At 37.8% G+C, this 72,089-nt stretch overlaps 1 protein-coding gene and 1 pseudogene across 7 annotated transcripts; one reads left to right on the plus strand and one right to left on the minus strand.

The window, feature by feature from the left end:
* Window positions 1-11,911: 11,911 nt before the first annotated feature.
* Window positions 11,912-40,752, minus strand: CD55 (CD55 molecule (Cromer blood group)). 7 transcript variants are annotated; one of them, XM_068541523.1, is made up of 11 exons: window positions 40,432-40,752; window positions 39,415-39,597; window positions 37,811-38,002; window positions 37,320-37,419; window positions 35,277-35,362; window positions 31,293-31,481; window positions 26,754-27,590; window positions 23,064-23,084; window positions 18,176-18,248; window positions 16,040-16,145; window positions 14,582-15,159 (listed from the first exon to the last, which is right to left on the minus strand). In XM_068541523.1, exons 1-11 carry the CDS (start codon window positions 40,529-40,531, stop codon window positions 15,145-15,147), a joined length of 1,902 nt encoding a protein of 633 aa, XP_068397624.1. In that variant the 5' UTR covers window positions 40,532-40,752; the 3' UTR covers window positions 14,582-15,144. The 7 variants fall into 7 exon arrangements, 6 of the variants coding, with proteins under 6 accessions (XP_068397628.1, XP_068397624.1, XP_068397625.1 ...); XM_068541524.1 differs by lacking the exon at window positions 16,040-16,145; XR_011073654.1 differs by lacking the exon at window positions 18,176-18,248 and having other exon boundaries at window positions 15,074-15,159.
* On the plus strand, window positions 35,371-35,943 carry LOC137761736 (DNA-directed RNA polymerase II subunit RPB11-a pseudogene; annotated as a pseudogene).
* Window positions 40,753-72,089: the final 31,337 nt, after the last annotated feature.

The raw sequence follows: 72,089 nt of genomic DNA on the forward strand, positions 1-72,089 counted from the left end.
CATTTCTAATTCTATTGATTTGAGTCTTCTCCCTTTTTCTCTTGATGAGTCTGGCTAATGGTTTGTCAATTTTGTTTATCTTCTCGAAGAACCAGCTTTTAGTTTCATTGATTTTTGCTATTGTTTCCTTCATTTCTTTTTCATTTATTTCTGATCTGATCTTTATGATTTCTTACTTTCTGCTAGCTTTGGGGTTTTTTTGCTCTTCTTTCTCTAATTGCTTTAGGTGCAAGGTTAGGTTGTTTATTCGAGATGTTTCCTGTTTCTTGATGTAGGCTTGTATTGCTATAAACTTCCCTCTTAGAAATGCTTTTGCTGCATCCCATAGGTTTTGGGTCGTCGTGTCTCCATTGTCATTTGTTTCTAGGTTGTTTTGATTTCCCCTTTGATTTCTTCAGTGATCACTTCGTTATTAAGTAGTGTATTGTGTAGCCTCCATGTGTTTGTATTTTTTACAGATCTTTTCCTGTAATTGATATCTAGTCTCATAGCGTTGTGGTGGGAAAAGAAACTTGATACGATTTCAATTTTCTTAAATTTACCAAGGCTTGATTTGTGACCCAAGATATGATCTATCCTGGAGAATCTTCCATGAGCACTTGAGAAGAAAGTATATTCTGTTGTTTTTGGATGGAATGTCCTATAAATATCAATTAAGTCCATCTTGTTTAATGTATCATTTAAAGCTTGTGTTTCCTTATTTATTTTCATTTTGGATGATCTGTCCATTGGTGAAAGTGGGGTGTTAAAGTCCCCTACTATGATTGTGTTGCTGTCGATTTCTCCTTTTATGGCTGTTAGTATTTGCCTTATGTATTGAGGTGCTCCTATGTTGGGTGCATAAATATTTACAATTGTTATACCTCCCTGTTGGATCGATCCCTTGATCATTATATAGTGTCCTTCTTTGTCTCCTGTAATAGTCTTTATTTTAAAGTCTATTTTGTCTGATATGAGAATTGCTACTCCAGCTTTCTTTTGATTTCCATTTGCATGGAATATCTTTTTCCATCCCCTCACTTTCAGTCTGTATGTGTCTCTAGGTCTGAAGTGGGTCTCTTGTAGACAGCATATATACGGGTCTTGTTTTTGTATCCATTCAGCCAGTCTGTGTCTTTTGGTGGGAGCATTTAAGCCATTTACTTTTAAGGTAATTATTGATATTTATGTTCCTATTTCCATTTTCTTAAATGTTTTGGGTTTGTTATTGTAGGTGTTTTCCTTCTCTTGTGTTTCTTGCCTAGAGAAGTTCCTTTAGCATTTGTTGTAAAGCTGGTTTGGTGGTGCTGAACTCTCTCAGCTTTTGCTTGTCTGTAAAGGTTTTAACTTCTCCATCAAATCTGAATGAGATCCTTGCTGGGTAGAGTAACCTTGGTTGTCGGTTTTTCTCCTTCATGGCTTTAAGTATATCCTGCCACTCCCTTCTGGCTTGTAGAGTTTCTGCTGAAAGATCAGCTGTTAACCTTATGTGGATTCCCTTGTGTGTTATTTGTTGTTTTTCCCTTGCTGCTTTTAATATGTTTTCTTTATATTTAATTTTTGATAGTTTGATTAATATGTGTCTTGGCATTTTTCTCCTTGGATTTATCCTGTATGGGACTCTCTGTGCTTCCAGGACTTGATTAACTATTTCCTTTCCCATATTAGGGAAGGTTTCAACTATAATCTCTTCAAATATTTTCTCAGTCCCTTTCTTTTTCTCTTCTTCTTCTGGGACCCCTATAATTCGAATGTTGGTGCGTTTAATGTTGTCCCAGAGGTCTCTGAGACTGTCCTCAGTTCTTTTCATTCTTTTTTCTTTATTCTGCTCTGCAGTAGTTATTTCCACCATTCTGTCTTCCAGGTCACTTATCCGTTCTTCTGCCTCAGTTATTCTGCTATTGATCCCGTCTAGAGTATTTTTAATTCCATTTATTGTGTTTTTCATCGTTGCTTGGTTCCTTTTTAGTTCTTCTACGTCCTTGTTAAATGTTTCTTGCATTTTGTCTATTCTATTTCCAAGATTTTGGATCATCCTTACTATCATTATTCTGAATTCTTTTTCAGGTAGACTGCCTATTTCCTCTTCATTTGTTAGGTCTGGAGTGTTTTGACCCTGCTCCTTCACCTGCTGTGTGTTTTTTTGTCTTCTCATTTTGCTTATCTTACTGTGTTTGGGGTCTCCTTTTCACAGGCTGCAGGTTCGTAGCTCCCGTTGTTTTTGGTATCTGTCCCCAGTGGCTAAGGTTGGTTCAGTGGGTTGTGTAGCCTTCCTGGTGGAGGGGACTATTGCCTGTGTTCTGGTGGATGAGGTTGGATCTTGTCTTTCTGGTGGGCACGTCCATGTCTGGTGGTGTGTTTTGGGGTGTCTGTGGCCTTATTATGATTTTAGGCAGCCTCTCTGCTAATGGATGTGGCTGTGTTCCTGTCTTGCTAGTTGTTTGGCATAGGGTGTCCAGCACTGTAGCTTGCTGGTCGTTGAGTGAAGCTGGGTCTTGATGTTGAGATGGAGATATCTGAGAGATTTTCGCAGTTTGGTATTACGTGGAGCTGGGAGGTCTCTTGTGGACCAGTGTCCTGAAGTTGGCTCTCCCACCTCAGAGGCACAGCCCTGATGCCTGGCTGGAGCACCAAGAGCCTTTCATCCACACAGCTCAGAATATAAGGGAGAAAAAAATAGAAAGAAAGAAAGAGGATAAAATAAAATAAAGCTATTATAATAAAAAATAAGAAAAAAAATTATTAAGAGTAAATGTATTCAGAAAAAAATTTTTTTTAATTTTTAAAAATAGATTTATTAATTTTTATAGTAAAAAATAAGAAAAAAATTATTAAGAAAAAAATTTATTAAGAAAATTTTTTTTAATTTTTTAAAATAAAAAATATGAAAAAACTTATTAAAAATTTTTTTTAATTTCTAAAAATAGAAAATAAGGAAAAAATTATTAAGAAAACAAATATTAGGAAAAAAATTTTTTTAAGTAAAAAAAAAAAAAAACGGACGGACCTAACCCTAGGACTAATGGTGAAAGCAAAGCTATACACACAAAATCTCACCCAGAAGCATACACATATACACTCACAAAAAAAGGAAAAGGGGAAAAATTAATATATCCTGCTCCCAAAGTCCACCTCTTGAATTTGGGATGATTCGTTGTCTATTCAGGTATTCAACAGATGCAGGCACATCAAGTTGTTTGTGGAGTTTTAATCCGCTGCTTCTGAGGCTGCTGGGAGAGATTTTCCTTTCTCTTCTTTGTTCGTACAGCTCCCAGGGTTCAGCTTTGGATTTGGACCCGCCTCTGTATGTAGGTCACCTGAGGGCGTCCGTTCCCCGCCCAGACAGAACGGGGTTAAAGGAGCAGCTGCTTCGGGGGCTCTGGCTCACTCAGGCGGGGGGAGGGAGCGGTACAGAGGAGGCGGGGCGAGCCTGCTGCGGCAGAGGCCAGCCTGACGTTGCAGCAGCCTGAGGCGTGCCGTGCGTTCTCCCGGGGAAGTTGTTCCCGGATCACGGGAGGCTGGCAGTGGCGAGCTGCACCGGCTCCCGGGAGGGGCGGTGTGGAGAGTGACCTGTGCTCACACACAGGCTTCTTGGTGGTGGCAGCAGCAGCCTTAGTGTCTCCTGCCCGTCTCTGGGGTCCGTGCTGATAACAGCGGCTTGCGCCTGTCTCTGGGGTCCGCGCTGTTAGCCGCGGCTCGCACCTGCCTCTGGGGTCTGCGCTGATAGCCGCGGCTTGCTCCCGTCTCTGGAGTTTGTCTAGGCGGTGCTCTGAATCCCCTCTCCTTGCGCGCCGCGAAACAAAGAGGCAAGAAAAAGTCTCTTGCCTCTTCGGCGGCTGCAGACCTCCTCTCGGGCTCCCTCCCGGCTAGCCGCGGTGCGCCAACCCCTTCAGGCTGTGTTCACGCCGCCAGCCCCAGTCCTCTCCCTGCGATCCGACGGAAGCCCGAGCCTTGGCTCCCAGCCCCCGCCCGCCCCGGCGGGTGAGCAGACAAGCCTCTCAGGCTGGTGAGTGCTGCTCGGCGCCGAGCTTCTGTGCGGGAATCTCTCCATTTTTCCCTCTGTGCCCCTGTTGCTGTGGGATCCGCGCTGGTAGCCGCGGCTCGCGGCCGTCTCTGGAGCTCGTTTAGGCGGCGCTCTGAATCCCCTCTCCTTGCGCACCATGAAACAAAGAGGCAAGAAAAAGTCTCTTGCCTCTTTGGCAGCTGCAGACTTTTTCCCAGACTCCCTCCCGGCTAGCACCGAAGCCCAAGCCTCAGCTCCCAGCCCCCGCCCGCCCCAGCGGCTGAGCAGACAAGCCTCTCGGGCTGGTGAGTGCTACTCAGCACCGATCCTCCGTGTGGGAATCTCTCCGCTTTGCCCTCCGCACCCCTGTTGCTGCGCTCTCCTCCATGGCTCCGAAGCTTCCCCCCCTGCCACCCACAGTCTCCGCCCGCGAAGGGGCTTCCTAGTGCCTGGAAACCTTTCCTCCTTCACGGCTCCCTCCCACTGGTGCAGGTCCCGTCCCTATTCTTTTGTCTCTGTTATTTCTTTTTTCTTTTACCCTACCCAAGTATGTGGGGATTTTCTTGCCTTTTGGGAGGTCTGACGTCTTCTGCCAGCGTTCAGTGGGTGTTCTGTAGGAGCAGTTCCACGTGTAGATGTATTTCTACTGTATCTGTGGGAAGGAAGGTGATCTCTGCGTCTTATCTTCCGCCATCTTGCCCCTACCCTCGACTCTTTTATTCACAATACAGAATACTTGTAATCAATAAATTATCATGGCCACAGGAAATCAGGTTCTTGCCTACCAGGAAAAATCTAGAATTACAAGCAAATGTCACAATAGCCATATATTTCTTTCTATTTCTCCTTTGTGTTCCTTACATCATAAGTCCTTACCCTTGGAGTCTAGTTTTAAAGATTTTTATATATGTGAAAGTATTCATGAACTACACATATATTTTTCTTTGACTTATTATTTTAAATTTACATATATTGTATCATACTGACATATCCTTTTTTTAACCTTTCAGCATTTCATCTTTCATAGGTTTATGTGACAAAATTATATACTGTGCTTAGGAATTCTATTTTTCCATAATGGTGACCTAAGTCATTTGGACTAATCACCCTCTAAAAAGCAACCAAGATAACTGCTTTAAAAAAATTAAAAATTACCTTAAAAACCATGATGAGCCAACAAAATAGAGTGGAAATTACTAGAGAAAATTCTAGGAGAAAAACTGAACCCAGAAAAGACAGGGGAAATACCAGTAACAAAATTAAATTTGCCCTAGGGTAATTTACTGATACCAGGAAATTTATGTTTATCATTTTTAATTTCATGGAGTAAGAGGAACAGAAGTCAATGCCTAGGACCCATCCAAGGTGGAGAGTTTTTTCAGAGGTGGTCCCAGCATTGCAATGGACATGAAAAGTACTCTACCCTCAGGCTTCGAATGAACCAAAAGTAAAACTGCCTTTTCTGAACCCAACTCCAGAAGACTGGAGGGAAGGTTGCCATAGCATTGCATGAAGCAGAATAAATTAAAAAGGAATAGAAATATAAAAACTTAACCCCGAGAATTTGTGGCCACTGCCCAGTCATTGTGAGGATTCACAGCCCAAGTTCCCATGACCTGGGTGTGTCAGGAAACCCCATGCTCTAAACGTAATTTAACGATATTGCCAAATAAAATGGTAGATGAAAAACTAAATTATCCCTGGAGGGAAGTATCTCCACTCTTTGCTTTGGGGAATCCTAATAAGTAATTTTACAAAGAGGAATGAGCAGCAAAATCAAAGGCAACCAAGTACACAAGGAAATAAACCCTTCCGAATGAGAACCTGGAGAAACAAGTGAAAGAATGACGTGGTGGCTAGGAGGCAAAGAAACAACTTAGGCTTGAGAATTCTAGTAAATTACTTGGCTGTGGCAACTGTCCCATGGTGCACACTAGAAGCAAATAGATCAGAAGCCTACTGAGTTTTTGAGGGAATTATATAGTCAAATGAAGAACCTGGACTTGGAAAGCTTTCAACTGTTCAAACTTTGGGTGCCCCAAATTTCATGTGCAGTAAGTGAGCTATGAAAGCTGTACATCCCCCAAAGAAAACATAGCCCCTAACCTCCATTCATGGTCATTTTGGAGTGGCCATGGAAGAAAATGAACAAGGAAGAACCTCCCTGGGGCAGATCCACAATACTAGTGACAAATGGTGTTGGCTACAATGAGACCTAGAGCAATGTAGAAATCAGAACATACAGGATTCCTAAGCCCTTACTGATATTCCACAGGTAGATATCAGCAGAGTTGGGCCAGCAGAGTTGGAAGTGCCGTGAAAGATCATTTAACACAAGAAATCTCACTCCAGCACCACTTTACATATTTATAGATTGATCTAATGGACAGTATGGAACACCAGTGTGACAAAGGTTTCCATGATTCTTTTTGAAATATCTATTCTTAATCATCTCCACTTTGGGTGAACCAGGTTTCTTTGTGTCCATGCCATCAGACTCCTTTCAAAAAGCTAAAACCATCTGCTAGCCACTACCTTAATCCTTTCAGAGGTCTTAACAAAGTGTGACGACATCACCCTTGAGTTAGTCTTTGCCCAGTGACTATGTCTTAGATTGACTCTAAATCCAAGCTTTTCTTAATTTTAGCTTCTATTATTGTTATTTGGAGAGGAGAACTAGTTCCATTTTCCTACCCTGAAAGTTTTGGACATTCTGGGCTCTCTATATTCTTTTCCAGTTCTATGTGCACACTGGTCAGTTATATTCTGAGTTTATCCCTTGTCTCTTATCAAACGTAAAAATAGGAAGCATTTATACTATTAAAATTCTGCCGCGAAACCTCTTTGCTCAGGGCCACAATTTCAATGGGTATATATCTGCCTTCCAAAGTATCTCAGGCAAGAGTGATATCTAATGTTTCACCACTGCAGGGTTGCCATTTTTCCAGCCTCCTTTAATAGATACACATTTTAGGATTTTTCACTTCTAAGTATAAATTTCTTAGTCAATATTTGCTGTAATAATAACTGTAAAACCTTAGTGGCTTACAAAAGCAAATATTTTCCTCTCTCTTAGGTTTGGAAATCAGCAGGAGGTTGGAAGGGGTTTTGCTAGGATTAGCTTCAGGTCTGGCTCAGGTTTCTTTCCCATGCCTTCTCTCATGCAGACAACTGGTGCACACTCCTCTCACGGTTGCTTACAGGATCAGAAGAGGCCATGCCAAATCAAGTAAGACATTTAAAGCCTCTACTTCCATTATGTTTGATAACATTCCATTGGCTAAAGCAAGTCATATAGTCTATCTCAACATCAGTGGAGTGGGGAAGTTTATTATGCCTCTTATACTGAGAAGTCACCTAGCAAAAGGTGTCCAAGTAAAACCTGTGAAATGGAAGGGGTGAGAATTATAACATTAATACAATCTATAAGAGAATGAAACAAAAACAAATATCCACTTTTAAAAAATTGCTGCCTCTCTGGCAGCCTGTTCCCAGCATCCCTTCCTCTGAGATTGTTCCTAGCATCCTTTCTCTGATGGAAAGTTCCTAGCAACTCTCTGACGGATGTTCCCAACATCCTTTCCTCTGAAAGTGTTCCATGGCATCCCTTCCTCTGAGAGTATTCCCTAGCAAGACATGGCCAGCTCCATGAAGGAGCCATATTCTTCTAGTGCTTTCTTCTAAATAGCAATAAACTTTTCAGTTCAAGAGTCTTTTCCAGGCCAACCCAGTCTCTGGTATCTCCCAAACAATGACTCAGAAGACAGTAATGGCCAGGGTCTTCCTAGAGGGGTTGTAGCAGGGGGTCAAAAGATGCCCACAATCCAACGTGGCAAATGAGTCAAGTGAACAACAACAATGGTGGGACCAACTTGCCTTGGGACAGATAATACTCCATGCTACAGACAACTTTATGAGGTAGAAATTGTTGTGCCCATTGTACAGGTGAGAAAACTCAGGCATGGAATGTTTAAGTAACTTGACAAAGTACTAGAAGCAGTCTTCAAACATAGACTGCAGTTCTAGAAAGTGCTCAGATGAAAAAGCCAATCTCAAAAGGTTACATGCTGTGTGACTCCATTATATAACATTCTTGAAATGAGAAAGTTGTAGAATGGAAAGTAAATTAGTGGTTGTCATGGGTCAGGGATGAGGAGGCAGGGAGGGGTAGCAGGAGGGAGATGGGTGTGGTTGTAAAAGGACAACAGGAGGGATCATTGTAGTGATGAAACTTGTACTGTATCTAGATTGTGGTGTTAAAGATGTGAACCTACACATATGATAAAGTTGCACAGAACTAAATAAATATGCAAACAAATTAGTACAAGTAAAACTGAAGAATCTGAATAAGATGTATTAGATTGTATGTTAATATCTTGGTTGTGATATTGTACAATAGTTCTGCAATACGTGACCATTGGAGGAAAATGGGTAAAGGGAACAGGGGGTCTCTCTGTGTTATTTCTTCAAAAAACTTGTCAATCTACAATGATCTCAAAATAAAAACTTTAATTTAAAAAAATAGAGTAACATATCAAATTTAGTATTTATCTAGAAGGACATTGGATATGTTGTAATGTAGTATGCAGAATTTGTTGTTGTTTCAATTTATCTAACAACTTTTATAAATTGTATTTTAAGGTGTTATACATGCTGTGAACTTCAACTAAAAAGTAAAAAAATAGTAAAAGTAAATGCATTTTAACTTTCCATAAAAAGAGTGTTCAGAAATTTAGAGAGAGAAACTCCTTCTTGCTGTTAGATCAAGGGAGGTTATCTTTTTTAAAAAATTGCAAATCACAAGTGTAACATATGTTAAAAAATGTAATGTTATAGGAAACAGCCAATGGAAATCAACATTTAGACAGGAATTCGCTATGGGTGAAATTTTTTAAAATAAAGAACTATGATAAAAACACCAAAATAAGTATTTTGGGAAATTAATGAAGTATAAACATGCATTAATAACTAAACTAAAATAGGGCAGGTATGAAGCACAGACTGTTAGATATAAAACAACTAGAAAACTTGGAAATGGATAATGGAATCATTTCAAATTGCAATCTCAATTAATTGTATTACCTCTATGGTGGACACAGTTTAAGAGAGAATCAGTGGATTGGAAGACCATATTTCATAGCAAAGAAGAAACAGATTAATATAAAATAGTTAAGACTTGTGGAACATTGGATTAGCCACATTTCAGTGCAGAAAACAGAAATCCCTTTGTTTCTTTAAAAAAAAAAAAAAAGCTGGGAAGGCTAGAAGTCAGAGAACCATTTTTGGACTATTGACTTCAAAGCCACATCACTGAAGTCATGAGCTGGAGCTCAGGAAGCTGCTGCTATACCACTATCTTTCACAACAGAGTTTTATTCCCATGAAGTTTGTGACTAGATAAGGAAAGTGGAAAATGGCCACCACAAACATTTACCTCTGTCCGCTCTTAGCTTTCTAGAAGTAGAAGCAGCAGGAATTTGGCCTATGCCTTCATTCTGACCCCCAAATACTGCTTTTACATGGTAGATGTCATTTGCCTCCAGACTCCCAGCTTCAGTGGAAACTGAGAAATACAGTTCTTTGGTTTCTGACCTGTTTTTAAGAATAACACTTTGAAAGAGGGTTAAGAGAGGAAATGTATATTTCTAATATAGATTTAGGATCAGTTTCTTAAAATCCCTGCTGGAATTATAGATTGATGTGTGAAGAACTGACATCTTATAATTGTGTCTTCCAATTCATGAAAATGATATATCATTTGTTCAGACCTATAATTTCTCTCAGCAAAGTGTTATAGTGTTCTCTGTAGAGTTCTTTCATATGTTTTGTAAAATGTATTTCTAAATATTTCATGTTTGGGATGCTAATGGAAATGGATTATTTTTAAATTTTCTTTTTCTAATTGTTCATTACTTGTACATAAAATTATAATTGTTTGTATATTAACATTGTATCCTGTGACCTTACTAAATTCATTTATTAGTTCTAGTATTTTCTATGTAATCATATCATTTGCCAATAAAGACAACTTTACTTCTACCTTTCCAATTCATTGACTTTCATTTCTTTTCCTTGCCTTATGGCACTAGTTAAAACCTCCAGTAAAATATTGAATAGAAGTAGTAGCGCAGATATCCATTCTTTGTTCCTTTTCTTAGGTAGAAAGCATTGAGTCTTTCACTGTTTAGTACAATGAAAGTTGTCGGTTTGTTAAAGATGTCCTTAATTAGATTAAGAAATTTCCCTTTTCTTAGCTTGCTGAGAGATTTTATCATGAATTGGTGTTGCACTTTATCAAACTTCTTCTGCATCTATTGAAATGATCATATGGTTTTTTCTTTATTTTATTAATATGGTGAATTACACTGGTTGATTTTTGGATGTTAAATCAACCTTTTACTCCTGGGATAAACTCGATTTGATCATGATGCACCATATTCTTTTATATATTGTTGGGTTTGTTTTGCTAAAATTTTGTTAAGGATATTTGTGTCTATTTTCATGAGGGATATTGGTGCATAGTTCTTTTTTCTGATGTCTTTGGCCTTATAAAATGAGTTTGGGAGTATTCTCTCTCCCTCTATTTTCTGAAAGAGTTTGTGTAGGATTGGTATAATTTCTTCCTTAAATGTTAGAATTTACCAGTGAAGCCATCTGGGCATAAGATTTTCTTTTTGGAAAGATTTTAAATGAAAACTCAAGTTTCCTGAATTAATATAGGGCTATTCAAATTTTGTATTCTTATTGGGTCAGGCTTTATAATTTGTGTCTTTCAACTAATTTGTTCATTTCATCCATTTTTTTTTTGTTGAATTTATTGGTATAAAGTTGAATTTATTGGTATTATCTTATTTTTCTTTTAATGACCACGCTCTGTAGTGAGTGATGTATTCTATTACATTATGATACTGGTAATTTTTGTCTTCTGCTTTTACTCTTTATCAGCCAAAATGGAATTTTATCAGTTATATTGATTTTTTTTAAAGACCTAACTTTTGATTTCATTTTTTTCCTATTATTTTTCTGCTTTCTATCTCAAAGATTTTTGCACTTATCTTTATCATCTCCTTTTTTTTTTGGACTTGATTTTCGTGACCTTAACACTTTGGAAGTATACAGGCTAGCTATTTTGCAGAATGGCCCTCAAACTGTTTTTTCTGATGTTTTCTTATAACTTGATCTAGATTATATATTTTTAGCAGGAATACCACACCCAAATGATGCTGAGTTCTTCTCAAGGTGTTCTATCAGGATCAACTTCATGTTATTTGTCCCATTATTGGTAATGTTACTTTTGATCAGTTGACTAATGTAGTGTCAGTAAGATTTCTCTTTCAATCTAGGCATTTACCCACAACCACTGTACTGAAAGAATTTTGGACAAGGCCACCAATAGCCTCCATATTATAAACCTGAAAGTTGAATATTCGTCTTCATCTTTCTTTCTTGGGTTCCCTGACACATGTTCTCCTATTGACGACTCCCAAATATATCAAGCCTGGACACCTTCTCTGAGCTCCAGACTTGTATTTTTGACTATTTATACAACATGTCCACTTTGATGTCTGAAAGGTATCTCAAATTTACCATGTCTAAAAACAAAAAAACAAACTGATCTTTCTGTTACAAAGTCTTCCCCTGCTCTGTAAGTGGCAACCTCTTCCTTCTTGTTGCTCAGGCTAAAAATCTTGGTGTCATCCTTGACTCCTTTCTTTTTAACTGCACACCTAATGCTTTAGCAAATCCTGCTAAACTTAACTTCAAAATATGCAACTTCAAAAGATGCATTCCCATCACTCATTTCTGGGTCCTTACCTCCCCACCCCAGAAACCCTCAGGATGCTTGGCTTGGAGACTTTGAGATTGTGAGCAACATCTGTCTTCTTTGTTGTTTACAGGAATCTTCTCTCTTCCTGGTTCTGCTTCTACCTCCCTCTCCACAGCTTAGTCTATGATGAAAGCATAGGATTTCAGAGAAAAAACAAAAAACAAGGAAGAGAGCCGTCTTTAAACTTCTTTAAGTTTTCTGCTTCCATTTTGTCATGAGGTTCCCATGGCAAGGAAGACCAAAATTTGGCTAGCTGCTTGGAATTGGGAGAGGAAAAACTACAGGGAAAAAATTTTAACATTTTAGTAAATTAATTACCCTACCGGAGTAAAAGAACAATTACTCTTTTTAAAGAATGTATAGGAGACCTGAGATGCAAGTAGTGACAAGGGGAAGCCAGGAAAACACCACCACCACCTCTCAACACTGAGGCATCTGAAGCCTGAAAATGAACCAGCCACCACTGGAATGGGCTGCAAAGGAAGCATCAACTTTAGGGAAGAGGCTGCTTTTAATTTAGGCAAGGGGGTGGAGGGAATACTCAAGGTGGGTGGGTGGAAAATGAGGCATTTCCACTTTGGGCATTAACCAAAAAACAGTCTCAGGGTGTGATAAGACAAAAACTACTAATGTTTAAGTGTTCCAAGAAATTTGATAGTAATTGTGGGTTAACAATTATAAAATGCAAATTTCTGTGGTGAGCAAGTATAATTTCTTACAACAAATAATTATCAGTCTCTAGAGTAAAGGCAATACAATCTTGGCAATTAAAGTATAATATTTAGGGGACTTCCCTGGTGATCAAGACTCCACGCTCCCAGTTCAGGGGGCCTAGGTTCAATCCCTGGTCAGGGAACCAGATCCTGAATGCTGCAACTAAGATCCTGCATGCCGCAACTAAAAGATCCTGCATGCAGCAACTAAAGATCCCACGCAAGGCAATGAAGATTCCGCATGCTGCAACTAAGACCCAGAACAGCCAAATAAATAATTTTTTTTTTAAATAAAGTATAATATTATAGGAGAGCTTACCTTGGGAAAATATAGAACTATTCATAACAGGATACAAATAACAAGTCCTACAAGAAAATCCCACTACCCCTAACATACCTGTTCCTATTATTATTTTCTTCAAGGTAACTGGTTGTTAGATATTTTTTCAGCTTTTACCCTTATCTAAGTAATAAGATACAAAGGCTAACTCAATGTATTTTATTGTCAAAGTTCAATGCTTCCCAATATCTAAAATTCTTGCTACCATAAATTTTGACCATTGATTCCAACTTTTAATTTAATCACAGCAGAATAAACTATTTGGAATTTATAATTTTACTTTTACACTAAACACATGACATACCATAGTCCTCTCTCCAAGCCTTTCCTACTTTGAGCTTGCTGCACTATCTGCAGTCCCCAATCCTGCCATGTGAATCTCATCTACTTGTCCTTTGTCAATTTTCATCCTGTCCTGAATGGCTCTCAGCCCACCACTCAACCACTTAGCAAAGACAACTTAGGCACTCTGTATATTCTGTAAAAGTGTAACACTTACAACTCTACATTCTTTCTCTCAATAGGTGTTATCATTTTGGTCTTATAAGCAACGTGTGGGTAGATACTGTGTGGTAGTCATTTGGTAGCTTCAGCACCTAGCACTATAATCCGCACATAGTGGGCTCTCATGTATTTTTCTGAGTAACTGAATCAGTGTTATCCTTGCTACTACCCCAGGAAGCAGCAGATTGTCACAGAGTAAGCAGAGTAGGCCCTCCTAATTAACAAACGAATGAATTAATAGATGGATGTGCACCTATTTGCAGAACTCTTAAGGAAGTTAAAAGAATTTCCTAAAATTAGAAACTATTAGGAAATTACCATTAATCTTGTTAGTTGTGATGATAGTGGTTAGGTAGGAAAAAAAGTCTATTGTTAGAAATACATATTTAAGTATTTATAGTGAAATGCCATGATGCTAATGGAATTTATTTTAAAATACTTTAACAACAAAGTAGATGAAGCAATATGACAAAATAATTATTGTTAAATTTAGTTATGTATATATTCTAGTCTATTCCAACACAACATGTAATTGGCAAGATGACAAGAGCATATTAAGTATCTAGAAATTGATGTGATTGCCGTTTGGTAAGTCAATAACAAGTGATACATTAAAAGTAACTGAAAATGATTCACACTAGGATAACCAAAGGGCAGCGTTCTAAACTACTTATGAAAGGCAGGAAGGGACTCTCTTATTTATAAGTAAATTATTTACATTTAAGAAAATAAATGTCAAATACCACCTGAGACAAAAATGTGATCAATTATTTCTATTTAGGGAAAACAAATTTTTCTTTACGTATCTTCTTGAACTTTTTTGGTATACATGTAAAATCTAAATAAATATAAATTAAGTTTAATATTACAAAAGAATAAGATTTACAATTTGAATATGAACATCTCACTTCAGAAATATAGAATCTTTTCTTATATTAATATTATAATATATCTGGAGACCTTTAAAGACATTAAGTCAATAAAGACACCTTTCACCCTTTCACGGGGCTGTTTTTTTTTTTTTTTTAATTGTCTTAAGAACAAAATTATAGCTGATCTATCTGACAAATAAGGAGCTAATTCACTATCTGTGCTTGTATGACAAAGGAAGAATTATTCCTTCATTCTGTATTCCTCCTTTGTCACCAAATAACCCAAGAAACTCAACATTCTTGGGTGATCGGCATGCTTTTCCTTTAAAAAATTTTGCCAACTGATTCAGACTCATTTTAATGGAAAAAGAAAAGATGAAAATGCCTTTTTGTCAGGAAGGATTATTTTATAATGTTTCATCACTCTTGGGCAATTTTCCTTAGAAGAGAGTGGTTTATTTGTTTTCAATATCCAATTAATGTTTTTAATTTGTTGTGTCCTTTGTAAGTAAAAATAACATTACACATTTGGTGAAAAAAAATTCACTTTTTTCCTTTTCTTCTTGCTCACATTCTAAGTATCAACAAATCTCTCCACTTTCCCACACTTTTATGAAAGTAATCACTCTCAATCTTGTGAGTTCTTCTATTTTCAAGAGTCTTAGGAGTGCTGAGAACGTGATTCCAGGACAGATTCGTTTTTCCTTGCTTCGTGGACATTCTTATGCATCTTAAAGACAAGATAACACGCAAAACGAAGAACACTACCACATATACTGTGTCCACTCCACCAGAAAGTTCTACAAAACTAGAAATATTCTGTGTACTCATGTGCACTTTCTTCTCAACTCTTCTTTGGCTCAGTTAGCCAATGGTTACTAGCATCATAAGCAAAACTGTCAATGTCATACATATATGTCCTGAAAGTTAAAAAAAAGTTTAAATCAAAATAATTGTATTTACTGGTGATAAACATTAATTTTTTAGTTACTATGTGATAAACCATGAAAAAGAATTAGTTGGGTAATTTGGGGTGCAAAACAAATGCAAAATTAGTAAGTTATAGAGTATGGACAACCTTGGCCAGCACAGTATAGAGTTCGGTAGCTATAGCAATACCAACTAAAACATGACACTTAAGTTTTTAGTTTCTTGAGATTAAGTGGCCAAGCTGGATTCAACTAAGATACTTTCAGATTAAAAGTCAGTGAAAACTCCCTGGCATAGAAGAAAGTTTAATCAAAAGAAGACACCTAGAAGGTTTCACGGGTACATACATATTAAGTTAGTTTTGTGTGATAATTTTGCCTAACAACGTAAAACAGATAAGATCTGTAAACTTGACTTAGAAAAGACAGGTTAAAATAGATTTAATATTTCTTAAACACTGGAAACTTTAAAAGTCACCAAGCAAGACGGAGAAGCAAATACAATATGGGCCAATCATCTCATGATGCAAGTAGTCACAATGAAGGCATTCCTATTTGTAAGCCCTAATGTATCAACCTTTTGTTTTTTCCAGATATTTGTAGCATTGTGAGCATCCAATCATTTCAATAAACTGAGTACAAAGCACAGGATGAGATAATGAGTATACTGCTGAAGAGTGGAAGACTGAAGACATGTCATATTAATGAAAGATTCAATGTGTTAGTCACTCGTTCAACAAAGAAAAACAATTCTGACAATAACAAAGGTTTAAGCCTCTATTGTTCTTTAATAGTCACAGATAGATATCAAGCTAATTGTGTTAATGGACATTTTCCAAGATACAGAAATTGATTTTATTGAACCATATACCTGTTGTAAATTACTAGAAGGTCTTACTTCCGTAGCATCACCAGTCACAGTTAAATTATGAAACTTAACATTAAGTGCTTTGTTGTTCTCATGTGTGTAGTAAGAGCTGAATAGTAGAGAAGGAAAATACTGATTGAATTATAAAAGTTTAAGTTCACTCAAAAAGCAGTATCAGCATTTGCTTACAATCACATTCTTTTCATAAACTAAAATTTACCATATATATCCAACACTTCTAAAAGACGTAAATAAATCCTTTGATAGGCAAACACAAAGGATCACCAGGTGAAGGTACATTACACCTTCACATGCATTAACTTTTTCTCCTGTCTCATTAAGATCAAATTTTAATTAAATCAGTATGAAATTGAGAGAATAACCAGGAATGTATAAAGTTAGCTCTTACCCTCAACATCTTATACTTCCAAAATAAGGCAAGTGGAGTGTTTTTAAGTGCACATTAAAAAAGGCAAATTCTTTCTTAGAGGTTTGCATGAATTTCCTCTGATTCAGAAATAGATTAGGTTTACTGCAAAACCCCAATAAAATATAAAACAAATATTCCTTCCTTCTACATTTCAGCACTTTTCATTCTATTAAAAATATGATGGTCTATTATTTTACCAAAGTATCTAAAGAAACTAATGATAGCCAAGAGAGAGCCAAGAGGGAGCCAACTCATCACATTCCACCCCCCTCATCTACCAAGCCCCAGAGCAATGGTTTTAGAAGTAAATTAATAATGCTCCAATTCAAAAGGAGAGCTGGACCAAATGTAAGGAAGTAGAGAAGATTGGTGGTTTATTCTTTTTTCCAGAGTAGTTTTGCTGAGACTTCTGTACCAACCTAACTCACTTTATATGACTTAGAATTCTGTTCATTTATGCTGGGCTCTAAACCACATTCTTTAAAAGTTTCTGAAAAATCTGAAGAGAAAGTTATATTTTACTACATTTGCTCTTATAGCATCTAGAATATTTTATTGGCAGTAAACAAATATCTGTAAAAGCTATTAAAAAAAAAAAAAAAAACCCAGGACCTAATGGTCAAATATTTTTAGTAAAAGACTGAACCATTTAGTGATTTAAAGAACGTTTACATACTTTAGGTTATAATAGGCTTAAATAATATTGTTAATTTAAAGAGAAGGGAAAGAGCCATGGAGGGTAAATAGTAGATACCTCACATCAGCCAAAGAATTTAAATAGGCAATTTAGTGACAGCATTAAAATATAGTTGTTCTTAATTAAGTAATGAAAAAATAGGTATTAGGGCACTTCAGAAAGAATTCAAGTTTATATGAACTCCAGAATTAGTTTTCTGAGCAACAAAATCTACAAAACATAAGAGACTCAATTTAAATAATACTCTGTCTACAGGATACATCAGAGCCAACCATGACTTTATACTTAACACATGTAAATTCAATGCAGATCAGATGTTTCAAATACTGATTTTTTTTTTCTGTGTGTTGTTGTTTTATCACCTGAGTGCTTACCATGTGCCAAGTAAGGTTCTAACCTCTTTACAGATGGCAATTCATTTGATCCCATGAAATAGATACTACAATCCCATGAAGTAGGTACTATATTTCCCCCATTTTTACAAACGAGAAAATTGAGGCATAGAGAGGTTAAGCTGCTCACAGTCACATGGCATTTAAATAGTAGACCCGGAATTGGAATCAAGCAGTCAGGTTCCAGAGCCTGCCCTCTTAACCACTGGGCTGATTTTGGCTAGACTGGCATCTGTTAATAAATGCAATTTATTAATAGGCCTAGTCACAGGCAATTTAACAATATGTTAGAGTTTCTCTTTCTAAATTTTTTCACTTCTGTACAACACACAGGTACTCTCATAAATTGTACTGAGTAGAGAAAAAGGTGAGTTGATTAATAGATTGCAATGAGACTTTGGCTTTCAAATCAATGTCCTCATATATAATGAGAAATCTAAAAATTTTTTAAGACAAAAAGTCTGTTCATCCAGGATAGTAATCATAGACAAAAGGAATAAAGAGACAGCATATCAAAAAAATGCAATTAAGCTAAGAAAGTTATCTACTGGCATAGTGTCAAGTTTTACTGGAAAGAAGCTAAGAATAAATTTTTAAAAATCATCAGAATTTCTGCTCACCCTGATTTTCCACTGCCCCAGAAAATTTTGACTAGAATTATGGTACCAATTATTATAGTACCAGCAACACATCCTTGAGGGGGAAAAAATTTGATAAGACAGTTAATATAGAAACATGAACAATTATATATACAGTAGTTCACAGTGACAAACATATTGATTATGAGGCAAGTTAAAGAAAAAATAGGAGACATGAATTATATTTTGCTTGCTAGCTTATGTCACAAGTCTGACAGTAAAAACTGCATGTTATTTATCCTGTTTTCTTTCAAGGAAAGATGAAATATTTAGAATGAATTATCACAATGCTCAAATAAAATTTGACAGGTTTGAGAGAATTCTAAAGTGTTTCAATCCCACCATGCTTAATTTTAAATGATTTGATCATTGATTTAAATATGATGACTGTATTATATAATTTCAGCACTAGAAGGCATCTTGGAGTTCACGCTCATTTTGTAGATAATTAAATTGAGCCTCAGAAAGGTGAAGCGTCCATATGTGGTTAATGGGAAGGCCATTTACTTAGTTCATAAAGGTAACAGAGATGTAGGTATTTCTCCATCATAGGAAAGGTATCATCATCTGAGCACCGAGAGTAAAACATACTTTGCCTATCGAAATGCTTTTCAGTGTTTAGTCTGTTGCAGATAAAATTTCTTTTAGGAAAACTAATATTTACTTTCAAGATTAAATGCACTATTTTGAGTTGAGCAACAGAAAATAATTGGTTAAATAAGTTGAATAACAGCAAAAAACTTTTATACCTTGACTTTTACACATAAACATTCTTCTTAAAACCACCCATTGCCCTTTCCCCTCACCACCTTGGGTCTCCCTTTACCTCCCCACTCCACCCTCTAAATCCTTGAACTCTACTCTTTTGATCCGTACTACAAAGAAAATTATAGATGACACTTGAAAAGCAACTGAAGGTAATATGACTAACAAGTGTATCTGGTTCCAAATCAGCAAAATACTACAGATGTCGCACAACTGAATGGCCATGTCGATACATAATTTTAAAAACAGCTGTTTCCACCACAGGTTTTACACTATTTTACCCAATCAATTTCTTTATTTGATCCCTTAGCACCATAGCATTAGTTTGAAAAGACTGTACTCATAAAATAAATCACGGCTCCTCAAAAATTTGGGGTTTCTTTTCCTTTCACCACTTCCCATTAATCCTACCATTTTCAAATGATGCAGAAAAAACCCATTTTCAGTTTGAATGATAAATGAAAATAGAAAATTTTAAAGTGATCCAGAATGTCTGGATGACATAAGTTAGGAATATTCTTAGAACACTTATCAGTCCATATAAGTGATTCAGGAAGAAAGTGTGTGGAGGTTGATGTTTTAACAGAAAACCAGTGCAAACTACAGAAATTGAGAAATATAATTCTAAATAAATGATTCTGCAATAATTAATAATTAATGAGAGTATTATTTTGCAAATTAGAAACAAAGAAAACTTTAAAGTATAAAGGCAGTGACCTTAACATTCACCCAAAGGTGAATCAGTGTTAATTTAAGATTGGCACAACTTGAGCTACATGAAACTATAAAATATATATAAAATTATAAATGAAATTATGATTATGATTCCAATGTCTTTAATTATTCATTGAAGAGATCATAGGTAGGAAAATTACATAATTTTAGAAAATGCAAAAGGAGTGAAAGGAGTAGTTTAGTAATGTTCCCCATTATGTAGAATCATATTTACCTAGTACTTAAAACACTGCAAGGCAGTTTGTCACCTATTATCTCATTATCTCCCATAACTGGCATGGTACTTGTAAATAGTAAAGAGTGTTCAGTAAATATTTATTAAATTGCATTGCATGATATTCTTTTCGCAGATTAGAAAACTGAGACTGAAAATGAATAAGACAAACAGTTTATCACCAGAGAAAACTTATTTCTAACCTAACCCCTGGTTCACGGCATGATTTTAACTGTTCACAATATTCTCAATAAAAATACCTGAGATTACTCAAACAAAATTTGTATTAGATGGGTATTACATTAATATATAGAGTATCATTTCCATTCCCGAACAACCCAAGTCAGAACCTAACTACAAGATCTGGTATTATCAGATGAGGCTTGTCTCCTTTTCTGAAGAAATGTGGATTCATCCAGTCATTTCGAAAGGTCTCACTTATACATCTCATAAAGTGGAAATACAGTCTATATACTATGAAAAACTAAGAAAGCTATGAATAGGTTTTGTTCTTCCTTATAATCCTATTTAACATAAAAATATGTCAATAAGCATGTGATATTTAAAAGAAAGAGTATTTTAGATATTTCACTGAGCATTCTCTAATTTTTTCTTTAATATTCCTCCAATTGACCTATTATTTCTCACAAGGGATTTATGAATGTCACAGTATAGGATTTCAGCAATGGAGGGAAAAAAAGCAATACTTGTAAAGAATCAGGACTATCTTAATTGTCAAATTTGAGTTGTGCAGCTCTAGGAGAAGAATTTTTCTATCCTTTCAAGTACTTAGTGCTGAAGAAGCTAGTCATCTGCGTCTATTTAAGAGCCTAATAGCCGTGTGACCTTGAGCAAGTTAAGAATCTTGCAAAGCCACAGTTATCTCAGCTAAAAAGTGGGACATAGCTACATTATAGGATTGTTGTGAGAAGTAAATGAAATAATACATAGGCATATTTCAGTACAGTCCTTGTCACACACCAAACACACAAATATTGCTCTAATAAAGGACTGTTCTTATTCTTTGGTGTGGCCAGAGAGAATGATAAAATTATCAGAAATCCATCTTAGGAAAATAGTGATAAAATAAAAATGAATTCTTAGAGCTAGGATTTATTCAATTTTTAGCACTATGCTAGTAGTTTTCACACCCGTTATCTCATTAAGCTTCCAAGACTTTAAATAGGAATCATTATCACCATCTCATAAATGAGAAAATTGGGAGTCAGAGAGATTAAGTAAATCACTTGGGTTGAATTATTACTAAATGAAAAAAAAAATCCAAAAGAGGATTGAAACCAAGGTCTGACTGACTCCAAAGCACAAGTCTTTCTTTTATATGATATTGTTGACAAAAACAAAAACAAAAACCCCACAACTATATAGAGCATGTATTCTCAATGGGGTTGCTATCATCCCTAGAGGGGAAAAAAAAAATCTCACTTTTTTATGTATAAAGTACAGATGTGCATACAGTACATAAATAGATTTATATTACATCTGTAGTATTAATATTTCACAGGGATGATTAAGAAAAAATGCCTTAAAAGCTCCTTGAGGGGGAGAGGGTAATAATGAAAAAAATTTTTTTTTGAAAAACACTGATACAGAGCCAGCAGAGAATAGCTTTAAAAATCAAAATGCAAGCTTCACTGACATAGCAGATAAGAAAGTTCTGGGAAGAGCCGTCAGTCTCTACTTCTTAGCAGAATTAAATAGGAAAAATATTAAATACTTGCAAAGTTCTAATATCATTTGTATCATTCATGTGCACTGCAGTGCAATCAATAAAAGCAATTTCCTTGCAATAGAGTTTATCTTTAAAATGAGAAAAGTGACCTCATTCACAGAATACATTTAAGAAGTAAAAATATCAATAATTTTCAGGTTTATATTTTACAAGTATAGGATCCTAAAGAAAAATATTGTCATATATCTAAGAGCGAAGGAGTTCCTCTTTATTTTTGAGCACATGTTGGAATTAAACCTAACCCTAAGGGAAGGTTTCTGGGAAAACACACAGTATACACTTAAAGAATTTCAGAGAAAATAATAAGCACCTCAAACCTTCATTGAATGTCACTGAGCTTGTAAGAAAAAGCTCACCTATTAAATTTTTAAGCTCATCTATTAAAAATGTCATCAAATCATTAAATCATGAGATTTTCATTTAGAATACATTTATTGTTGTTTAAAATATAGAATGAACAAAGTGAATTCCAACTGTTGGAATCTTTCAAGATAAATCTTTTAGCTTAAAAGAGGTTCATTTAAAATATAAAAACTATAATAAATAACAATGAAAATAATAAAACAAGTACCTGCTTTCAGTTGTATAGTCCCTTGGCTAATTCATGCATGCATAAGATAGGAGACTTCAGCTTATTAACACATAGATCAAAAAATTCACTTTTTTATATTTTCCATTAGACATTACTTATCAATATATGCCTATTTATCTGTATTGCTTCTTAACAAACATTTCTTTTACCATCTTCTTTAGGAGTTTATTAATCTTCTTGTTAATGCATAACATCAAATAATTTATTTACGAACAAGAAAAGGACTAGACCAAGTGCTAGAAAACCAAGGACTAGACCAAATGCTGCAACACAGGTATGTTTTTGGCCTCATGCCTATAGCAACAGAATACTTTTTAAAGATAACTTTAAACCATTGACAGGGAAGGGAAAATAAAGAGGATATAACCAAAGGTAAGACCCTTTGTTTTACTTGGGATAAGACAGACATCTAGAAATGGTCAAGGAGTAGTTTATGATTAATTATAAAATACTTGAGGATAGAAACTGTATTGATAACTCTCTCCTCTTGTGGTTCTTTAGCCACTAGAATGAGATGTATTGAGACAACAGGCACGCAATAATACTTGATCAATTGGCCAAATGATTTGAAGTTGTCCTAAAATCCTTGGAACAAGAACATGGTGGGGAATACTTAGGAACATACCAAGTACCTGATGGTAGTACAAAACACATCGATAAAATGCATTTACCTGTTTTCTCTTTGGCACCCATAAACACTGTATTTTAATAGTATTCCTAAGACACTTAAAAGACAATATAATTTTCCAGGAACATAGATTACACGTCCGAAAGCGAGGACAAGTTCTGTTAACTGCCAGAGAGCCACACTTACCCGATGCAATGATGCTAGCAACTAAAGAAAAAAAAAGGGAAAGAATTACAAAAATAAAAATATTTTAAAGCATTGATTTGCTAGCAATTTAACAAATATATAAATTTATCAACAACTGTACTTGAAAGTTCAAAAGTAACTCAGATTTTCATAACTAAAAGAAATAATTTTAAATAAATTGATGAAAACAATTATACGTTATTAACTTAATCAAGTAACATATAAAGCAGTGCTATCTCTATTAAACAGAGTCAACACAATAAACATAAAATACGATAAAGAGTTATTGAATACTGAAACAAACACCATGTAAATTTGGTTGTATGACTTGATGGCAAGTCAAGGTTATTGTAAGGATTAATACTAACAAATGGAAGGTGCATGGTACATGACACTATGGAACACACTCAGTAAGTAGTAGCTACTATTATTTTTTCAATAAGAGCAAAAAAAGTAAATGATATTTAAAGGGTAAATTAATTGTATATGAGAGAAATTTGATCCCAAATATTTGTTTGCATTTTTATCATAATAATTGACTCAGGTTTAGGTTAAATTTGTTAAATTATCTTGTACTCTTGCAGAAAAAAATATTACAAAGTTAGCTCTATAACAAATTAATATAAAGTGAAACTTGTTTCTCTTTGCCTTGCCCTATTAAAAATTGGATGTATTCAACCTAAAACTTTTAGGCCCAGAGATGCCATAAAATTTTAAGAAGTCAGTAACCACATATGTGTTAAAATTAATGAACTGAATCTAAGTATATCAATATAAGCCACAAAAGCAACGTTGAGTGCAAGAAGTCAAGTTAAGTAATGAAATATATGACATACTGTTTAAATTATAAAAAATATACAAAACAATAATATGTACTACTTATGGTGATGTACATGTAGCATAAGAACAAAAACAGAGAGGAAACTTGCACAATGAGGTATTACCTCACACCAGTCAGAATGGCCATCATCAAAAAATCTACAAACGATAAATGCTGGAGAGGGTGTGGAGAAAAGGGAACCCTTCTACACTGTTGGTGGGAATGTAAATTGGTACAGCCACTCTGGAGAACAGTATGGAGGTTCCTTAAAAAACTAAAAACAGAGTTACCATATGATCCAGCAATCCTGGGTCTAGATCCAGAAAAGATGAAAACTCTAATTCGAAAAGATACATGCACCCCAATGTTCACTGCAGCACTATTTGCAGCCAAGACATGGAAGCAACCTAAAGGTCCATCAAAAGATGGATGGGGCTTCCCTGGTGGCGCAGTGGTTGGGAGTCTGCCTGCCAATGCAGGGGACACGGGTTCGGGCCCTGGTCCGGGAGGATCCCACGTGCCGCGGAGCAGCTAGGCCTGTGCGCCACAACTGCTGAGCCTGCACGTCTGGAGCCTGTGCTCCGCAACAAGAGAGGCCACGATAGTGAGAGGCCCGCGCACTGTGATGAGGAGTGGCCCCCGCTCGCTGCAGCTGGGGAAAGCCCGCGCACAGCAACGAAGACCCAACACAGCCAAAAATAAATAAAATAAATTTATATTAAAAAAAAAAAAAAAAAAAGATGGATGGATAAAGAAGATGTGGTACATATATATAATGGAATATTACCCAGCCATAAAAAAGAATGAAATAATGCCATTTGCAGCAATATGGATGGACCTAGAGATTGTCATACTGAGCGAAGTAAATCAGACAGAGAAAGAGAACTATCGCATGATATCACTTATATGTGGAATCTAAAAAAATGATACAAATGAACTTATTTACAAAACAGAAACAAACTCACAGACTTAGAACATAAAACTTATGGTTACCAAAGGGGAAAGGTTTGGGGGGAGGGATAAATTAGGAAGTTGAGATTAACATATACACACTACTATATATAAAATAGATAATCAACAAGGACCTACTGTATAGCACAGGGAACTCTACTCAGTACTCTATAATAACCTATATGGGAAAGGAATCTGAAAAAGAATAGATATATGTATGTATATAACTGAATCACTTTGCACCTGAAACTAACACAACACTGTAAATCAACTATACTCCAATATAAAATAAAAATTTAAAAAAAAAACAATAATATATACTACTTATGGTGACATACATGTAGCATAAGAATAAAAACACAGAGAGGAAGCTTGCAGTGATTGCCTTAGAGCAAGAGAAATGGGAGCAGGGAAATGTGCAAGGAAACTTTAACAGTAAGATCTGTAATGTTTAAGTTCCTAAAAATATTCAGGTAATGGCAAAATAGGCCTCAAGATAACGATTATTAAATGTATGAAATCATTATGAAAGTATGGTCATAATGTATAAAACACGATTCTAAAAAACACAACTATCTGATGCCACTGAAGAGTGATCAAAAGCAGGCAGGTTCTGTGACAAACCATAATGGAAAAGAATATGAAAAAGATATATATATGCATATATATATATATATATATATATATAACTGAGTCACTTTGCTGTACAGAAGAAATTAACACAACATTGTAAATCAACTATACTTCAATAAAAATTTTTTTAAGAAAGAAGGCAGGAATTGAAGTTCCCCTTTTAAAGAAGGGAACTCAATGGAGTGAGAGTTTGTGTATTTGTGGGTATTTGGCCTTTTACCTAAAGGAAAAAAGAAACATACAAAGGAAATTTCAACAATAATACCTGTAATGTTTTAAGTTCTTAAAGATTCTGGATAATAGCCAAATGAACTTGAGCACGGCAATTATGAAATCTGGACAAAATATTAAAAAAACAACAATAACAATGATTTGAAGGCATGGAAGAGCAAAGTAACTCAGACAGAAACTAATCAAAGCTGAAGAGCTCAGGCAGGGGGTAAGCTGCAGGGAGTGAGATTTGCATGGATGCAGCAGGGGGAAATCCCTAGGCCACTTGGTGCAGGGAGCAGAAAGCCACAGTCTCACTGGTTGGAGAAGTCAGAGAATAGAGTTCAGAATCGACAGGGCATCTGGAAAGTGAGGGGCTACCGATGCTCTATTTCTTGACATATGTGGTGGTTATACCAGTATTTGCTTTAGAAAAGTTATTAAGCCTTATATGTATATTTTACACAGACCAGGTGGTCTGAAACAGCATTAATTAGTAAGAGGGGTTTCATTCACTCAACAGGTTTTTCTGAAATCTACAGCATATTTTACTCTGCTTTCATGAAAACTGTCATTTAAAGAGTTAATATGAACTATTTCAAAGAACTCTTGTTTTTAATTACTTAGAAGACACTATTAAGGTGCTTTACCAAATTAGCAACTCTAGGGAATCTGGAGAGTTCCTTTAGCATGCTTGAGGGATGGGTCTCTGTCAATGAATCAGACCCAGAAATAAACCTTAAGGATTATACTATTTGGTTCTTTGAGGGGTCTTGAGGAATTCAGTGACTCCCTAAAGCTAACATAAAAAACAGAATTTCTTCACCGACCTTAATTTAGCATTGCTTTTATGGAGCCACAACATTTGTCTATATTACTGCAAAATGTTTCTTTCTTAAATGTGTGCCCTAGCACAATCCAAGTCTGCCTCTGAAGAAAGTCAGAACATCAGTATGAAGAAACTCTGCCTACAATAAACCAGAGACTATATAATCTTATAATCCCAATCAATTTGAAATTTCCACCATAGCACATAAAATCCATACTTGGAAACCTGAACAGAGTAGCCAACTGACCTGAAGGAGAGCTTCCTCCTCCTTTAGGTGGGCTTGTTGCATGAAAACGTGTTGTTGCCCTGGGAACAGCTGGACTCCTTGTTGCTGTAACATGAGCAGAGGTCAATCTTTGTGTTGCATGGAGACTCTTGGTCACTGGGGTATGTACAGCAGTGGACTTTTGTGTTGCTCTAAGATTCTGTGTAAGTGAAGATTTTGCCATGGTGAATCTTTGGGTTGTTGGTGTGGCCTGTGATGCAGAAGCATTTGCCATGATGGGATTCTGAGCTGCTGTAGAGACAGTGTTTGATATGGGGGAATTTGGGGCTGTTGTGGCTGAATCATTTGCTGTGGAAGGTTTCTGAGGAGCTGATGAGACTTCTGTAGCTGGAACATTTACAGTGGTGGGTTTCTGAGAAACTAGTGGGGACTTTGTAGCTGAAGAATTTATTTTGATGAGTTTCTGAGGAGTTGGTGGGGCTTCTGTAGCTGAAACTTTTACAGTGGTGGGTTTCTGAGAAACTAGTGGGGACTTCGTAGCTGAAGAATTTATTTTGATGAGTTTCTGAGGAGTTGGTGGGGCTTCTGTAGCTGAAACATTTACAGTGGTGGGTTTCTGAGAAACTATTGGGGACTTTGTAGCTGAAGAATTTATTTTGATGAGTTTCTGAGGAGTTGGTGGGGCTTCTGTAGCTGAAACATTTACAGTGGTGGGTTTCTGAGGAGTTGGTGGGGCTTCTGTACCTGAAACATTTACAGTGCTGGGTTTCTGAGGAGTTGGTGGGACCTTTGTAGCTGGAACATGTACTCTGGTGGGTTTCTGAACTGCTGGTGTGACTTTGTAAATTTGAAAAGTTTCTGTGGAGGAAAAATGTTATTTAAAAAATTAGCTAAATAATGCTGTCCAAGTTAAAATTTAGGAACCAATTGTTTGCTCTATGACTCTTCTCTTTCCCCACAAACAACTAAATATGATTTTTAGGAAACCAAGTATTCTCATGTATTTCCCAAAGAACTGAAATGCTATATTGTCTTTGCTTTGAAATAAATTATACCTTTAGGCAACTAAAGTGAATTTACACCCAAGTAGTGTTGAGGTTCTTAAAACTGTTTTCTATGTGAAAAAGGAAACCAAAGTCAGAGTTGGCAGTGATCTCATTCTGTGACACAACCCAAATAAAGATACTTTTTCTCATAAATTGTCTTCTTTCCCTCATGCCAAGACCAAAGAACGGCAGGATGCTACCTTGAACCAACAAAGATAATCACAACATAGTTACTTTTTCCAAAGCTTTCAGGACATGTTAGTGACCTTGGGAACTTGTTTTGTTTCACTTCTTTTTTAAAGCAATAAATTCAATTAGAAAAAAATAACGCCCTTTTTCTCCTCTTGTGTTGGTTACCAACTTTACATAGGTTAGTTTAGTTCCTCTTTGGATTTTAGGTGAGATAATAAATATCTGAAGTGAAAATTCTGTGAAGATCCTATTCTGAGAGTCACAAATCTAACATTAAAATTTTAGATCAGTGCCTGTTTGACTTTGGGTTGCTTATGCAATCTCCATCATAAGGCAGTAGTGAGCAGTGCCTAAGCCTGTTTGACCACATACTAGAGACTGTTGTCAACTTCTCTAAGCTTGTTTTCTCATTTGTAAAACGAGAATTGAAAACAATGTCTCTTAGTGCTTTTATCATTGCTTTAAGTTGCCAAAGTTTTGCTATGAGGTGCCTGGAAGTGGTTTTGGTTTTATTCTGCTTAGAGTCTTGAGAGCTTTTGGAATCTGTTGGTTGATGTATTTCATCAGTTTGGGAAAATTCTCAGTCATTATCTCAGAGTATTTCTTCTTTTTCCCTCCCTCTCTCTCTCTCTCCCCTCTTTTTTATCATATGTTAGAAGAGTTTAACATGTCTCAAATGTCTCTTAAATTTGATCTATATTTTACATTCATTTTTCTCTTTGTTCTCCAGTTTTAATTAACCTTTCTTTCAGTTCCCAATACTGTCTCCTGCTACATCCAAATCACTGTTAAACCTATCTATTGCGCTCTTAATTTTAGATATTATATTTTCCCATTGCAGAATGTCTATTTTACACTATTTTTATAGATTCCAATTCTCTGTTGAAGTTCTCTATTTATCTTTTCCATTAGCATCTTAAATATATTAATCACTTATTTTAAAGTCCTTGTCTGCTGACTCAATTATCCAGATCTTTTTTATTTGATTTTCATTTCTCCTAATTTGGTTATAATTTCTTGCTTCTTTCCATATCTAATAATTTTTTATTATATGCCATACAATTCAGATGATATGATCCACCAAAGGGAGGGTCTCCTTTTCTGATAGGCAGATTGGTTTGAAGTGATCACATCCTCAGCCTATGAGGGACTCAGCCTATGAGGGACTGATTCTGTAAGACTCAGTCTACTTCTGCTCTTGTCTCTGCTCCTTGGAAGTGGACCTTCTGGGTTTTTGATTTGACAGCCTGGTGGATCTTTGTTTCCTCAGCCCTGAGAGACTGCAGGAGAGCCAAGTCTGTCCTTCAGCAGTGCCCCAGTCCAGCAACGTAGGCTCCTTCCCCACACAGCTTCAAAATGAGCTTAAATGTCGTAAGGAGGACACTGGCTGTATGCTTGATACAAGCCTCTTCCTGTGATGGGTTTGTTGTCCAAATACCATAAGCTTGGGGTCTAGCTCCCCAGTCTCACCTGCACTCCCAGAAATCAGCAAATGGCTCTTGGGAAAAACTGGGTCAGCATTTGAGGACTTCCAATTTCCAGTGCATTATCCTAGCTCACCACAACTATTGAAAGCTTTGCTAGAGTCTCTCTTTCCTGGCAATGGTCTTTTATCTGGGTCAAGATGGATCCTCAGCCCAGATGGGCCTCAGAATGGTTTGCCTTCACTCCCTACCCCCAGGAATTTTAGTTCATTCAGCCCTAGTTGTTCCCCTGAGGGAACAACCTATGCCTTTAAAATATGATCTAAAAAAAAAAAATCTACCCAGGTTTTGTAGTTATTGTCATGGGAGCACTGGCCTGCCATGACTTCCTTGGGCATTACCATAGAGCTGTAAGCTCTAAATAACTGATGATTTAATAAAACAGGGGAAAGTAAACATGAAGTGGATCAAATGGCTAAATTTTAAAATATCAAAATTTACTCACAATTAAATGAATTCAATTAAATGAAATTTTCACCACTTATACTATCACATCTTCATATCATAATAACCATTTTCATTAATGGTGCAGAGAACAAGGATACAGTATTGGTGGGACAGTAAATTGGTACAGTTTCTTTGGAAACAATATTGTTAATGTTTCAAAAGTTTAGTTGCATATACCTTTGATATACAGTAATTACACTGCAAGGAATTTATTGTAAAAAATGTACTTGCACACATGTACAATGAACAGATATACAATAATATTTACTGTAGCACCTTTTGTAAAATAATTTTTTAAAAAACTAGAACAAAAACTAAATTCCCTTCAATAGGAGACTGGTTAAATAAATAATATATCCATACAATGAATATGATTTAAAAAAAGAAATATGTGTATGTATATTTATTTTCTAGAATAAAACACAAAAATTTGTAAACAGTGGCTACTTCTGAGAGTAGGACTGGAGGAGACTTTTACTTCTCATTTTATACAATCATCGACATTGTTTTAATATTACTTCACTATATTTATGTATACCATTTATATGAAAAAACTATTATTAACAAGCAATAGTATTTAAAAATTCATGCTAATAGAATTCAAGTATAATTATAAAAGTAGTATTTGCTTGAATTATATTGGCATTCAAATATGACACTGCTTAAATAAATGCCACCTCCTGGTCCTGTGCAATGTTATAACCCAGCTTCATTGATCTTCTAAATATCTCTTCAAAAATATACTTAAAAAGCAGTTCTAAAGATTCTGAGAGTACAGCCTAAGTATCAAAAAGCACTGAGGGAAGAAGAGGTCTAGAAAGATGAAGAAGAGAGCATTCTCAATAAGACAGAAATTCTGGAGGCAGAAAACAAATATAATATAATTCAATGAAGTCAACAGGTAGGCAAGAGTTTCTCTGCGTTGTCACACATATATAATCATTATCTAGATCCCTTAGTTCAATCTAAGATTCTCTCCCAATTAAATAAAATAAACCACTTTATACACTCTTTGTATAAACAAAGAGATATCTATATTAACTTACTGAAAGTAACATGGTAAGAAACAGCAAATTTAAGCTAATTCACTATAAACTTGAGACATATAATGTGTATGTGTGTGTGTGTGTATATACATATTCATAAAGGTCATGTGTATATTTATTTATTTATATGTTACCATATGTTCTCCACATCAGTGGTTCGTCCTTTTTGGAAGTCATAGACCCCTTGTAGAGTCTGATGAAAAACTGTATCCCCCAGAAGAATGCAAATACGCATACGTATAACATTTTACATTCATTTCTCAGGGAGTTCATAGATTCTCAGATGCCCATATATAGACCTAAGGGCAAGAATAAATCAGAAATATAACTCTGCAAACTGATTACCTTTGCATTCAGGTGGGGGGCCACTCCACTCTCCTTGGTCATCTTTTACAGTACAATAGATAGAGCTCTCTCCATGCAGGGTGAAGCCTTTCATACATTTATATGTTACAGAGTGTCTATATGCATAACTGTTTTGTTTCTCTTCAATCATTCCATGGTCAACTTCTGGTGGTTCTGGACATAAAATTTCTTTAAAAAAATCCCAACATATTTTAAATTAATTAAACTGGCAAAGTATTTTTATAAACAAGTAAGACTAAAATTTGTTAAAGATTTTATTTACAGAAAAAACTTATTCTTCTAAATTAAACATTTCATCTCAGAGGTGAGATGAAAGCAAGCCAGAGATTTCCATTTAGGGAGTAAATGGACTTGAGTTTAAACCTAAGATGTACCCTTCTTCTTAGAGCAGAGAAGAGGGCTCTGCTTTTCATTCCAAGGAGAAACGATGCCAAATGAAAGGAGTTGGGAATGTAAGTGGCAAGCTTGGGAAACAGGAATTTTGGATAGAGCAAAAGATTTTAAATGTCAGGATTAGACTTTGACTTTCAGGGTAAAATTTTTTAAGCATGTGTTAACTCTTGGCCTTTTATTTAAAGTAAATCTTACTAAGCAGCTGAATTTGTAAAACAAATACAAGCAGAGTATTGCTTGTTATATTATAAAAAGAAGCCTCTCCCTGGCAGTTACCCTGATAAAAAATTAAATGGTTCCACATTCTCTGGAGCCATGAAGTTGTTTTTCTTTCTCTCTTTTTTTTCCTAAGCAGGAAAGCAATGTGATCACATGTGAACATCAAATTATATTACACAAATACTCTTAAGTACCCAGAGAATACTAGCAATTTACGAATTACTTTTAGGCCATTGATCAAAGCAAGGAACAAGAACAAGTTAATCTGATTTACACTGGGCTGGGTGGGCGATGACAACACATATTACCATCAGTTCAGTTCCAACATTTTCTGAGCACCTAATACATACCCGGCATTGTTCTATAAATAGAAGTGCAAAACCGAATAAGATACAGTTCTTCTGTCTTAAAATACAGTGGAAAAAGACATTCAAAGAGATCATTTCAATACAAAATGGTGAGGATTATCACAAAAGCATGCACAGTGGTGTGGAAAGAGAGAAGAGGGACAGTTAACCAGCCTGGGGGGTCAGGGAAATCTTCTAAGAGAACTACAAGAATAGACCCTTAAGAAAAAAAAAAAAAAAACCTAAGCAAAAAAGGGGCTGAAGGACATTCCAGGCAGAGGCAGTGTCACAAGGAATGATGGGGGGCATGAAGAAGTCTGAGGTATCTGGACAGCTACAGAAGTTTGCAATGGATGAGGGCAAGACATAAGCATGGAGAAGCAGGTAGACCATGTCTAGCCTTGTACACTATATGAAGGAGTTTAGACTTTGTACACGATGAAGAGACACTAATAAGCTTTAAGAAGGAAAGAGACAAGTCACATTCGTGTTTTAGATGGATCACTGGGTAGAGTATAGATGAAACATTAATGGAGTGTAAGAATGGAGGCTGGAGGCCACTGCAATCAGTATCACTTTTGAACTTGAGCAAATGGGACTCCTGCCTTAGCTCCCACATCTTAAAAGGCCATGCTCTGGCCCTCCTCTGGCTGGGCCTCTCTCTACTAGATGGGGAATCTGCAGGCTGAGGGGGATATGTTCAATGAGAGCTCCTCCCCCACCCCATTCTAAATCATGCTCCAGGAACTGGCACCCAGAACTCCCTGTGCCAACACCCCTTTCAAGTCTTCTCCTGGTCCATATTCTTGAGGATGGTCTATACTGTGGATGTGTTCACCTTTAGGCCAAAGTTCAGTGGAGTGGGGATAAGGGTTACAGGGGACGTGACTTGGGTGTGTAGGCCGAGCTATCCATTTACACGCATCAGAGACCCCTCACAGTGCAAGAAGGGGGCGCTGACATGAGAAAGGCTGGGTCTTAGGCCAGCGACTTCCATTTATACCCTTGTCCTGGGCCCTGAAAATGTTAGGCGTGGCCCTTATTGCAATAGTCCAGATAATGGACTATAAACTATATTAAAAGTGTTATAGGTGGAAGATAAAACACAGGTTTGAGAAATAGATTAAGGAGTAAAGGAAAATGATTTAGTGATTAGAAGTGAGAAGATAAAGAGAGGGGCCCGGGACGACAGATATTATATAGCAGGGATTGATTCCAGGCTAGCATGTACTAGCAGTCTACTAAAATTATTTTTGAAAAAGAAAATACTGGCAGAGAGAGAGGAAAACAGATCTTTCTGATACTGAAGCTTTGTTCAGACGTGAACAACTATCACTCTTGATTGATGTATAACCAAGGATAATTTTTGAATATGTCCATTGTTCATTCATTCTTTATATCCACACCTCCATATCCACATCCACACATGGACATCAATGCTGTCTCATGTGTTCATAGAGGCCAGGGATGCATACTTGAGGTAAAACAGCTCATTGCTTAAGAATTTATACTTTCCACTTGATGTTTTTGGTATTGTCAAAACAGAAAAGTTATGTGGAAAATCAACCCTAGGAGAAGTAGGGCTTTAATAGGGATAATTGAAGACACTGGGGTTGCTGAGGAAAAAGGGCTCTTTCCTGCAGGGTTCAGATGTCAGTGGTTGCTGAGTTGCAGAGACAGATAAAAGAATCAAAGAGGAAAGTATGAACATCAGTATGTTCACCACAGAGTTGAAGATACCAGACAGAGAGTAGGACCCGGCCTAGCCGTGGGCAAGCACAAAAAGAAAGTGGGTTTGCAGTGCAAAAGCTCTTCTGTGCTGGAATACGTGCTTGGTGTCCACATTTCTGACACTCATGACAGCAATTGCTTGTAAAGATATTGGCCTCAACTGGGAGACCGCTTGTCCAGGCTTTGTGACAAGTTGTTGCCTGTGTTAGAAAAAGATACGGTCCAGCTCCTGCTTGCTTTCCATATTTGGTTCAGTATCATTTACAGCATCCCTTACTGGATGGTGGAAATAGGAAAGGTGATGGTGGGTAGTAATGATGGATATTTGAAAATAATAATGAGAAAAAGGGAGAAATAGTAGCTATAGGAGGGCAGGGCGCCAGATGGGTGTGGCTGGAGTAAACTCCTGGTTGGCAAGGCTTCATTTTATTTGTCTTCATATCAGTTGACTCCACACATTCCCTACCATAGAGTGTCAGTCAATAAATTCTTGATAAATTACACTGCATCTACTCTAGTTTCCTGCTCCTAATAACCCCCAAAACTTGCACTTAGCAATAACTTTAATGACAATGAGAGAAATAAAGCCTACTTTTTAGAATATTACATATATTTACTCCTCTCAATTTTCAGGTAGACACATGTCTCTAATGCACATACATTTAACTTGATATATCCATTTAGGAAATTATCTCTGTGTCCTATTCCCCCCTTGAGAAGATAAGATTTTCAAGTGCAGAAACCATACTTCTTCTTTATTATATAAGGTTATTTCTCTAATGATAAAATACCACTTTAAAACACTTCTACATAACTACCTCAGTTAATAATCCTAAAGGAACACATAGGTAACACTAGGTGTTAGAAGACTTATGGGTTTGAAATCAAGAGATCTGGGTTAAATGCCTTCTTTTGCCACTTATTTTGGCATACAGGATCAAGTCATACACACCCTCTGGTCAACAGTATTTTAATCCATAAAATTAAAAATTATGGGGGAAAAAAACCCATACTTATTTTACTTGACTGTTAGAAGGAATGGTAAGATGACCAAGCACAATATAAACCTTAGTTTGTTTTTAATCCTTTATCTGCACAGTTAATAAATTAAGAAGCATTACTAATAGAGATCTTTAAATTAGATAAAACACACACACATTGGAAGGTGAGGGCACTACAAATACATACTGTGGGTTATTCTTAAAGAGCAGAAAGCAATTTATTATTAATTATTCAGTCCCACACCTGAGTGCTTAGAATTTTTCAGTCTTACCTTGGCATTCTGGAAACGGATCACTCCACTCAACAGTACTTCCCGCAAGAGAACAGTAACTAGAAGTTGCACCAACTAATTTGTACCTAAAACAATGAGGGAAGAAAAAAAGTTAAGTTCCATTCACACATATTTGACTTCCCTTAAATTCTCCAGAATATCATCTTAAAATATTTATGACACCAGTAGATAGAGACAAAACAATAGTTGATAAAAGTCCATGTGGCAGTTTAAAGGAAAAGAAAAAATTATATCTAAAAGGGTGACGTTAAAGAATAAAAAAGGGCGGCTTTGGAGGCGGCTGCGACGCTAGGGTGAATGCCCCTCCCACTTTCGAGTCGTTCTTGCTCTTTGAGGGCAAAAAGAAGATCACCATTAACAAGGACACCAAGGTACCCAATGCCTGTTTGTTCACCGTCAACAAGGAAGACCACTCTAGGAAACATCATTAAATCGCAGCTGCTTATGGACCCACAGGTGCTGTTTGCTGGCTACAAAGCACACCCTTCCCCCCACCTTGGAACACAAGATCATCATCTGCATGCAGAGGGACTACAGCCCCCAGGAGGCCTTCGCCAATGCCATCACAGATCTCATTAGTGAGCTCTCCCTGCTGGAAGAGTGATTCCAGGTGGCCATCAAAGACAAGCAAGAAGGAATTGAGTAGTGGGCCGCACCTGGCCGTTTTCCAGGCACCAGGTGGACAAGAGAACTTCTTCCAGCTGTGGGCCTCCTTGTAGAAATTCCAGTGAGCCCCTCACCCCCGACACCGACGTGGCCTGTACATAGTTTTATCTTCCTAATAAAATGTGGCAGGAAAAGACCCAGCTGTGGGCTGAAGCAGAGGTGACTTCAAAGCAAATGGACCATCAGTTCAGTGGAGGTTGCGGACCTGTTCCAAAGCCACTCAGGGGCCTCATTTCAGGACTGGCCCAGAGACCCAGATTTCTGTCTGAGAAGGTGGCAGGAACAAACTCATTCTGGACAAAACCTGGGAACCTGGGGCTGCCAGGCAGCGTCTCAAGCAGAAGGAAACTGAAAACCCATGTGCTTCCAGGAGTCTCTACTCTAGAAGCCTCAGCTGCCGGGCCTGCCTCCCGGCAGCTCTCCCCAGGCTTCTCTTACATAGTAGAGTTTAATAAAAATATTCACCGACTAAAAAGAAAAAGAAGAATAAAAATGTATAAGGCAAAATATTTTTGATTTGGGTAGGGCACATGTTAGAAAATAGTAAAGTGTTTTAAAACATTTTTAAAAGATACAGATGCTTAAATATTTTATATTTCTGAGTTCTAAAAGATCACTACAGATGCCATAGAATAATAGAATGGGTTTAAAGGGTTCAAAGTACCCCCAGATTTAATATTAATGATACTAGTGATCCAAACATCTATGTTTAGTACAGGAGACAAGTGATACTGATAGTTTTATAAAGAACAGGGATACACATACAGAATAAAATATCATAATTCAATTTGCAGATATTAAATGAGAGAATGAGTATACAGGTTTTAGCAGCACCTGAGACATTGACAATACTCAATGAGTAAGTTCCTTTTCCCTGCATAGAGAACTTATAAAAGATCTTAGGTCAGAATGATATTTTCACACTAGGAATAATTGTTTTTAACCCATGATATTTTATAACAGATTGTTCGCATACAGAAAAAGCAAATGCAAATTCATTATTTAGGTAAAGATTGGTTTCATATTTAACACTGAAAGGATTTAATTTCTCCAAGGATCATCAACTTATCACAAGTTTTGTCCTATACAAATCACTCTTAAAATTTTATAATGAATCACATATGTACTGAAATCTAACCATTGAGAGAATTTGGTGGTATTATAAGAAATCTTCCTTTCTTGCCCCATTTTACTAAATTTAACTGTGATGAGTTCATGATAAAGGATCTTTGAACAGAGGGGTGGTTTTATTGCTACTAGCTTGTAAACACTGGCCACAAATCTAAAAGCTTCTATCTTAAATCCTAATTTGTTTTTCCATTTGTTAAATATACTGTTTCATATATCCAAACTTACCCTGTATTACATGAAAAATGGATGGACGATCCAAATAATAGGTCATGTGTTATATTGACATGACCATTTTTTATTTCTCTAGGGTTAGCACATGATTTTTCTAGAAGAGAATACAAATTGATTTTTTTAATTAAATTTTCAGACACATCTATGCAAATTCATCATCTGAACCATTGATATTACTTATCTTTAGACTATTTAAATCACACCTTCATTTTATCAGTTTCAAGAAAGCAACATATTTAGACTATACACTATTTCATTTTAGGTAACCTTAAACTAATTAAATGTGAAATCAGTGAGTAAAGTAATATTTGTAGCTCACAAGTATTTAGTTTCCCTAATTTAAAATAAAATGGTTCCAATGGTTCATTTAAGAATCATTCTAAATAATAACATGTACACATAGACTTCCACTATGAGTGAAGGAAGAAACACTATTTTCCCCAAACACCATATGATTAAGAATACTCTTTAAAAATTATACTCACTTTTACAAAATTCATCAGGTTTGGACCACGTAAAATTCTGAAGGCAAGTTAGTTTTCCTGAGAGAGAATGGTCCCTTATGTAGCCCAAACGGCAATCATATTCTACAGTGGAACCTTCTGGGAAATAATTCTGTTTGGTATAAGACTTTTTGAGAGATGCAAAAAGTAGCCTGCTTGGAACATCACAGCTACCTAAAATTATTAACAAAAGCAACAACAAAAAAATTAATATCACTTTATTTTATAACCTATGTTTAATTATCTGGTCCTATATCACTCCTTTTTCTATACTTCTTTGTACATATTTGGTATTTATATTAATGTCACTATGGCATTGACAGTGTATCAAGCATATTCACATATAAATTTTCATTTCCTAGTTACTAGAGGCCTGTGAAGTAGATTTGGTACATAGAAGTCACTATGCCCACAATTTAGAAAATATGACTCATTTAAGTTACCTGGCATAGTTCTGGAACTGACTCAATTAATGCCAGTTCCCTTACCCTGCCCCATGTAGCACAGGGGTAGATGAGAACTGGTATTTCCAGATCCCTGGGCTAGTGTCCTAGACAACGATAATAGTTAACAATAATAGCTAATATTTATTGAGTGCTTCTAAATGTTTTACACATATAAACTCATTTAATCCTCAGAACAACCTATGGGGACAAGGATCAGATGAGCCAATGGTGTACCTGAAAGTATTTACAAACTGTAAACATCCAGGCAAATGTGAATTTATAGTGGCATGGTATAGTGGAAGGGGCACTGGATTTATAGTCAAAAGACTCAAGTTTCCACCCTGCATAAGGGAGCTCCTGATCTCAAGGAAGTTGTTTAACTGGGGGCTGCTTTCTCAACTGTAAAATGTGGATAAGTCCCTAACTCACCTCAGGGAGTTGTCGGAAGGATTAGATGAAGTACTATATGCAGAAGAGTCATAAACTCTAAAACATGATACATGTGCAAAGACTTATGTACTTCAACCTCCTGCCTTGTATCATGGATAGATAAAAAGTTAAAGCTGATCTCACACCTGATTTCAAAAAATACTTGTGGCAGTTTCTATCTTTACTGTAGCTTCCATTGCTCCAAGTTGTTCAAAGGCAGGAATCAAGTCTTACCTTTATCTTTACTTGTATATGTCAAAGCTAATCTAGGGCTATGCCTATAATGATAGATTTTGAGATAAAAATTGAGAATTTAAAAAAATATCACTACAGAGTTGTATTGGGTAAGTCCTACTTTACAAAATGAAATTTAAGAAAACAGAGGATCTCTGTTATGTGTCTCAAGGTAATTGCCAAACGTAGTTATATATAATTTACTCCCTAAACAGTACCTATTGTTTATTTTTGCTATTAATCAGTTCAAGAGTTACAGTGTTAAGGGAAAAAAAAAAAAAAAAGTTAACGAAGGGCAGGACCTATTCCAGAAAGCAATGCCGTCAATTAGCTAGATTGTGAAGTGCCAACAGGTATAACCTGGCGATTAATAATGCTAGAAAACTATCAATTACCAGTCACTGCAAAGAGGGATAAAATTAAACTTAAGAAACATTCCATTCCCATAACTTTTCTAAAATGAAATGAAAAACTTACGATTACAAAATTCTGCAACCTCTGACCATTTATTATTCAGACAGACCACTGAGTCTGCCTTGCCAGGAACTTTTACAAAGCCTTCGTTGCATTTGTATGTTACTGTGCTTTGTTTGAGAAAACTTGTAAGAGCTCCCAAAGCTGGTTGGGCATTAGGTACATCTGGGGGAAGGCCGCAGTCACCTAGGGAGGAAAAAACAGAACTGAAGGAAATACCACTTTTCAATTCATTGCAGCATTCCTTTCCCAAGACGAATAAGGGAAGCAGCAATGGCTTTATATGCCCACATAACATTTCCATCCAATGCTCAGTTGACATACCGAGAACTTGCTAGGCTTCCTGTCTGTCAATTAATTCAAAACTAAAATAGTCGAAAATAAATTCCTGCCCTTAGTTATCTAATATATACATATATATATATATATATATACACACACACACACACACACACATATATATACATATATAAAATATATATAGTGTTTTAGACTTTCACATACATAATGTTGCTAGGCACACAATAAAGACAGACGCCCCCTTGGAACGTTACACCTGGAGGAGATGACGCGCAAACTTGTAGCGCCACGTCTGTACACGACTGGACCCTGTTGAGAGGTGAGAGTGGTCAACTATTTGGCCTTCCACCCTTAAGGAGATGCTGAGGATTCACTCTATTCGAGCCCTACCTTTCGGCTTCCGGGTGTTTGCTCCCTCTACCCTCCACGCCTCACTCCTAAAACCCTGCCAGCTGGGGTCCAGCACAGCAAGCTTCCTAACTGCCGGCTAGCAGCGGAGAGCTTCTTCCCGTCCCCAGGGATCGTGCCAGTAGGAGCGCTGATCCTTAAAGGTAGAGGATTACGGGAACAATTAGGGATACCGACACTCCTCAGCTACCCTGGTCCGCCGACTTTTCGGTTGTTGTAGAGACGGGCCCTGCCCCTCCCACACTGCCTAAAGGTTTAGCCTGAGGGGTGGGGTGGGGGGTCCCCGTGGGGGGGTCCCCGACCCCCACTCACCCGACGCAGCCGGAGGACGCAGGAGAAGCAGCAGCAGCGGCGGGGCCAGCCTGCCCAGTAGGCGCAGCACGGCGGGGGCGCTCCGCCGCGCGGGACTCATAGCGCGCGGGGACGGGGATCCGGCTTCGGGTTCTCCGCGGTCTCTGAGGTTAAGACCAAGCAGGCTCGAGCCAGGAGCTGGAAGTAGGAGCAGCGCCCGGTAGTTCTGCAATTCGAGTTAAATTAGCGCCTTGGGCGGGGCCAGGGCTCTGAATCTCCAAAAGAGGTGGGTGGAGAAGGGCTTTGCTCACACCAGGTGCTGGGCCGGGTAAGGGCGGGGGCTCCATCGTCACTGGCCTCAGGGGACCCAAGCAGAGGAAAGAGGGATCCTGGGCAAGGAGAGGAGCTCTCCGGCGCTGGACGCTGCGGGGGGGGGGGGGGGGGAGGGGCGGGGGGGCTGCAATGAGCCGCCAAGTGGAAATGTAAATATCTGCTTTCTTAAGTAAACAAAAAAATGGGGGGAACGGAAGAGAGAGCAGAATGGTTAAGTGGCGCAGGCTTTGCTCCCCGGCAATCTGAATTAGCTTAAGTGGAAATTAAGCGCACTTGAGTGCTGCAAAGCTGAGCTGTAGGTGCGGTGGAATTTGTTTGCTCCCGGAGCTGAGAAATAGGGCCCACCCAGGGAAGTGGTGTCTTCAACTAGGAGGTCTGTCAAATGCCAACAGGAGGATGGAAGAATAAACACCACAGTGTGCTGTCTCCTAGGAAACTCTGTAATACGAAAACAGCAAGTGGGAAACGACCCCAGAAAACAGGTCAAGAAACACAGCAGGGAGTGAGCATTGTTTTTACCATGTTTGCATGAGAATCGCTTTCGTCTCCAGGGTCCTTCTTATATACCAAGGACACCTCTTGAATTCTACTTAGGGACTATTGTAGTGTGACTGCAGATAGAAAGTCACCATCCTGTGGAGTATGCCTGTGTGTCGGGCCGGGAGAAAGATGACAAAACAAAAACCGAGCGCCATAAAGCTAAAAAGCTAAATGGTAGGATGGTGGATTTTAAGAGGAAGGTTTGTTAGAAGGCCTTAAGTATATGCCAGGGGTTTGCCAGGCTGGCCATACCTTAGAATCGCATGGGGTGTATGGGGGGGGGGGGCAGGGGAGGCGGTGTTTTTAAAATCCAGATGTCAAGCTAAACCTGACAAGTTAAATTAGAATCTCTGGAGATAGGACCGGGCATCAGGATTATTTAAAGCGCTCCAGGTAATTCTACTTTGCAGCCAGGTTGAGAACCACAGAGCTATATGGTGCTGGTCAGAGTGAAGATCCACCCAGCCCAGGACTGTCTCTGTCAAAAACACTAAAGGACATTGATGAGAAGGCCACTTACTCATCTTCAAGGAGAGTGACTCAAAGTACATGTTTCCCTTAAGTAATTTACCTGATCTGGTTAGCAGAGTCCTAGCCTAGGTTTCCTATGCCCTCAAACACTTTACCTAATTAAATGGAATCCCTAACTTGGAATTATGCCTTGGTCCACAGACCAGCTGTGGAATCCATGCCTCCTATCCTTTCCAAAATGCTTCCTGATCACTCGTTATTGGTTTGTATGAGCTTTATAAGGAGGAAAACAACAGTTTTGATGACAGCATTTTCTCTAACTCATGCTTACTGTACTGAACGGAATCTTGTGTCACCCAGTGCTGGAACCAGTCCTGTACGGATTCCAGGAAAGGAACTCCTATAGGCTTTCATGACCTATCAGTATTAAAACATTCTAGAGTTTAGAAGGGGGGTAGGGGAGGTGCTTTTAAAACCATCTAATATGATCTTCATATTTGATATTAAAACACCTTATTTTTACTCCCATATTTGAAATAAAAACACAAAGTATATCAGGGCCCAGCAGTGTTTTAGAAGTAATACCAGGTCTTCATTTATTCTTCCAAAGAGCCTCCCATGACCTTAACTACCACTCCCTTCTGCCACACCATCATAGGCAGGTAGTGTACATTCCTGCTTGAGCTCACAGAATTGGTGTGAAAGGCAAGGTGGCATCATAAAAAATAGTTGAAGGCCAAGTCCAGTTATGGAACTGTTAGAAGACTTCACTTTGAGGCCTAAGACTTAACTTAGAGCTCTCTAAGTTTTTATTAAGTGAATATAATAGCTTTTTATCCAAAGAAAACAATGAGGTCTGCAAATATTAAAAAAAAAAAAAAAATATGTCTCTCACCCAGCTTAGCCACACTAAATGCTCTAAGCATTTACCTTCCAAACTACTTAGTTGATAATACATTATTTAAAGGAACTTTTATGAGCAATAACTGGGTGGACTCTTTAGTAACACTTTTAGTAATACCACTCCCAGGAAATTTCAACATTTCCTCAGAATGTTGCAAAAAGAAAAAAAAAAGAAATCCAGTATCCATTTATTCAATTTAGAAAAAGGTTCTATGACAAAAATCTATACATGATTAAGAAAAATTAAATATACAAACATAATTTACTGAAGATTGTTTTGGCCTCAATTTGTTGTGTTCCAGTCACTTCATATACATTATATACAATTTTTCCAATACAACTTCATGAAGTGGAGATAACTGTCCACATTTTATAGATGAGGAAACAAGCTGTGTAAGTAAGCAATTTACCCACATCTGTGCAGCTACTAAGTGACCAGGCCAGAATCTAAATCCAGTTTGTCTGATTCCCAAAAGTACACTTACCTATCTTACCCTACCACACTACATTCTTTTTGTTGGAATCAGTCAGCAAAGGTTTCTTCTGTGTGGAGGACACTGAATTAGGCAATTTGGGGAGGTGATTTGAGACCCAGCTGCATTTGGTGTCAGCAGTGGTGCTGAGCCTTAATACTTGACCTACCAAAAACCAGCTATGTATTCTCAGGGACTCATGTACCCATTGATTAAGAAAGAGTTTGGGACTAAAATAGTCTCTATAGAGCTCTCCAATTCCAAAACAATGTTTATATAATTAAATTGAAAAACATTCAACAAAATAGAAAATAGATCTATGATTTTGGCAGAGGTTAGGAAACACGGCTCCCACCGCTGTCCCAGGAACCATCCAATGACTACATCAAAGGTTTTTAATAAATTGAGGGCCACTCAGAAGCACACTAAAAAAGGGCCAATACTTGTGTTCCAGAATCTGTAACCTAGGAGAGAGTTTTTACATGATAAATACTGTGAGCATGCCACAATCAATGTAGTATGGGGGTTCAGAAAAGAGAAAAAGGAACATGTCAATTGGGGTGGAGGAGGCTAACGGCCTAGTGATTCAGCTAAATATGACAAATGAATATCAATGCAATAGGGAAAATATGAGAAAAGATAAGAATGGTATGAGCAAAGGTTTGGGGTCAGGAAAAGCTCATTTGATTCCACGAATAGTAAGGAGTTTCCTTTAGGGAGAGCTTGGGGAACTGAATTGGACTAATGGAAAAAAAGGCTGAAAGATAGGCTGGCAACAGACTTGAGAGAGCCTTAAACAGAAGGCTTCCACATTTTATGCTATTCAGAAGCATTGGAGGCCAGTTGAAGATTTTAAGCAGGAAGTATGAGGTTAATTTGGCAGTTGTGTATAAGATGTTGCAGTGGGAATGACTGTGAGTAAAGACTCAATTTAGCTCACTATGCAATGGTCCAGTGACTTCATATTGGAGGACAGAAACATCTTTAATTTTAAAATAATAAATCTATATTAAGGAAACAATCTTGTTCCTCTGAAAAACCACTGACACAATTATTATAGCCATTTCAGTTTCTATGTTTGCTCCAACCAAATACATTTCAATGGAAGAACTCAGAATTTGGTGACTGATAAGAAACAAGGAAAAAAAGCGTTAAAGCCGGCTCAGTGGTTTGGTGTCTGTGAGACTAGAGGCCCTATTTGAAAGAATTATCTATTCCAAAGTCAAGAGGTAATTTAGGGAAGAAATAAAAATTTGGCTGAGCACTTGTTGAATACAAAATGCCTGGGCACGGTGTCCATTTGGAGATGTACAGCATGAGATGAAAATGTAGGAGAGATTAGGCTGGAGCGTGGATGAGACATGGCTTGAAGGCGAGGTAACCAAGGGAAGGAGTGTAAACAGAAACTCAAAGAGGCCAGAGGAGTGAGCCTTGCTACCTGCCCTCCCTGCCACCCCCCACATTAGAGTACAAGTAATAAAGGGGAAGGAGAGGATAGTGGAAAGAGAAGAGGAAAACGTAATTTCCCGAAAGCCTAGAGACACAAAACCATGAGCCAAATATTATCACCCTAGTTATAAGTGAGACAGTTGGTGTTTAGGGAAGTAACTAGCCTCAAATCACTTGGCTTATGAGGGGTGGAGCTGGGGCTTAGGATCTTAACTCTCTGTTACACTGCTCAGCATCACCTCCTCTGGGAAACCTCCCTGACCACGACGTCAGACCTAGTACCAAAGTACCCCAGTCTTTCAGTGTCTTTCAGTTCCTCAATTCTAGGAAATCGGTCTGTTTCATATTTGCATTCATAACTCAGCCTAGAATTATCCCCAAACAGTCTTAAGATGGCCAACACAAACAAAAACTTTTTATTGAGGTATTTTATCATGCAGCTGCAAACCAGAGCAGCTGTGCTGTGCAGAATAAGTAAAGTGTATTCTTAAAAAGTAAGTGAAAACAAATGAGCAGACTTCCATTTCTTATAAAGGGCATCAGTCTACTACATCAGATATAGCTTTCTTTTTTTCCACTGGGTACAGGTTTAGCAGTACCCAGTAAAAGTGGCCTAATACCGTGAGACATTTTCACCTGGCACAATGGCATCCTGCCCTGCCTCTGGCTTCCTTGTGTGTGAGGAAGGGCTCAGCAGCCAAATGGAAGTGTGATGCTTGACTCACATAAGCAAATGTTTCTTTGCCGAGCCCTAATTTTGTGAGACAGCATGAATTTTTGCCAAAGTGGAGGTGGTGGCAGGAGCCAGAAACTTGTGTGAGGTGTGTGTGTGTTTGAGTATATGTCTATGTGCATGTATTTATGTGTATTAATGTGTGTGTGGCTGTGCATCTGAGAGGATGTGGATGTGTGAGTATGTGTGGTATATGTACATCCATGTGTAGGTATGTAAGTATGTTCATGTGTGTGTGAGTATATGTGTATGTGTATTAGCGTGTGTGTATGAGTGTGTGACGGGAGACAACATAGCACAAAGACTGAGTGGGCAGGCTTGGAAGTCATACTGACTTAGTCTCAAATACTGACTCTATTGCTCCCTTACTTTCTGTGTGGGCTGGTATCCAACCGCTCTGTGACACAAATTGCTCATTTATAACTCAGGTGTGATAATGTTGCCTACCTCATAGGGTTTTTGTGATGGACAAATGAGATGATGTATGTAAAGCATTTGGTATATTGTTTGACCCACAATAAATACTCAATAAATATTGGCAACAATTGATGGCAATGACAGGCATGAATGAACACTTCATATACCAGGATGTGCCCACTTTTCATGTAATTTATAAAAAAGAGCATGTCATGACAGACAGTTTGAAAAATCTATAAAAGAAATATAAAGGAGATGCTAATAGTGTTGAGATCATTCAGTTATCCTCCTTATTCTTTTCCCACCCAGTAGAATTTCTTCTTTGGCAAAGATTAGGTCATTTACAAAGATCCAGATTTGTTTAAACATTGTCCTCCTTCCCTTCCTCCCCTGTAGTCCCATCTGTGTTTTGTTTGCCTTGATTTATGATCTTGCAAATTAAAAAGCAGAACTTCAATCTGAGCTCATTAGAATTGCATAAGGGTAAGAAGAGAAGAAAGAAATTTGTATTTAAGGATCACATAATGTGCTACTCTTAGTTTGAGGCTTAACCTCACTGCTTAACCATCACAGCAGTGCCATGAGTAAACTACTATTACGTCCATTTTCACATGATAAAACTGAGGCTCAGAGGAGAAAATGATCAGACCAAAGGATACAGACGGCAAAGCCAAGATTTGAATCCAGGTCTAAGTAGCTTTAAAATTATGCTACTTCCACTACACATTACTTTATATTTGTTGTATATAATTAAAGCTAACTGTTCCTTGATATTTCTCAGAAGTATTCATTAGTGGGTAAATATTTTCCTACCACTTCTCTTTTAGTTGTCAAATAAAACCCAATTACCTAAAGATGAGCATTTCCTTGGGATAAATTGCACTTTTTTGTATAAAGCCAAATAGTTTGCTATAAAGAAGGCAATTTACCTCAAACAAGCATTAACTGCAATCAGTCAATGCTCTTTCCTCAAGGTCTCCATCTATTACCACCTCCTCTAAGACTTCCATGGTATCCTTTCTTCCCCTCTCCTACACATTAATCCTTGTGGTTCAAAGCACTTGGCCTCTCCCTGCTGGTACTTTCTTAGTCCGTTCTGCCACATATGGGCTAATTGAGGGACAAGTCTAAACTGCAAGGAGATTTGAACTTACTGAGGGCAAGTATAAGATCTAATTTATCATTTTATCTTTTATTCCCTAGTGCAATTCCATGCACAGAATAGGCACTGAATAAATTGTAGTTAAGTTGTATTTACCGGTCTACCTTCTTTATGACCCTGGAATTTATTGACTTGTTTAATAAGTACTGCAGATATAGTAAGTAAGATGAGGACTGAAAACATTATTTCAACCTTTGGCCATTTCTCCCTCGTAATTCATAGTTTAGGTAAATCTTCCCTGACCTCTGTATCAGATTAGAACTTCACTAGGTAGAAAAGAGAGGAAAGAATTTTCCAGGATAAAAGAACTATAAAGAAGATTTTGAGTTTATTTGAGAACTATATGGAAGTGAGCTCAGTTTTATATCCAATCAATCACCTCTCTTTCTACTTCAAACCTGCTTCATTCAAAGAATGGTATCTTTATCCACCCAGGTTTAGGTGTCTCGCCATCTATTGCTTTCATCACTTGAAGATATTTTACAAAAAAAAAAAGGTATTGGAATGGCCAAAATAAGCACAGGGGGAAAAAAAGCTCAATATCATTATTCATCAAGGAAATGAAAAGCAAAAGCAAAAAAGCAATAAGCTACTACTAAACACCCATGAGAATGATTAAAGTTTAAAAAGACCTTTTATTGGTGAGGATAGAACACCTGGAATTCTCATACACTGTTAATGAGTATGTAAAATAGTGCAACCACTTTGGGAAACACTTTGGTCACTTCTTATAAAGTTAAACAGATACCTTATGACCCTGCAATTCCAATTCTAAGTATCGACCCAGGGAAAATAAAAACATGTCTACAAAAGACTTGCACATAAATGTTCTTAGCAGCTTTATTCTTAATTAGCCACAACTGGAAACAGTTCAAATGTCCATCAACAGTGGAATGGATAAACAAATTGTAGTGCCTGCATACATTGGTACTTCCATATTTACTCAATATTGAAAAGGAACAAATTAGTGATACAAACAACAACATGAATGAATCTCAAAAACATGGTGAGCCAAGAGAAGCTAGACACGTAAGAGTACATACTATATGATTCCATTTGTGCGAGGTTCTAGAACATACAAAATCAATTTACTGTGATAGAAATCAAATTGGTGGCTGTCTAGAGTGGGCACTGCAAAGGGGTAGGAGGACTGATTGTAAAAGGGCAACAGGGAACTTCTGAGGGCAACAAAAATGCTCTGTATGTCGATCAGGGTGGTGGTTATGCATGTTTGCATTTGTCAAAACTCATCAAACTGAATACTTTAAATGTTTCCATTTGGCTTATGTAAATTGCACCTCCATAAAGTTGATTAAGAACCATAAAATGAGATCAAAGTTTTCAGTTCTGGAGTTGGTGGGCTTTAGCAACAAAGGACCAAGTAAGTCATTATATCGAGGACAGCACAATCAAATGTACCTCTTCCCTTTTTGCCCCCTAATTTAGTAGATCAGTTTTAATTAAGTAGAGTTAACCTTGGTTGTGCAATAATCTTAGCCTATAATGAACAACAGTAGTGGCCTCTGCTGACTTCCAAAAAACTGAGTTATTATATATGAGAAAATTGACAACATGACAAAAAAATTTTAAGCATGTTGGATCAATCTTCTGATTTGGGTAGTATAATCCTGGTTGTTTACTATATTCTGAGAGGTCCAGGGTCAAATCAGAGGGCTCACCATTACCAGAACATCCGTGGGAACTTCCAGCGTGACTTACCATCAAAGGGAAACCAGGAAGATTCCATTAACTGTACAGTTTTGACCCCTGCTTGTTCTTACTGTTCCATCTGAGGAGCTGTGAGAACAAGCCACTAACTTGATTTCTCAGAGCTAGTGAGGAGAGTTTCTGGCTCTCCTCCAATGACCTCTCCCATGTAGTGAATCCCCACTAAACCCTGTGCCAGCATAATGTGGGGGACAGATGTGATGACAGCAACAATTCAGATGCTTGGAGGGTCTCGTTGCCTCTAGGGTGCTCTTCACTGATATCTCAGTTAGTCCTCCATCCACTCCTTGAGATAGGTGTTATGATCCTCCCCTAAGTGAGTTTCAAGGATTACCTAACTAGTCCAAAGTCATACATGTGGTAATGATCAGGGCGAAACTTGAACCCAAATCATCTGACTACAGATTTTTCACTTGGTCCATCACACCACTCACAGGTCACAATATACGTCCTGCAAAATGAAACGGCAGCTCCTGCAGGCACCACTCCAAGCACATGATTTTCACTCTAAGCGTCAGTGAGTACTAACTGGATCAGATATCTCTTTTCCATAATCTTTACTGTTTCCATGAATTCAGGATTTTTAAACAACAGTAGGATGAATTAGGAGAATAATTATACCCACACTTAAGAACGTACTATGTTCATTTTCCCAGTTAACTTAGTAAATACCTGTAAATGTAAATGCAATATAAAAACACATAAATATAGGCACAACTAGAGTGTGCTTCTGATGTTAATTATCAGACCATAGTTGTGCCTACTTGGATGTTTTCTATGAGCTATTTCCCATGTGTCATTATCAGTTGTCCTTCAGGGGCAGCAGTGTGGTTAAAACAAACGGTCATTTTGTTGTCTCACTAAGGTTTTGCAGTTTAACTCTTTCACCTCCACCTAAATAGAAGTTATGTTTAAACTGGCTGCTCATTTCATACTCTCTTGTTTCTCTTAAAGATCTTTATCTGGAAAACTAGCCTAAGGAAGTAATTCACAATTCAGAAAAAAAGACTTTAAGCAAAAAGATACTATACTTATATTAAAAAAAAATTTTTTTAAAGTACTTAAATATCCAATGATATTTGGTTATATACCTTTTGGTATGTATACCCACAATACTGAATGTTATGTAGTGATTCAGTTATATATACAAATAAATTTGTAACAGAATATGAAATGTTTTATTACAATGTTATTCAAGCAAGATAAAAATTATAAATTCTATACATATTATGATCATCAATCTGACTATGTATCAACATGAAAACAAAGTTATATATAAAAGAGATTGAAAAAAATAAACCAAAATGTCAGCTAAGGATATATCTGTGGGGTATGCTTACTGATTTTTTCTTCTTTCTATTTTAATTTATTTTCTCTATTGAGCATACATTACTATTAATTCTAGAAATCCTTACACTCATTTTAAAAGAAATCCTATCAACTGATTCAAGATCATAATCGCTCAGTATTTGATTGTTCTGGGTTGTAACTTGTTTGAATCTAGTGATCTGAACTTATTTACTTGAACTTCTTGCAATTTAATTCCATTAGAATCATATCAGTTCCATCCTTTCTAGTTTGAAAAAATTTCTCCTTGGTAGAGAAGACAAAATCCAACATTTTTTGGCAAGTCTTGATGGTTTTTCCCATCCAGAATCCAGCCCTTTCTCAGCACTCTCACTAACCCCAGTCTGATCTTGAAAACTCTCATCCAGCCTGTCACAATAAGCCCTTCCCTGTTCTTCCCACTTCCTCTTCTCCTATCCATTGGTTATGGGTACCATGTCCAGATTAAGCTCCCACCTGCTCAATGATGACTACCCATTTCTACAGGATCAAGTTCAGTTTTCTTAGCCTGCCGTCAAGGCCCTTTGTAATTTGACATTAGGTCCTTCCTGCCTTGTTCTCACTGGTCTCGTGTGTAGATGAACAAAACTTGCAATGCCCTGGTCAAATCACCTTCCTTGCTGACCTCTGGCATCCAGTTCCCACCTCCACATCCTGACTCACTCACAAGGAATGCCCTCCCTGCCCAGCTTGGTCCAAGTAAATTCTTCCTTGACCATTAGCCTGAAGGGTTCTCACTCTCCTCTGAATCTTACAGTAATACACTTATTTTCCCTAAAATATGCTTACATGCATTTGAGACATCTCTTCTAGCATTATGTCGAACTCTTTTAAATCTCATAAGGTCATTTAGTTCTGTTTGTTCTTCTCAACTAGGACATAAAGCAGTGTGACACAGTGGATAACAACATCAACTCTCAAGCCTTCTACTTGGGTTTGAATTTTGGCGCCATCTCTTACGAGCTCCATGACCCGGATAAGTTACTTCATTTTACTGGGCCTCAGTTTTCTCATCTATAAAGTGTAGATAATAATAGTATCTAACTCATAGAATTTAGTGAGTTAATTTAAAGTACTTGGAACAATGCTTGGTGTGCATTTTACACCAATTAAAAATTAGCTGTCATGGCTATTATTTTAGTGTGAGGATTATGTTTCATAGTTCTTTATATCTTCCACAACTCTTAGTAAAAAAATGTTTTACTAGAGAATGATGAGTAAAGATGTACATGTATTTGCTGATTATTCTGTTAATGAGACCACCTTTATATTACAAACTGGTAAATCTTAGGAATTTATTAATAATCTATGATGTATCAACACTATATTATGTGTTGTACACACATTATTTTACTAAATATTAACAATAAATCTTTTTTCCTACATGGCTTTATATGTGACTTTTAATATAAATTTTAGGCTATATGTGTGTGTATGTGCAATTTAAAAATCCAAACAGTACTTTTTAAGGGCATGAAGCAGTAGTTCCCTGACCCAGCATCCTCCTAAAAGGTAGCAATTTTCAGCATTTTTAACTATATCTTCAGGTATGTACCTCCATAACTCTATTCTTCATGTCTTACTATTTCTTTATCAATTTTAGACCTTATCTGTTGACTTCTTCTTATGGAAGATTAGAATTTAACTCTCTTACACCCCTACTCTCCCCACATACTTCCCGTCTCTCTCCCATGCTCTCAATATAGTTATATAACAATCCTTACTTAAAGTAATATTCAGTATTTATATATTAGTACTATAAATATTAACAGATTAGTATGTAGTGCATTAACTTTTCTTTTTGCATTAATTTTTAAAATATTTCTTTCCATTGATAATTGCCTCATTCTACTGTTTGCTCAGTTTTTCTATGTACCTCTCACTAACTACACAGAACTGTAAAACTCCCTAAAATATGGTCAGACATTAAATAAACTATGAGTTCCATTTTTTTCTTCCTCTTGGAGTACAAACTTTTGTAGTCTTTCATTATCTTATACCAATCTGTACCTCTGTCATCTTGGGACTTCCTTTTATCATGATTCTGAGAATTAACTTTGCCTTTTTTGTTATTATTGTTATTGGATTTCCTGCTTCCTGCACCTCTGTCTTCTTGTCTTGTGTTTCTCCTCATTTTGATAGCTTCCTGAAAGGGGGAGGGGGAGTATTGGAAGTAATTTTCTCTTTTTAAATTTTTTGAATATTTGAAAAATCTTGGTTTTACCCACAAACTTGACTGAAAGTTTGTCTAGGTTTTTAAAATCTAAGTTGAAATTTCTTTTCCTTAGAATTTTGAAGGTATTTCTTTATTGTCATCTATCTTCAGGATTACTAACTTCCAGAATTTAGATGTCATTCTGACTCCAAATTCTTTATGTTTGGCCCAGTTTTATTCTCTATAACGCTATACTTTCTTCTCTTTGAGCTTGGAACTCTGAAATTTTATCTCAATATGCCTTGTATTAGACTTTTTCATTCACTCTGCTGGACAAGTCAATTTAGAAATTCATATCCTCCAGTTTTGGGAAGTATTCTTATATTATTCTTTTGATAATTTTTTTCTGTATTCTCTTCCTTGAACTCCTATTAGTTAGACTATTAGTCCTAAGATTCCTATTAGTTCTCTAAACTTTGTGTCTTTTTTTTTCTATCTTTTATCTCTTTGTCCTTTTGTTATATTTCCTTAAAGATGTCCTCAATTTTATCATTTAGTCCTTCTATTGAACTTTTATTACTGCTATGATCTTTTCAGTTACCATTAGCTCTTACTTAGTCTCTGAATATTCTTTTGCTTTTACCAGCATCCTTTTCTCGTTTCATAGATATAATATCTTTTTTTATAGATAATGATATTAATTATGCAGGTTTTGTTTTGTTTTGGTGGTGGGTAACTCTTCCACTGCTTGCACTGTCTGCATGTGTCTTCTGAGTTGCTTTTTTTTTTTGTCTCTGTTTTTTTAGTTTTGGCCTCTGTTTCTCATGCTGGAGGCTTTTCTCAGCTCTCTTTTTTTTTTTTTAATTTTATAGCTACTTTATTTATTTATTTATTTTTGGCTGTGTTGGGTCTTCGGTTCGTGCGAGGGCCTTCTCTAGTTACGGCAAGTGGGGGCCACTCTTCATCGCGGTGCGGGGACCGCTCTTCATCGCGGTGTGCGGGCCTTTCACTATCGCGGCCCCTCCCGTTGCGGGGCACAGGCTCCAGATGCGCAGGCTCAGTAGTTGTGGCTCACGGGCCCAGCTGCTCCGTGGCATGTGGGATCTTCCCAGACCAGGGCTCGAACCCGCGTCCCCTGAATTAGCAGGCAGACTCTCAACCACTGCGCCACCAGGGAAGCCCCTCTCAGCTCTCTTATGATTCATAATTTTCCTTTAATATTGAAGAGTAAGGCTCCAAAAAGTTGGTACAGAATTCTCTGTGTGTGTATGGTCCAGGTTGGTTTCCTCGTTGGCTTGACTGTAGAGTTATTGAGAGTAGGAAGTAGCTCCATATATTATTGTCTGAAAATATTTTCTCTTAGGTCTATCTGTTTCTCTAGAAAGAAATCCTCCAAAGCCTTGCCTGGGATGGAACAGAGAGGTATAAGCCTGGCTACTAACATCCTGGGATCTTAATATTTGTCTTTCCTACCCCTCTTCTTTTGCTTTCTGTTATCTTAGAATCGAGAATTACTCTGCCTTGATTTTTCCACTTAATACCCCCTTCCTCCTGCCAAGGTAGTCACTTGGATGCTCTGGATATGAGAAGGATCCTTGGAGGTCTATATACTTCACGTATATTTTCAACCCATTCTCCTAATTTCAGTCCAAACCCTCATTCCCCCATCTTCAGAGGTTCTTGGTGCCTCCAGTTTCTCAGCTTTTGTGAGGTTCTTCAGCATAAACAGGCCAGCTTCTCCCTCTGCAGGCAGTTAGGTTTTAGCTTCCTACCCTCTGCTAAATTAGTTACCGTTCGGACACCCGTGTGCATCTCCTCACCCATTGTCATTCTCTTGTGTTTTTCTGCCTTAAAAAAAATTCCTTTCCTGAGCTTCCCTGGTGGCGCAGTGGTTAAGATTCCACCTGCCAATGCAGGGGACACGGGTTCCATCCCTGGTCTGGGAAGATCCCACATGCCGCGGAGCAACTAAGCCCGTGCGCCACAACTACTGAGCCTGGGCTCTAGAGCCCGTGAGCCACAATTACTGAGCCCGCGTGCTGCAACTACTGAAGCCCACGTGCCTAAAGCCCATGCTCCGCAGCAAGAGAAGCCACCACAATGAGAAGCCCACGCACTGCAACGAAGAGTAGCCCCTGCCCGCGGCAACTAGAGAAAGCCCGCGCGCAGCAATGAAGACCCGACCCAGCCAAAAATAAATCATTCATAAATAAATAAATTTATTTTTAAAAATTCCTTTCCTGTCACTTTAGTGGCATTTTGGGAAAGAGTAGTAATAAACATGAATATTCATTTTTCATCATTTTAAACCAGAAGTCATTGTGTGTATATATCTTTTTTTTTTTTACTGCTTAACTATTTCGTGTGATGCTATTATCACTTAAAGAACAGAAACATCTTTATCAGCCAATATTTATTTAGCATCTGGGTAGGAACTTTGAGAAAACTGGATATATCAATTAAAAATAGAGAAAAGAGGCAAGAGTTTAAAAATCTTCTTTGTTTTTAGGACAGAAACATCCAGCAAGTAAGGCAAACTGGATTAGTTGTTTCCTTTTAAATGGCTTAGAGAGTAGGCTCTTCTTATCCAAAATATTACCTCAAATGCAACAAAGTGTGTCAATACATGTCCTCCAAAGCCAATTAACTTGTGAATTATTAAAGAAAATCTTCAGGTTCTAGTCACGTTTCCTAATAAAATCATTTGACAAAGTGCTATTCACCATGGATAAAGTAATGGGGCATGTTGACCCAAGGAGAGCCTTCCTTCTCAAAGCAGCCAATACAGAAGGGCTGCCAAGGATCACAGGTGCTCAGTCTGCACACAGAGCACTAATGTTTTTACTTCTAACTGAAGTACTGTTTCAGAAATAAAGTTTTTATCATTTCAAATATGTGACAAGTCCAAGCTTCCAAGAGGAGGTCCCCAAACTTAGAATTTTTCTGTGATAATATCAACATGCATTTAAAAGACAAATCAGATTCTTGGAGAGATGTCAGTGGTTTTAATCTAGGGGCTGAAATTATGTGGCTATCTGTTCCTGGTGGACTAAGACCAAAATGTTAAAAAGAAATGTAAGTAGTTCTAGTGTGGATGATGCAATTTGAAATCAATTCAAGCTTTATTTCTTCATTTCGAACCCAAATTCAGCTATTTCCAGAGCACATGATTCCCTCAAAGTCCCACTAATTATGGGCAGCAGCTTTATCTTGGCAATGTTTACAATGAGGAAAATCTGAACGTTGGTGATGTTTCCAAAGAAAGCCTTTTCTGCTGTGAAGGACCCACAATGTCCAGTATATTTTCAGGATAAGCAGATAAAATGTGCCAATGTTGCAAACTGGCAGCCTGCATGCTGGACCCAGGACTCAGTGCGCATTGTTGTCTAGGCTCCAAGCCTCCACTCAGGCCCTGTATCCCATCTTTACCTCTCCTACTCTAGGACATTCTTCCAGCAATTGTCTCCCCTCTCACCTGCATCATCAGTTTTTTCTCTCAATTGGATCTTTCCTGCAAACATACACACATACTGTTAATTCTCTGATTTTCAAAGAAACAGAAGTCCTCTCTGGACCCACTTCTCCCTTCAGCCACTGTCCCATTTTTATTTATTTATTTATTTATTTATTTATCTATCTATCTATCTATCTATGGCTGCGTTGGGTCTTTGTTGCTGTGCGGGCTTTCTCTAGTTGCGTCGAGCAGGGGCTACTCTTCATTGTGGTGTGTGGGCTTCTCATTGCAGAGGGTTCTCTTGTTGCAGAGCACGGGCTCTAGGTGTGTAGTCTTCAGTAGTTGCAGCATGCGGGCTCAGTAGTTGCAGCATGTGGGCTCAGTAGTTGTGGCATACTTGGGCTTAGTTGCTCCATGGTATGTGGGATCTTCCCAGACCAGGGATCGAACCTGTGTCCCCCTCCATTGGCAGGTGGGTTCTTAACCACTGTGCCACCTGGGAAGTCCCACTGCCTCATTTTTTATTTCCCTTAGGGCTCTTCAAAAGATTTGTAAGTAATTTCTGGGTCTAATTTTTCTCCTCCTTGAACTTATTTCAATGAGGATTTTGCCCCTCCCCCCATCGCTTTACTAAAACTGCTTTTATCCAGGTCATTAATGATGCTCACATTTCTTAATGGTCGTTTCTTGGCACTGGCAGCAGCACGTGGCACAGCTGACCACTTGTTTCTTCTTAATGCACTTTCTTCTCTGGGATACCACATTCTCTTGGTTTTTCTTCTATTTCTCTGGTTGTGTCTTCCCAGTTGGCTTTGCTGCCTCCTTTGAATTTCCCCCAGTCCTAAAGACATTGATTTAGTGCTCAGTCCTTTGACCTGTTCCCTTCTCTATCAACACTTACTTCCTTGATGACATCTAGTCTAAATGGTATGATTCCTGAAATTATGTGTCCAGTCTGAATCACTCCCATGAATTCTAAACATATCTACCCAATTGTCTAATTGACAACTCTGCTTGGAGATCTAATGGGCATTTCAAACCTACCAGGTAAAAAACCGAGCTCCTATTTTTCATCCCACCTCCAACATCACAGTTTTCCCCATCGTAGTTAATGACAACCGCATCCTTCCAGATCAGGCCAAAAATCCTGGGAGTCTTATTTGATGCTTCACTTTTTTGCACATCCTGCGTAGAATCTATCAGCAAATTTTGTTGTCTCTACATCCAAATACATCTCAAATCTGACTCCATCTCCCCACCTCCACCCTTTATAGTCTTGTCCGAGCAGGCTTCATTTCTAGCTTGGGTGACTGCTTCCTCTCAGGTCTCCTGGTCTGTCCTGACTCTGTAGAAGTATGTTCTCAGCATAGCAAGCACAGACTCTCTCAGCTTAGACATACCAGTGGTTTCCTGTCTCTCCCAGGATAAGAGCTCAGACCCTGACGATGGCCAGACAGACCTTGTAGGGTTCATGGATTCAACCATTTGCAGACTTAACCATCATGTACTACTGTAGTATTTTTTTTTTTATTTTTAACATCTTTATTGGAGCATAATTGCTTTACAATGGTGTGTTAGTTTCTGCTGTATAACAAACTGAATCGGCTATACATATACATATACCATCATATCTCCTCCCTCTTGCATCTCCCTCCCACCCTCCCTATCCCACCCCTCTAGGTGGTCACCGAGCACCAAGCTGATCTCCCTGTGCTATGCGGCTGCTTCCCACTAGCTATCTATTTTACATTTGGTAGTGTATATATGTCCATGTCACTCTCTCACTTCGTCCCAGCTTACCCTTCCCCCTCCCCTTGTCCTCAAGTCCATTCTCTATGTCTGCGTCTTTATTCCTGTTCTGCCCCTAGGTTCTTCAGAAACATTGTTTTTTTTTTTTTTTTTTTTTAGATACCATATATATGTCTTAGCATACGATATTTGTTTTCCCCTTTCTGACTTACTTCACTCTCTATGACAGATTCTAGGTCCATCCACCTCACTACAAATAACTCAATTTTGTTTCTTTTTATGGCTGAGTAATATTCCATTGTATATATGTGCCACATCTTCTTTATCCATTCATCTGTTGATGGACACTTAGGTTGCTTCCATGTCCTGGCTATTGTAAATAGAGCTGCAATGAACATTGTGGTACATGACTCTTTTTGAACTATGGTTTTCTCAGGGTATATGCCCAGTAGTGGGATTGCTGGGTCGTATGGTAGTTTTATTTTTAGATTTTAAGGAACCTCCATACTGTTCTCCATAGTGGCTGTATCAATTTACATTCCCACCAACAGTGCAAGAGGGTTCCCTTTTCTCCATACCCTCTGCGGCATTTATTGTTTGTAGATTTTTTTTTTTTTAAACTTTAGTCTTTTTTTTTTTTAATGTATTTTTTTTAAACGCATTGTTTACTTTATGTATTTATTTATTTTTGGCTGTGTTAGGTCTTCGTCTCTGTGCGAGGGCTTTCTCTAGTTGTGGCAAGCGGGGGCCACTCTTCATCGCGGTGCGCGGGCCTCTCACTATCGCGGCCTCTCTTGTTGCGGAGCACAGGCTCCAGACGCGCAGGCTCAGTAATTGTGGCTCACGGGCCTAGCTGCTCCGTGGCATGTGGGATCTTCCCAGACCAGGGCTCGAACTCATGTGCCCTGCATTGGCAGGCAGACTCTCAACCACTGCGCCACCAGGGAAGCCCTGTAGATTTTTTGATGATGGCCATTCTGACCGGTGTGAGGTGATACCTCATTGTAGTTTTGATTTGCATTTCTCTAATGATTAGTGATGTTGAGCATCCTTTCATGTGTTTGTTGACAATATGTATATCTTCTTTGGAGAAATGTCTATTTAGGTCTTCTGCCCATTTTTGGATTGGGTTTTTTGTTTTTTTGATATTGAGCTGCATAAGTTGCTTGTAAATTTTGGAGATTAATCCTTTGTCAGTTGCTTCATTTGCAAATATTTCTCCCATTCTGAGGGTTGTCTTTTCATCTTGTTTATGTTTTCCTTTGCTGTGCAAAAGCTTTTAAGTTTCAATAGGTCCCATTTGTTTATTTTTCTTTTTATTTCCATTTCTCTAGAGGTGGGTCAAAAAGGATCTTGCTGTGATTTATGTCATGGAGTGTTCTGCTTATGTTTTCCTCTAAGAGTTTTATAGTGTCTAGCCTTACACTATGGTCTTTAATCCATTTTGAGTTTATTTTTGTGTATGGCATTAGGGAGTGTTCTAATTTCATTCTTTTACATGTAGCTGTCCAGTTTTCCCAGCACCACTTATTGAAGAGGTTGTCTTTCCCCCATTGTATATTCTTGCCTCCTTTATCAAAAATAAGGTGACCATTTGTGTGTGGGTTTATCATCTCTGGGCTTTCTATCATGTTCCATTGATCTATATTTCTGTTTTTGTGCCAGTACCATACTGTCTTGATTACCGTAGCTTTGAAGTATAGTGTGAAGTCCAGGGGCCTGATTCCACCAGCTCTGTTTTTCTTTCTCAAGACTGCTTTGGCTATTTGGCGTCTTTTGTTTTTCCATACAAATTGTGAATTTTTTTGTTCTAGTTCTGTGAAAAATGTCATTGGTAGTTTGATAGGGATTACATTGAATCTGTAGATTGCCTTGTTTAGTATAGTCATTTTTACATGGTTGATTCTTCCAATCAAAGAAAATGGTATATCTCTCCATCTGTTTGTATCATCTTTAATTTCTTCCATCAGTGTCTTATTGTTTTCGACATACAGGTCTTTTGTCTCCTTAGGTAGGTTTTTTTCCTAGGTATTTTATTCTTTATGTTGCAGTGGTAAATGGGAGTGTTTCCTTAATTTCTCTTTCAGATTTTCCATCATTAGTGTATAGGAATGCCAGAGATTTCTGTGCATTAATTTTGTATCCTGCTACTTTACCAAATTCATTGATTAGCTCTAGTCATTTTCTAGTAGTATCTTTAGGATTCTCTATGTATAGTATCATGTCACGTGCAAACAGTGACAGCTTTGCTTCTTCTTTTCTGATTTGGATTCCTTTTATTTCTTTTTCTGCTCTGATTGCTGTGGCTAAAACTTCTGAAACTAGGTTGAATAATGGTGAGAGTGGACAACTTTGTCTTGTTCCTGATCTCAGTGGAAATGGTTTCAGTTTTTCACCATTGAGAACAATGTTGGCTGTGGGTTTGTCATATATGGCCTTTATTATGTTGAGGTAAGTTCCCCTTATGCCTACTTTCTGGAGCGTTTTTATCACAAATGGTGCTGAATTTTCTTGAAGGCTTTTTCTGCATCTATTGAGATGATCATATGGTTTTTCTCCTTTAATTTGTTAATATGGTGTATCATGTTGATTGATTTGCATATATTGAAGAATCCTTGCATTCCTGGGATAAACTCCACTTGATCATGCTGTATGATCCTTTTAATGTGCTGTTGGATTCTGTTTGCTCTTTTTTCTGTTTGTTGAGGATTTTTGCATCTATGTTCATCAGTGATATTGGCCTGTAGTGTTCTTTCTTTGTGACATCTTTGTTTGGTTTTGGTATCAGGGTGATGGTGGCCTTGTAGAATGTGTTTGGGAGTGTTCCTCCCTCTGCTATATTTTGGAAGGGTTTGAGAAGGATAGGTGTTAGCTCTTCTCTAAATGTTTGATAGAATTCACCTGTGAAGCCATCTGGTCCTGGGCTTTTGTTTGTTGGAAGATTTTCAATCACAGTCTCAATTTCAGTGCTTGGGATTTGTCTGTTTATATTTTCTTTTTCTTCCTGGTTCAGTCTTGGAAGGTTGTGCTTTTCTAAGAATTTGTCCATTTCTTCCACGTTGTCCATTTCATTGGCATATGGTTGCTTGTAGCAATCTCTCATGATCCTTTGTATTTCTGCAGTGTCAGTTGTTACTTCTCCTTTTTCATTTCTGATTCTATTGATTTGAGTCTTCTCCATTTTCTTCTTGATGAGTCTGGCTAATGGTTTATCCATTTTGTTTATCTTCTCAAAGAACCAGCTTTTAGTTTTAGTGATCTTTGCTATTGTTTCCTTCATTTCTTTTTCATTTATTTCAGCTCTGATCTTTATGATTTCTTTCCTTCTGCTAACTTTGGGGTTGTTTTGTTCTTCTTTTGCTAATTGCTTTAGATGTAAGGTTAGGTTATTTATTAAGTTCTTTTTTGTTCCTTGAGGTCGGATTGTATTGCTATAAACTTCCCTCTTAGAACTGCTTTTGCCATATCTCATAGGTTTTGGGTCGTTGTGTTTTCATTGTCATTTGTTTCTAGGTATTTTGATTTCCTCTTTGATTTCTTCTGTGATCTCTTGGTTATTTAGTAGTGTATTGTTTAGCCTCCATGTGTTTGTATTTTTTACAGATATTTTCCTGTAATTGATATCTAGTCTCATAGCGTTGTGGTCTGAAAAGATACTTGATACGATTTCAATTTTCTTTAATTTACCAAGGCTTGATTTGTGACCCAAGTTATGATCTATCCTGGAGAATGTTCCATGAGCATTGTGAAGAAAGTGTATTCTGTTGTTTTCGAATGGAATGTCCTATAAATATCAATTAAGTCCATTTGTTTAATGTATCATTTAAAGCTTGTGTTTCCTTATTTATTTTCATTTTGGATGATCTGTCCATTGGTGAAAGTGGGGTGTTAAAGTCCCCTACTATGTTTGTGTTTCTGTCGATTTCCCCTTTTATGGCTGTTAGCATTTGCCTTATGTATTGAGGTGCTCCTATGTTGGGTGCATAAATATTTACAATTGTTATATCTTCTTCTTGGATTGATCCCTTGATCATTATGTGGTGTCCTTCTTTGTCTCTTGTAATAGTCTTAATTTAAAGTCTATTTTGTCTGATATGAGAATTGCTACTCCAGCTTTCTTTTGATTTGCATGGAATATCTTTTTCCATCCCCTTACTTTCAGTCTGTATGTGTCCCTAGGTCTGAAGTGGGTCTCTTCTAGACAGCATATATACAGGTCTTGTTTTTGTATCCATTCAGCCAGTCTGTGTCTTTTGGTTGGAGCATTTAATCCATTTACATTTAAGGTGATTAGTGATATGTATGTTCCTATTACCATTTTGTTAATTGTTTTGGGTTTGCTATTGTAGGTCTTTTCCTTCTCTTGTGTTTCCTGCCTAGAGAAGTTCTTTTAGCATTTGTTGTAAAGCTGGTTTGGTGGTGCTGAATTCTCTTAGATTTTCTTGCCTGTAAAGTTTTTAATTTCTCCTTCAAATCTGAATCAGATCCTTGTTGGGTAGAGTAATCTTGGTTGTAGGTTTTTCCATTTCATCACTTTAAATATGTCCTACCACTCCCTTCTGGCTTGCAGAGTTTCTGCTGAAAGATCTCCTGTTAACCTTATGGGGATTCCCTTGTATGTTATTTGTTGCTTTTCCATTGCTGCTTCTAATATTTTTTCTTTTATTTAATTTTTGATAGTTTGATTAATATGTGTCTTGGCATGCTTCTCCTTGGATTTATCCTGTATGGGACTCTCTGTGCTTCCTTGACTTGATTGACAATTTCCTTTCCCATATTAGGGAAGTTTTCAACTATAATCTCTTCAAATATTTTCTCAGTCCCTTTCTTTCTCTCTTCTTCTTCTGGGACCCCTATAATTCGAATGTTGGTGCATTTAATATTGTCCCAACGGTCTCTGAGATTGTCCTGAATTCTTTTCATTCTTTTTTCTTTATTCTGCTCTGTGGTAGTTATTTCCACTCTTTTATCTTCTGGGTCACTTATCCGTTCTTCTGCCTCAGTTATTCTGCTATTGATTCCTTCTAGAGAAGTTTTAATTTCATTAACTGTGTTGTTCATCATTGTTTGCTCTTTAGTTCTTCTAGGTCCTCGTTAAACGTTTCATGTATTTTCTCCATTCTATTTCCAAGGTTTTGGATCATCTTTACTATCATACTCTGAATTCTTTTTCAGGTAGACTGCTTATTTCCTCTTCATTTGTTTGGTCTGGTGGGTTTTTACCTTGCTCCTTCGTCTGCTGTGTGTTTCTCTGTCTTCTCATTTTTCTTAACTTACTGTGTTTGGGGTCTCTTTTTCGCAGGCTGCAGGTTCATAGTTCCCGTTCTTTTTGGTGTCTGCCCCCAGTGGCTAAGGTTGGTTCAGTGGGTTGTGTAGGCTTCCTGGTGGAGGGGACTGGTGACTGTGTTCCAATGGATGAGGCTGGATCTTGTCTTGCTGGTGGGCAGGACCGCATCTGGTGGTGTGTTGTGGGGTGTCTGTGGCCTTATTATGATTTTAGGCAGCCTCTCTGCTAACGGGTGGGTTTGTGTTCCTGTCTTGCTAGTTGTTTGGCATAGGGTGTCCAGCACTGTTAGCTTGCTGGTCGTTTAATAGAACTGGGTCTTACCATTGAGAGGGAGATCTCTGGGAGAACTTTTGCCATTTGATATTATGTGGAGCCAGGAGGTCTCTTTTGGACCAGTGTCCTGAACTTGGTTCTCCCACCTAAGAGGCTCAGGCCTGACACCTGGGCCGAGCACCAAAACCCTGTTGGCCACACAGCTCAGAAGAAAAGGGAGGAAAAAAGAAATAAATAAAATAAAATAAAGTTATTTAAATAAAAATTTTTTTTTAAATTATTAAAAATAAAAAAAATTTAAATTAATAAAAGAAAGAAAGAAAGAAAAAAGAGAGCAATCAAACCAAAAAACAAATCCACCAATGATAACAAGCACTAAAAATTATATTTTAAAAAATAGACAGACAGAACCCTAGGACAAATGGTAAAAGCAAAGCTATACAGACAAAATCACACAAAGAAGCATATACATACACACTCACAAAAAAGAGGAAAAGGAAAAAAATATATATCTATATATTAAAAAAAAGGAAGAGAGCAACCAAATCAATAAACAAATCTACCAATGATAATAAACTCTAAATACTAAACTAAGATAAACCTAAAACCAGAAACAAATTAGATGCAGAAAGCAAACCCCAAGTCTACAGTTGCTCCCAAAGTCCACCGCCTCACTTTGGGATGATTCGTTGTCTATTCAGGTATTCCACAGATGCAGGGTACATGAAGTTGATTGTGGAGATTTAATCTGCTGCTCCTGAGGCTGCTGGGAGAAATTTCCCTTTCTCTTCTTTGTTCGCACAGCTCCTGGGGTTCAGCTTTGGATGTGGCCCCACCTCTGTGTGTAGGTCGCCTGAGGGCGTTTGTTCTTCACTCAGACAGGACGGGATTAAAGTAGCAGCTGATTCAGGGGCTCTGGCTCACTCAGGCTGGGGGAGAGAGGGGTATGGGATGTGGAGCGAGCCTGCAGCAGCAGAGGCCAACATGATGTTAGAACAGCCTGAGGCGTGCCTTGTGTTCTCCCGGGGAAGTTGTCCCTGGATCACGGGACCCTAGCAGCGGCGGGCTGTACAGGCTCCTGGGAGGGGAGGTGTGAATAGTGACCTGTGCTTGCACACAGGCTTCCTGGTGGCTTCAGCAGCAGCCTTAGCGTTTCATGCCCATCTCTGGTGTCCGCACTGATAACTGCAGCTCACGCCCATCTCTGGAGCTCACTCTGAATCCTCTCTCCTCGTGCACCCTGAAACAATGGTCTCTTGCCTCTTAAGCAGTTCCAGACTTTTTCCCAGAATCCCCCGTGGCTAGCTGTGGCGCACTAACCCCCTTCAGGCTGTGTTCACGCAGCCAACCCTAGTTCTCTCCCTGGGATCTGACCTCCGAAGCCAGAGCCTCAGCTCCCAGCCCCCACCTGTCCCGGCGGGTGAGCAGACAAGCCTCTCAGGCTGGTGAGTGCTGGTCGGCACCAATCCTCTGTGCGGGAATCTCTCCGCTTTGCCCTCTGCACCCCTGTTGCTGCGCTCTCCTCTGTGGTTCCAAAGCTTTCCCCCCACCCACCCCCGCCTCCTCCAGTGAAGGGACTTCCTACTGTGTGGAAACTTTTCCTCCTTCACAGCTGCCTCCCAGAGGTGCAGGCCCCATCCCCACTGTTTTGTCTCTGTTTTTTCTTTTTTCTTTTGCCCTACCCAGGTACGTGGGGAGTTTCTTGCCTTTTGGGAAGGCTGATGTCATCTGCCAGCGTTCAGTAGGTGTTCTGTAGGAGTTGTTCCACATGTAGATGTATTTCTGATGTATTTGTGGGGAGGAAGGTGATCTCTACGTCTTACTCCTCTGCCATCTTGAAGGTATCCTACCAGTACTGTAGCATTTATTGAAAAAATCCATATATAATTGGACCCACAAGGTTCAAACCCATGCTGTTATATGGTCAACTATATTTGCTGATGCCACCAAACCATGGTCTCTCAAGAATAAAGATTAGGAACTAAACACCTTTATGTTTCTAGCAACTAACTTTATGTTTGTCTAGCGGTGTATGACGTAGAAGATACATTCAATAGACATGTGAATAAATGGATAAATGAGTGAAGTTGCCAAGGACAGAGATTTGATTCAATTCTCTTTCCTTTCATTAACTCTCTTTGTCAGGGGCTGTGCACATAGTAGCCACCATCTCATGGACTTATAATAATAAAGTATCAGATCACTTAGCTGCAAATGAGTGATTAAATATCTCTCAATCTTTCCTAGGAATTGTGAGTCACAGGGATCTGGGTGTGGTACATGATGCGCTCTGTCATAATATACTACAGGGCTGTTTACTTTGCAAACAAGTCAACTCTTCTACCAGACACAGAGCAGAACAGATCCGTTTTAAGATAGCCTAAACTAGGATAGACTCAAGAGGCAGAAAACATGACACAGAAAATATACAAGCAAGAGAACAAAATACATGCCATTTACAAGATGCTATTTCATTTCCTATTTAAAATTTTCTAAAAGAAAAAGTTAAAAATGCCAACTCAGCCTTGCCAATTCTGTGGTTTCTATTAGTAAATAATACTTTTGTTCCACACTGTCAATTTCAGATTCTTTCTCTTCCACCATCTCTTTAAAAAATATCCAGCCTCTATGGAAACAGTTCCACTGAGCAAAACTATTCTATGCCTTCTGCTTGCTGTCAGCTCCTGACCTCTCTTCACCACTGCTCTTTATTTATGGAAGCCTTTGGCATCCTCAGAGGCTTCCTCTCCATCCAACATCAACCCATTTTTCAGGATGTCATCATATCCATGTTTAACATCCTAGACACTTATTTCCTTATTTTAAATGACTTCCCCTATTTCAGCCACCCATTTCCATAGACACACCCTGGAACTTTTCACCTAGAATTGTTCTAGCTCCAAAAATATTTTGTTAGACATCAGACTCTGAACATAACCTTTAATCAATTACTCTCAATCTACCATTCTTTGTCCTCAGTGAGACCTCCAATACATAGATTCCTCTACTTTCTATCCCTCTCTCAACTCGTATTTTCATTTCTTCCTTTCTGATTGAGATTTTCTGACCCATCACTCCTCCATTTTTCTTTTCAATGCCCTTAACTTTCTTACCCTGTTCTACCATTGTACCTGCCTGATCAAATACCAAGGGGATGAACCCCCGTGCAGCCCATTTCTAAATCCTCAGGCAATCTACTAGAGAAAATAAAGACAACCCAATGGCCACTAAATCATCTGGACTGTGTTTCTCCATCAAATCTCTCTGACATCCTCTATCTCACCTATTTCACACTTTTCCCACTTTTCTCAAGTATCTACCCTCTCCCCAACATATCTCTCTCTAAATCTCAGTGGAGGAGTTTCCCTAATTAGAGAAACACACTTTAAGGTTCACTTCACCAGTGTTTCAGGAGAAGGCAGGCTTTGTCTCTTGAGCCCTTCGAAGGTGCTTCACTCCACTGTCTGCTTCTCCTCACCTCTCCTAAACCCACCAGGAGAAAACCTTTCTTTGCTGCCAATCACCACCTGGAACACATGGACACAGCCTCTTCAAAGTCATGCTGGATTTCAGCAGAGGGGTAAATATAGGACAGGCCACACTTTTTAAAAAAATTCTCCATCCATTTATTCTTTGCAACATTATCATGTAAAGTTATCCTGATACATCAAATTTTCTGACAAGTTGGTGGTAGGTAAAGAGGTCCTACTGTGTAAAGGGAAATTAAAAAGATAAGCAAATCAAAACAATAACAACCAAAACTCTTGGCTAAACATAAATGTAACCATAATCCAAGAGAAAACAAGGGAAAAGGTCAAAGTATTCACAAGAAGTGCTCTCATGGCCAGACCCCATTTAATGGCTTTGGCCCCTTGTCCTATAGGGCTGCGAGTCAGTCCTCTCCCTACTTTTGGGCTTTGGTCTGGCCATGGGATCCAGTCCCCAGCTTCCAGGCAATACATAGGTGGAAATGACGAGAAGGAGCAACTGTCAGGTCCAGGAAGGAAGGGGCCATGTCTGTCTTGCTTGCTCTTGAAATCTAAGACCTAGCACAGAGCTCGAGAGATAATAAGATTTCAATAAATATTTGAGGTAACAGAGGAGAGAAAAGAAGAAGAAGATGTAAACAAAGACCATCTTGATATTGACTTTGCCTAAGTTGTGTACTGGGTATTTTTGTATTTTCTTCTGACAAACTCAGGCAATCTCTGACTTCATCACCTTTTCCTTAGTCTCTCATATAGTCCCTTTGGAGTTCTAGTGGACCTTCTATAATGTCCATTTATTCTTAGACTTGAAGTCCTTGGTCTACTTATGACTAGCAGAATAAGTGTGGATTATGTCATGTATCTAGCATCTTGATAGATATGTCATATTGCTCTTAACATTTATGTGGATCACACATTATGTAGCATCCCTTCTGTACCAATTTCTATTCTAGGTCCTTGATGAGGGCAGTAAGAACAAGTTCCACATATCAAGATGCTTATCATCTAATAGTTATAATAAAGTAATGAATTTTGTAAAAGATGACATAGCACACCCAAAAGCAATTTATACCTTTAATGCAAATGTAATTTATCCATTTAAAAAAGTTAGTCATGTATATTTTCCTTTATCCACATAATAAGGAGGTACAACATACATCCTTGTTGACAGACTCATTGAACAAAAGCAGTCAGAACCAAATTATAGAGACGCTGTAATTATTTCAAATCCAGTGCCTGCTAAACCTTGCCAGGGATACCTTGGTCTCTGTGGAAGTCTCTGTAACCAGGCAAACATGATATTGCTATGGCATTGTCTCTTGGAACAAAATAAAGCCCCAAGGTCTTTGGGGAGTTGAGGCCACTTTGGACTTTAGATCAAATTGGAGTCTAAAGAAGTCAACCATAAAGTACACCAGAAACATAGTATATGTTCATTTATACACTGATGCACCCACAAATATAAATCCTGGGTTCCCACTGTTAGTACTCTAAACATGTGGTTGGTTCTTCTACTAGGATGTCTATTTTGTCTTTTGACAGAAGAATAGAACTTCAACTTAAATATTTATTTTTGCAAAGCAAGATTGACTTATTTTAATAGAGTAAACAACTAAAAAGAAAGGAAGTAAGACCAAGAGGTGGAAAACTTTGTTTCTTTTGGTATGGGGAAAGCTTGAGTGTGGAGGAGTTTGAAAGAGAACTGAACAAACATGATCATATAGGAAGAAGGTGTAATTACAACAGAGTGAAAGTTCTTTGATGTCCGAAGATGGAAATTGTTATTCAGGCATGAGCACACTTAAACACACATTGCCAGAGTCATTGTATTGAGATTTTAAGCCTATATGAAAATGATGTCAGTAGAAAAGGAAAAAGGACATTTCTCCACAGCTGGAATTTTAATTTTCCTTTGAAGCAAGATTCTCCTACTTCCCAAGCACTTCTGGTTTAGGTACAAAGTCCTGGGCTTAGAATCAAGAAATGTGAGTGCCAGTATCAAATCTCCTAGTAACGAGCAGTCTTATTTTAGGAAAGACAAAGAATAATAGAAATACAGCCTTGGAAAAAACTTCAGAATTTTCTTAATCCATCACAAATGCAGCCGGGACTTGCCTGTGCTTCAGTTTTCCATTCTGTCAAACACATTTATCACTTCCCTGCCTCCATAACAGAACTGTACTGAGGGTCAAATGAACTGGGAGGTTGGAGAGTGGCTCATCCCTATCATCTCTTTTATCCTTGGATCCCCATGTTATTTACTGTTATTCAATCACTTTTTTAAATTGCCTAGGCTTGTTTGTTGCACTGCATTTTTCTACCTTGATTTTGAAAGCAAGGACCTATATGTTAAGTATATAGCATATATTAAGTAAATAAAGAGCCTGAAATATATTATTTTGTTGAGCAGATACTAACAACTGAAATTCACTATGTGGTTACTATGGCACCAGGCACTGGGCTACTGTATAGTCCTTAGAAGTGGGCAGCATTGATCCTCCTTTTCCATCCAAGGAGACTGAGAATCAGAGAGGTTAAGCAACTTCCCAAGAACACACAATTAGGAAGTAGTGGAGGAGAACCAGACTCAATTTTTTCTGGCTCCAAGGCCTTTATTCTTTCCATGCAAACAGGATTGATTAAGTTAAAAGTGGTTTGGAAGTGTTAGACATAATTATGACAAACACTGCATTTGTCTCAGGGACCTAGGAGATAAGTGCAGGAAAAATCAGGAGGAAGTAAAGGAGGAAAGATCCTTTTGATATTATTGAAACCAAAAGTGAGAGAAGTAGGAAACTATCGTGCATCTTATACCTCCAAGGATACTCCACAGGAAATTTCATTCAGCCTTATCTTCTACCCCTTTCCTCAGCCTAGCTACTGCTCTGCCATATGTTCTACTGTTCTTCTCTTCATATCCAAATGAGGCATAAATCTTTTTAACAATTAGATTCCTTAAATTTAATAACTGTCCAAATGTCTTCCATTTTCTACTTTTCAGATCCTCTTACCTCTTCTTTCTCTCTGGCGGGGCAGTGCAGTGGGCTCAGCTTGGGCACTGGCTTTCAAGGTTTGATTCCATAATGAGTGGAAAACTACAAGCCATGCCCTCAGGGAGCGCTTGAACCCTGCTTTCTGCAACTTCTAAGCTTTCACGAGGCACTGGCCACCAAGGATACCTGGCAATAAAAACAATTGCAGTTTTAAATGGCAAATCCTCCAGGAAAAGACTCTTTATACCTTTCTCAGATTTTTCTACAATTTTAACTCCTTTTTAGCTGCTGCTTTTTAAATTACAGGCAAACTTCACCTGAAGAAAACTCTAAAGAACAAATAGTCTGAGTAGGTGAAATATGAACCTCCTACACTTTTAATTGATTCAATACTTGTTGATTGTCTACTATGTGCAAAGCTGTGTGCAGTGAACTTTGAATTGATGGGGATTCAGATTCCCAAATAGATTGCCAGAGCTACAACATCACATGCACAACAACACCTGGACTTGCCCAAACTTCTCTTTCTCCCACTTGCTATCTTCTTTTTCTTCTGCTCTACGTCCTACACAAATACTGACCACTTTTTTTTTAATCTGCTGGGCAGAAAGCAATCAAAGTTTTGTTATAAAAAGATATGAAGATGCATACAAAGCATAATCTATGAGTGTTTGGCTTTCTAGAAGTTTGACAATTGTCCTGTTAGTCAGAATTACCTCTAAAAAAGAGAAAAGAATTAGTGTCAAATCACATATTACATACTAATATAGATTTCATATTATTGACACTGAGTAAAATATAAATTAAAGACAAAAAAACTTCTAACTGAACGATCGGAAGTCACCACTCAGTATCTTGGTGTATTCCTTCCTGACTTTTTTCTCTCATATTATTTTTACTTAATATTATATTGTGAACGTTCTTATATGAATAAAAACTTTTAAAATATAGTCCATTTCTAAGTTGTCAGTAACTTATTAATCATTCTCCTATTGTTGAATGCTTAGGTTGTTTCCAGTTTTTCACTATTGTAAATAAGGCAAAGATAAAACATCCTTTATGTACATTTTCCCAGTATTTTTATTATTTTACTGGTGGACAATTTATCTTATACCATACACAAAAATCTATTCAAAATTGATTAAAGACTTTGGCAAAGATTTTGGATATGACACCAAAAGCAAAGGCAACAAAAGCAAAAATAGACATGCGGTATTGCATCAAACTAAAAAGCTTCTGCACAGCAAAGGAAACCATCAACAAAATGAAAGGGCTTCTATGAAAGGGGAGAAAATATTTGCAAACCATATATCTGATAAGGGGTTAATACCCCAAATAAATAAGGAACCCCTCAAGTCAATAGTAAAAAATCAAATAACTCAATTTAAAAATGGACAAAGGAATTGAATAGAAATTTCTTTAAAGAAAACATACAAACGGCCAACAGGTGTATGAAAAGGTGCTCAATACCGCTAATTATCAAAGAAATGCAAATCAAAACCATGATGAGATATTACCTCATACCTCCTAGAATGACTGTAGAGTTACTGTGTGATCCAGCAATCCTGCATCTAGGTATATATCCAAAGGAAACGAAATCATTATCTTGAAGAGATATCTGTTCTCCATGTTCATCGAAGCATTATATACAATAGCCAAGACATGGAAGCAATATAGATGTCTGAACATGCAATGGAATATTATTCAGCTTTAAAAAAGAAGGAAACACTGCCATTTGCTATGGATGAACCTTGAGGACATTATGCTAAGGGAAATAAGCGAGACACAGAAGAACAATTACTACATGATACCACTTACATGAGGGATCTAAAATAGTCAGACTCTTAAAAGCAGAGAGTAGAATGGTAGTTGCCAGGGGATGGGGGGAGGGGAAAACAGGAAGGCAGTAGTCAAAGGGTACAAAGTTTCAGTTATACAAGATGAATAAGTTCTAGAGATGTAGTGTATAGCATAGTGCCTATTGTAAATGATACTGTATTATATACTTAAAACTTTGCTAAGGGGGTAGATCTTATGTTAGGTGATCTTATCACTTTCCCACTGCCTGGGATAAAACTCACTGTTTTCCTCTACTCATACTCATAACACTTCTGACACCAGATAGGTGGGTTTTCCACACCAAGAAATTCTGACACTGCCTGGAGTTAATGCAGAATCCACAGGTCAAGGGCTCAATTACAAAAGACTGTCCCTACCCCTTCAGATGCCAATATCAAGTAGTGGTTACCCACAACTTCTGACTTAGCTACAAATCTGAGGTTCCCATGACCCTCTCTGTGGGTTCAGTAATTTGCTAGAGTGGCTCAAAGAACACAGGAAAAGAATTTACTTACTATTACCGATTTATCACAAAAGATATTTTAATGGATACAAATGAACAGACAGAAGAAGAGATACCTAAGGCAAGGTTTGGAAGGGCCCAAGCACAGGAATTTCTGTCCCTGTGGAGTTGTGGTGGCCCACCCGCCTGATACATAGATGTGTTCATCAACCTGGAAGCTCCCTGAACACCATACTGTAAGGATTTTTATGGAGACTTCATCAGGTAGGCATGATTGATTATTAAGTCAATTTCCAGTCCCCTCCTCTCTCTGGAGAATGGTGGGTGGAGCTAAAAGTTCCAAGTTTCTAATCATGGCTTGGTCTTTTTGGTGACCAGCCCCCATTCAGGAGCCCATCAAGAGTCACCTCATTAGAACAAAA

The sequence above is a fragment of the Eschrichtius robustus genome, chromosome 3, assembly GCF_028021215.1.
Source record: "Eschrichtius robustus isolate mEscRob2 chromosome 3, mEscRob2.pri, whole genome shotgun sequence".
Taxonomy (NCBI): domain Eukaryota; kingdom Metazoa; phylum Chordata; class Mammalia; order Artiodactyla; family Eschrichtiidae; genus Eschrichtius; species Eschrichtius robustus.

Coding starts and splice junctions, on each gene's coding strand:
- CD55 (XM_068541522.1), bottom strand. CDS start 40,531: ATGAGTCCCGCGCGGCGGAGCGCCCCCGCCGTGCTGCGCCTACTGGGC. Junction 37,420..37,810: donor ACCTGATGAATTTTGTAAAA/GTGAGTATAATT, acceptor ATTCTCTTCTAG/AAAAATCATGTGCTAACCCT. Junction 23,085..26,753: donor AGGAGGAAGCTCTCCTTCAG/GTCAGTTGGCTA, acceptor TTTTTTCTTTAG/TTGCTAGCATCATTGCATCG.